Raw genomic sequence first — 72,089 nt, 5'->3', positions numbered from 1 at the left:
TGGCCGAGCACCTATGAGCAAGCCTACTATGGCTGAGTTGTTATATATATACTGAGCCTTATAGGGACAGACAACTATTTTACTTACTATATTAAGAGAGTTGAGTCAGTATCAGTAGGTAAGCATATCTTCAGATTATCTTTCACTTCCAGCAACTTGCAGTTATTATATTATCAGTTTAGTTTCAGCTTTCAATATATTGCCTTACATACTCAGTATATTATTTCGTACTGATGTTCCTTTTCATGGGCGTTGCATTTCATGCGTGCAGGTCAGACAGAAAAAGGGGTAGGCCTCTTCAATAAGTGTTGCCCGTGTTCAGCTCGATCGGTAAGCTCCATGCCTTTCGGAGTTTCTGGGTCTATAGCCTTATGTACATCCTATATATATATGTATATATGTTCTGATTAGGTTGGGGAGTTGTTCCGATCAGAGTATATCCATCAGTAGAAGCGTGTAGACATATCCTGTCATTTAGTGCAACATGTTAGGCTTGTAGGCCTTGTATGTATATTTGGTTGGTTTGTCAGCTGTAATAGTTATGATGGCCTTGTAGGCCCAGTTATATATTCACATTTAGTCAGCATTCGCGGTTATCTTACAATGTGACCCATGGCCAAAGTATGACATTGTATGTTCAGAGTCCCTTAGTTGCAAGTTAGTGCGCAAGGATAGGTGAGGCACTGGGTGCCAGTCTCGTCCCCCAGGTTCGGGGCGTAACAAATGTGGTATCAGAGGAGTTCTGTCCTAGGGAGTCTACAAGTCGTGTCTAGTAGAGTCTTGTTTATGGGTGTGTCATGCACCACACTTATAAGCAGGAGGCTACAGGGCATTTAGGATTGTAACTCTTTCTTCTTACTCTAGATCATGTGGTAGAGCTCACTTATAAGAATTCAAATTTTGAATTTTTTTATTCATAATAAGACGATACCTATATCCGAAAAGAAGGTTGGAAAGAGAGATTGTTGTGGAAAAGCTGAGTCAGAGGAATTGGATTTTGTATGATATATACGATAAGTAAATGAGAGGTCTTTAGCAGATCATGGGTGTACTGAAAGTTGTAAGCTTCCTGATAAGAAGCCTTGAGGCAAGAATGTCTATCAATCTCTATGGTGAAAGACATTGAGAGATTAAGAAGATAAATACAAGTTTCAACAAGCAAAAGAAGCAACATGGAGAAGGGTACGAGGCGATCAGTTAATGAAGGTTAACAACGTTTATAATTGAGGCAGAGGAACATAAGCTTTTTGAGTTATATTCAATAGTAACAGATGTATATACAATTGGTCGCACCCATTCCAGATATGCCCTATCGAGGTTAATAGAAGTAGTATAAGAAGATATGATGCATTGTTTGTGTCAGTTGACATTTCCAAAGGATATTGTAAATGTGCTAATAGATCTCCTTAAGAGACACCCAGATGGTACACTTTAAAATAGTGAAGCTAGATATGAGTACTACAAAGACATGCACTATAAGCCTTGAAGGGATACGTATTACCGTAGTGTGGCTCGCGTCCCTAGTAAAGCGAGAACGTTAAGCAACTTGAAGAGCCACTGGATGGAGCAAAGGGAAGCTAAATGCAAAATAATGTCTTGTTCGTGTTTTCAGAATAAAGTGATTGACAGAAATGTTAGCAAAAAAATAAGAATAGATTTAATGAAGCGTTATGAGTAAGATGTGATACATGGATGACAACGATAGATAAAAAAAATTCCAATATTACAGAGTTTATAGTCAAGTGAAGGGAAATACAAGAGGTGACAAGCCTTGAGACAACAAAAGAGTATAGGCCATAAAGTCATATCGTCACTTTGAGAAATAAGTTCGTGACTCTGACACGACTACCAGAAGGAAACGTTAGACCCTATAATAATAGAAATTAGTGTGGATTGGTGAACAAGATAAACTAAACATGAATTAGGAACTGAGTGATTTGATAATGGTTGGCATCACGAAAATTTCAGATTGCATTCCGGCAATAATAGAATGGACGACAGAAGAATAATCTTTAAAGGTCATTAAGGAAGACGCTTCCCTAAAGCAAGCAATGTGAGCAAAGTTAAGATTAAGCGACTGTATGTGCCAGTTACACTAAATGTCACCATCGGGAGTGAGGAAATTTTGTTATCCTTGGTACGGAAGGACTATCGCAAGGCGAGTAAGGATCATCGATGATGTGAAAGGATGCCAAAGATGAAAAGGTAAAACACCTATAGGCAGGTCGTCGTAGCTCCAACTCTTAGTATACCGTAAAGGGGGGAATATGAAATGGTGTGTTGTTAAGTCAGAATTAAGTGGATCTAGTAACTATGGAATGATAAAAGAAGAATGTGATAAGAATAAGAAAGAAGTGAGATTGCACTTATTCAAATATTACAGATATGCTATGATTCCAGAACATTATATAAGCACGGCACCAAGAAAAGGAAGTAAGAGTTCCTACCCATGATGTTTTTGATAAATAAGGAGCTAGTAAGACAAAGGAAATAACCAAGAAAGATTACGCAGAATATGGATATAAGAAAGGGACAATGAGTAGTTAATAGTTGATTAAGGAAGAGCCCGGTTATGGCTAAATAAGAGGTTACAGACGAGTCAGCAAATCGTGCAAGATAAATAGAGTGAACCCCAACATGGGGAATTCAGCCTCACGTCATGACATTATAATACTTGAGATATATTCATATAGGTAAGTTAAAAAGGTACCGTACGAGTTCACAAAAATAAAAGAGAGTGCCACTGGGAAGACAGTCAAAATATCTGCTCAGAAGCAACCCCAAGCTCCAGGGCATGGAGGTAAGTAACTACGGATAAGTATAAGCAAGGAAGGACATCAGGAGGTCCGTTGAGTATAAGATATATTAAGCCCACGACTTTAGAAGAGTCAGAGGGTCCTCCCTAAGTACTACAATAGAAGACTAGTTGTGGAAATAAGGAAGAAGGCTTCAACCTAAACATAGTAACTCGAAGGAGAAATGGTCTTGTAAAAGCAGTCTCACAACAAAAATTGTATGCCCTCTAAAAGAAAGTGGCACCTACCGTGTCTAATGATCGGGGAGAAAGATCAAAGGTAATATTCGAGACAATATGAGTTGTACAAAAATTCTATCATGTGTGGGAACTAGGATGAGTTAAGTATGCACGCAACAAGGGGCAGAAAGACTAGGAAAAGTGACTACACATGTTTAAAGAAAGCTGAGATGGAATGAAAGGAATTATTCGATAAATAATCTAGTGTTGGTTATGTTATGAATGCACTTAAGGTTTGGAGTTTTATACATGCAGCATATACCGCCGTAAAAGTTTTTGGTATACGTTAAGAGAAAGAATTGAGCACAGGGCATAGACAAAGGATTGAATTATTAGAAGATTGTATCATGGATATCCCATAACGCCCATGAAAGGCTAAGGTAATAACTAATACCATGAGCCACAGATCGGAAGATAGCTCAAGCCTACATAAAGGTTGATCAAAAGGAAGAGAAAACTAAAAGAGTTACATCAAAGAAGTGAATCAGGAAATCCGATTATTGGACCCAGAAGTTATAGGAATCATGATTGAGAACATATAATAATCACTCTTAATATTATAGGTGCAAGAGAGATAGCACAATAACTATATTCTATAACAGCTCTACGATAAAGCTAGTTAGAAGAAGTACCGGACTCTGTTGATACCCAATTTTTCACTATATATTTTAAATATGAAAAATACTTCAAAATAGTATATATATGCATATATAAGCATGTATAAGGTTTTTATTATTTTCCCATAATTGTATTGTTTTAAATTGATTTATTTTCTCCCTTTTTATCCATAAAATCCCCAATAATTATTTCCAAAATTGTTTTTTTGATAATTCATCTATTGGATTTCTATATTTATGCCAAAATATGGCTAAGGTAATTTTTACATATTTTTATAATTACATTTAGTATTGTTAAAGCTGAATTGCATATAATTGGAATATTAGCCCTTTTAAGGTTTAATTAGGTTTTATATGCATAAAATTAGATCCTATATTTTTAAATTGCTAATTATGTATTATAAATAATTTAGCATTTTAAAATTATTTTTAGAAATTATCTACTATTTTCTATAAATTAAATAGAGAAAAACTGGCTATAATACTTATAGCCAAAATTGGCTTTCAATTTTAGCCTAAATCAAACAGACCCCCAACCCAATTAAAAACCCACCGGACCCAAGCCCAAACCCAAGCCATACCCGACCCACCTACCCCATTCAATCTTGACCGTTGATCATTCAGATCAACGGTCCCCATTCCCTTTTCCTAAATTAAACCCAAATGACCCCCCCCAAACCCTCTCATTCTTCTCTCTCTCTCTCTCTCTCTCTCTCTCTCTCTCTCTCTCTCTCTCTATATATATATATATATATATATATATATATATATATATATATATATATATATATATATATATATATATATATATATCTGGTTCGCTCTAGAACCTTCTCCACTCCCCTCCCCTCCTCTCCGATGAACATTATCCACCTTCTCCGGCCATCTCTCTACCTGAATCCATGGTGGTCTCACCACCTACCAGCTTTATGGCTCCCTCTTGAATATGTGTCATCATTTTGAGGCCTTTAAGTGAACCAGAGGTGGTTCACTCACCTCCCATGGTTTCCCATGCCATTTTTCGGCCATCCATGGCCGTTGGAGTAAGATCTGTGACTTTTCCGGCTAAACCGATAACTTTTCAAGGTTTTCTCACCTTCTCTGGGTTCTCCGAAACCCTTACTTTAAAGATTTTCCAATTTTCTTTTAGATCTATCTTAGATCTGTGTATATTATGAACCTTTTGGTGTTTTCCTCAAAGGTTTTTCCGATTTTTTCAAAGTGACTCTCCGTCTCCAAGATTAGGGTTTCTTAACCTCTTTTAAAAGACTTCTCCTCTGATTTTCAGTATTGTCATATGATTTTACTATGTTTAAACGGTTTTATTTACGTTTTCTTCTACCTGATTCATCATGATGAAAACCCTATTTATTTTGGTTCTATCCGGGGTTTTGGAATTGTCCTTGTTTATTTGTTTTGTATGTATACCTATTTCGATTGAGTTCTTTATGGTTAGATCCTTTTTTTGTTTATCTTAACTGATTTTGAGTTCTCACCACTTTTTTAACTCGACTCTATTAAAACCCTAATTTCTTAAAGATTTATTCACTTGCTACGGTGAGTTTTTAAAGACTCTCTTTACTTGTTTCTATGTGTTGGCCTGATCTTCTTTACCTGTTAGGTTTATTTTTCACTCTGGTTCTATGTGTTAGTCATGACTAATTGACTTTGTTGATTGCCATGCTTCGAGTGGGTTCTTTTTACTACTGAGTCCTTAGCTTACTCATGCCACTTCTGTATGTTTGTGTTCATCTAGTTTGCTTCTTTTCTTGATATGGCTAACCTTGCATGTCTGATACGCTTGTTCGTTCTTCTCTATTTATATGTCGAAGTGCAGAATCATGACTCCCTCTTGATTGATCTTTATTTCCTTAAGTTACGGTTTGATTGCAAGGTTTTCTCATAAATACCTAAAATTTTACTCGTTTGTTTAAGTTGATTGATTCCATTCCTTTATTTGTTGTGATGCTTCATTCTTGCTGAATCCTTTTCCCAAATCAGTGTATTCTGTACCTAGACTCAATCATATGCCCTATACTTTTACTACCCCTTATATGGTAAAAACCAATTTTTCTCAAATTGATTTTCTTTACTTAATTATCCCTGTTAGTATCCATTTGAGATGTAATTCCTTGATTAAAGGGAAGTACTTGTATTAATTGGGTTCTAATTGTTATTACTTCCATAATTGTGCTAAACCTTTACTTGTTACCTTATTTTCTACTTATTTTCAAAGCTATAAATACCCTAAGTCTTTCATTAACAAGACACAAACTTGGCTTCCATATCCCCTTTTACCCCATATGTGATTACTGAATTCATTCATTTGTTTTCTTATTAATACAACTTCTTTCAACCCTTTCGGTTACTGATTGCTTTCAAAATGGATCGGTCACTCCAGTTTTTAAAAAAACTTCTTTCAAACATGTGTCATGCACTTTCACTAAACTATTAGGCCACTAGGTTCTGCCTCTTTTGTGTGAGCCTTGCCTTGGGACCCTTGAGGTCCCTCTGAACTCGGAAACATGAAAGCTGGCCCTTCCACACTGCACTTACTCAGTCTTGGCTATGAATTCTATGTGTGAGCACTACCCGAGATCCCTTGAGGTCCTTAGGGAGCTCTGACACACCTAGAATGAGGAAAATCTATGAAACAATCTTCGCACTTGGGGTGATTGATTATATAACTTAGATAGGAAGTCCTAATCAAGCTTCCTATAGTATAACTTCTTATTTTCATTTCTACTCATGTAATTCACATCAATGTTGGTCGGTAATAACTTGTTGTAATTCAGAATTGGGGTTGGCAAGTGAAAATGGATGGGATAAATATGCATGCTAGAGTTGTTAAGTGTAGAAAACATGTTATTAGGTTTATGTTCCTAATTGCGCAACAGAAACCATGCATAGGGTTCATACATGCATTAGAAATCATGCTCTTAGGTCTCATGTTTATTGTTTCAGCATGTGCACCTTTACAAAAATCATGTGTTAAAATCTGCTAATAATTAGCACTTTACTATTATGTTCTACACTACCATGTGCATTTAGAAATCCTGCTCTTAGGAAATTTTGCATCATGAGTTTTATACATGCATCTTAGACACCATATTTTAGGATCTCATTCGTACTTGCATTCACACTTAGTGTAAACTACTGATTATAAAAGAGGTAAAAACAGCTTCACACTTGATTATCCTGTTTAAAATAACTGGTAATAATCTCTGCATTCGTATCAACTAGAACAGTATGCTCTAGGGTAAAATAATTTCCAAACTGTCTTTTAATAACTCAGAATAACTGTTGCACATTACTTTACACCTAGGCAAGCCTTAGGTAACTACTTAAATAAAAATAGAATTGTCCTTGTTTAACTGTCAGTATGTTAAAATTAGTAGGCAAGCCTGATTTGGACTTCTTTTCTGAGTCATGTGATAAATCTAATTCTGTTGTAGTTACTTAGATACCATGCTTTAGAATTCTAAATTCAGACCTTATCTGTGTATGATTCATGCTGTCTAAATGCACTACCTGTGGATGTATACTTGAGCCTTTCGTTTGTCTTTCGTGCTCCCTTTAAATGCAGTCCTATGTGTTCTTGTTTGTCACTTAGCATTTTGCCTTTAAACCTGAGGGTCTTCCTAGAACCTCCCTCATAGGATAGAAGTCCTAAATTCCTCCATGAATGATAGGAAAGGACGGGTAACATCATGCAATAGGGGTCGAGACCAACCTTCTTTTTTAATTACCTTAACGAGGTGGGAAATGATAGATATGGATATGATGACCGGTGTATTAATACCACGTGTAGTCCCTCTTTGAGGAGTTCCATACTGGGTATTGCATTGATGTGATCCATATTACAACCAAACCTAGGATACCCCTTTACATTCATAAGCATGCTTTAGATTGTAATTCTTTTCAAATTTTTTGCCTTTGGCTAATTGTTTTTCAAACACTTGTGTATTTAAACTCAAATCCTTTACTATTTGAGCCATACTTGTTTATTTGCTAATTGCAAAAAATTCACAAAAAACTATCTGGCCGGGAACCACACTAGTGGATCCTAAGGGGTGCCTAACACCTTCCCCTTAGGATAATTTCAAGCGCTTACCCTATCTCTGGTTACCAAACGTAGTTATGAATGAACCCCATAGGTGCCCTAACGCACCTTAAAAATCTATAAGTGGCGACTCTCCAAAATGCAAGCCCCTTTTACCCAAAGAAATGAGTTGTCCCATACCAAAATGTCATGAACCCAATTCCGCGGAAGGAAAAAGGGGGCGCGACAGCATGGCGACTCTACTGGGGACTTTAGGCTTTTACCAATACAGATTGTTTTTGTGAATTTGTACCCTATGTGCAATTACTTGTTTATTTTCTTCAAGCGTTTAATTTCTTCTTCAAAAGCAAAACTGATATATCTTTCTTGTTTCTTTCCTTTATAACTGCTTTAAATTATAAAATTGTTGTATTTATCGCTTTCTTAATGTGCAAATACATGTCAACATATTTTTAATTATTGCATAATCATGCTCAACATCATACTCCACTCGTGCCAAACAAATACTATAGCAACTCATGATGAGTGGTTGCACCCTTCCTATATCATTACCCCCTAAATTCGGAAAGACATATTTGCGGTAAAACTAGTCGATCAGCGGTGTAGTCGATAGTTTCGTGCCTTCTCCCTTGAGTTGTCCACTCAAGGTACCAGTCTAAAACCCTATAGAAACTTTACTCTGTTTGAATTGTGCATGCATTATGGTCAAACCTATTCGGGTCAGTTATGTTGTCCACATAATGATCCTTTAAGATAGCCTTCTCCAAAGTCCACTAGGTTTCTCTAAACCCAAACGGACATCATCACATTCTGTGCATTTATTTGGAGAACTAAATGCTTCATGATAATTGTTGATATTAAATAGTCGAGTCTGGTGGGGGTTAAGGGCCTAACCTTGTTTGTCTTGTAGAAAATGAGGCATGAGGTCCCCAGTTTCGGTATGGTTAGCATGCCCCCACTCTTGCTAGACTAGTGAAAATGTCTTCCTTCAAATGACCAAATCAATGTGGAAAGAGAGGGCCGCCAAAGCTAGCAAAAAGTTGGAATATCTAGAATACAGTCTGCTGGAATTGGAAGGAAAAGTGAGACAGAGAGTCACCGACTGCCAGAACGCTGAGGGAAACGAAGGAGAACACCTGGAAAAGGCACTTTTACTGGTGAACCTACGCGAGCTGGAGGATTTGATCAACGAGAGCACTCAACCTGAGGAAGGTCCTTTTGGGACCAAATAGATAGGAATTTACTTTTCGCTTTATGAATGTAATAAGGCCAATGACTATTAGTGACTTTTATTTCTTGCTTATTTAGTGTCGTTTTGGGATTCGTCTATCTTTACTAATAAAATGAGGCATTTAGCATTCTAAGTTCTCCAAGTCTATTTGTCGCTAGGCCTACCTCGGGCACAAAGAGGTTCCCAAATTAGGACATGCTTTACATTTCCACACTATGTGTTTAATTATTGCAATACTTTTATAATCCTCACTAATTGATTACCTTTTGTTTTATTTGTTTTATCATTCCCTTTCCTAAAGATTAGTTCGTGCACTCTGGAATCATCATCTTATTTCACAAGATCCAAGGGCCCTCCACCCACTCCTTCTCTCAGTCCTATTAAAGGCAAGAACAAAGGTAAACTGGAAGATTTAAACAACATCAGGAAGGAGAACACAGCTGAACGGGTAGAGGCCACTGATGGCCATGGTATTCGGGTTCCTAACGAGAATGTATCACAACTTGAACAGAAACTGCCAAAATTCCAGGAAGAGCTCGATCAGGTTCGGAATCTGGCAAACCTATTATTTTCCCTTAACACCCCAAATACCAACCTCCCCAACACTCAAACCATACGCCTCCTCAAAAACATCCCGAACCAGCAAAATCATCCCGCTCCTCACCATCACATTACTACACCTAAGAACCAATGCAACACCTGCCATACCCTAAATAACACTCCACTACTCATCCTAGAACCTCAGAACTCCATAAACGACCATTTCCACACCCATACACCGGGCACCATAACACTCCTATCTACGTGGAGACCATTCCACACTCCATCCAACCTATGTCCCACACCTGAGTCCGATGAAAAGGATCTGCTTATCAGGAACTTGGCCGATGAACTTAAGTAACTGACCAGCCGGATCTAGGGCATTGAGGGAAGCAAAGGAATTGAGAGGCTGGCATTATTTATAGGTCAGATGAAGAAGAAGCACTTACAGCAGTGAAGAACCTATTTTTAGAGGACAGTGATATGGATTGTTGTGTTATTCTCGAAGAGGAGGGGGAGGAAGGCCTTTCCTACAGCCTGTGAGCAGAGGGGCACATCTCAAGAATGGGAACATCAGGACAACCAAAGTCCGACGAGCCTCGGGGTAGCAAGGCTAAAACAAGCATTATTCACTGTTTTATTTACTAAATGATTTTCGTTTTTTGCATTTTTCCATTCCCGCAATAATATCTTCAGTGTTCAAAACCGTTACTTGATCTGTCAAAAGAATTTTTGATTTCTCTTATGAATTAATATTTATTGCTATCATTTTCTCCTTACTTTTCCAATACAGTATTACTATTACTTATCTTGATGAACCAATGACTGTGACATGCAATAAAATAACGCAACAAATGGACATTGATTTAGAGGAAGATGACATACCTGACAAGATTGTCAATGAAGTTGAGAATTTTAAGAATAGACCTAAGTCCAACCTGGACGAGACCGAAATTGTCAACCTGGGAGATGCAGAAAATGTCAAGAAAACACGAATCAGTATTCACCTATCGCCATCAGAGAAGAAAGAATACACAGAATTTCTGAAAGAGTGTGAGGACGTATTCGCCTGGTCGTTTGATTACATGACTGGTCTAAGTACGTCCATTGTGGCTCACAAGCTACCAACCAATCCAATGTGTCCACCAGTAAAGCAAAAGCTCAGAAACTTCAAGCCTGATATGAGTCTGAAAATCAAGGAGGAAGTCCATAAGCAAATCAAAGCTAAGGTTCTCAGGGTAGTAGAATACCTGACATGGTTAACCAACATTGTGCCAGTACCAAAGAAGGATGGGAAGGTCAAAGTCTGTGTCGACTACCAGGATCTCAATCGGGCCAGTCCGAAAAATGACTTCCCTTTGCCAAATATACACATCCTAATTGACAATTGTGCCAAGCATGAACTACAGTCATTCGTAGATTATTTTGCTGGTTATCATCAAATCTGGATGGATGAGGAAGATACTGAGAAAATGGTTTCATTACACCGTGGGGAGTGTACTATTACAAGATGATGCCATTTGGCCCGATTACCAAATGGGTCGAAGCAGCATCTTACAAAGCAGTGAATAAGAATGTCGTGGAAGAATTTGTCAGCGACCGCATTGTTTGTCGATTCGAAATTCCAGAGTCAATCATTACTGATAATGGCTCCAACCTCAACAAAGACTTGATGAAAGCTACGTGGGAAACTTTCAACATCAAACACAAGAATTCTAAAGCCTACAGGCCTCAGATGAATGGAGCTGTAGAAGCCGCCAATAAAAATATCAAGAAGATGTTGAGGAAAATGATAGAGAAACATAAACAATGGCATGAGAAGTTATCATTTGCTCTTCTGGGGTATCGTACCGCAGTTCGCACATCAACCGGGGGCAACCCCCTATATACTAGTTTACGGTACAAAGGCTGTCATTCCCGTTGGGGTAGAAATTCCTTCCCTAAGGATCATACAAGAAGCTGAGCTTGACGATGCAGAGTGGGTAAGAAGTTGTTATGAGCAGCTAGCCCTTATAGACGGAAAGAGAATGAATGCAGTTTGCCATGGTCAACTCTATCAGAACAGAATGTCCAGAGCCTTCAACAAAAGAGTCAAGCCAAGACAGTTCACACCAGGGCAGCTGGTGTTAAAGAAAATTTTCCCGCATCAAGATGAAGCCAAAGGGAAGTTCTCTCCTAGTTGGCAGGGTCCATACATGGTTCACCGGGTTTTGACAAGAGGAGCCCTCATACTTGCATAAATGGACGGAGAAGTCTAGACAAAGCCGATCAATTCAGATGCAGTCAAGCGTTACTATGTGTAATCTTTATGCTTTCCTTATATGATGTAAATTGAACTACGCCTGACTTGATTCCCGTTTAAGAGGGGATACTTAAGCAGCTCTATGGGTTCAGTCACAATTAAATAAAAATTTCATTTCCCCCGCAATTGAAAACTGGGGTAGAATTTTGAGGAAGACCCTCAAAATTCAGAAGTAATTTCAGCCAATCGCCACACGAGCAGCAATCAGAAACATCAACCATCAAACTGGGGCAAAATTTTTAGGAGGATCCTCAAAATTCCGTAGCGGGAGAGGTTGCAATGTCCCAAACTATGTCACAGTCGTCGGTTCATCTGAAAGCTATTTTTAACTATACATTTATGTCATACTTTTACAAAATCATGCACGATCATTATTGAAACTACTTTGTTTATAAACTCTACCCCAACGATACAGACAGCATCCTCGGATCAAAGCGAACGAGTCAAGCAAAGCCAACGGGGATACGAACTAACCTTCCCCCTTACAAAACTCACGATTTTTCTTTGGATGCAGGCACTAGGATTGCGAAATCATTTAACATATTGTACGCCAATGGGATAAACATTGTTCAAACTACGACTCTTAGAACCGTTGCACTTGCCAACATTTGCTATCAGCACATACCAGTGATGTTCCGTACGTCACAATGCTCCCAGTAATCACAACACCGCAATCTGCTATCAGCTAAGGAAACTCTACTGTAATTTGTTATTTTATTTCTCGCATAAGGCTACCATTCTGCCTTTTGAGACTAAACGATGTCTCCATTTGCATTTTCATTGCATAAGGCTACCATTCTGCCTTCAATCTGCATAAGGCTACCATTTTTCCTTTCGAGACTAAACTTTATCTCAATTTGCATCTGCATTGCATAAGGCTACTATTCTGCCTTCCAATTTGCATAAGGCTACCATTTTGCCTTCTAGCTTGCATAAGGCTACCATTCTGCCTTCCGAGGTTAAGCTCTACCTCCATCTGCATCTGCATTGCATAAGGCTACTATTCTGCCTTCCAATTTGCATAAGGCTACCATTCTACCTTCCGTGACTAAACGCTATCTCCATTTGCATCTGCATTGTATAAGGATACCATTTTGCCTTCCAACTTGCATAAGGCTACCATTCTGCCTTCCGAGGTTAAGCTTTACCTCCATCTGCATATGCATTGCATAAGGCTACCATTCTGCCTTCCAACTTGCATAAGGCTACCATTCTACCTTCCGAGGTTAAGCTCTACCTTCATCTGCATCTGCATTGCATAAAGCTACTATTCTGCCTTCCGATTTACATAAGGCTACCATTCTGCCTTCCGGGGCTAAGCTCTGCCTCCAATTTTCTTCGAAACTAAGTGCTATCCCAAGCACTATTTATCTCGCTTCTTTTACGGGCTAAGCTCTGCCCTACAATTTGCAAGACTAAGCTCTGTCTTGTCCGCATCATACTATTGCATCCTTCATGGGCTCAAACATCGCCAACTCATCCGAAGGCGTCATCGTTCGGGCACCATCTTCATAGCTCGAGAACACCATGTCATGGCCCGAGGATCTCTTTTAATCTTTTTCATATCATTATTCAAAGGCGTCATGGTTCGGAGGCACCATCCTCATAGCCCGAGAACATCATTTCACGACCTGCGAATCCCTTATCATACGCTTCATGGCCCAGGACATCATGGTCTAAGGACATCATCCTCATTGCCTGAAGACAACATTCATGGTCCAATGGGAATTTGCATCATGTTTAAATTTATGCACAGTATACGCTTGTAGTGCATTTATTTGCAGGTAAGCTAGTGAGCAATGGCTATCGCAACAGGAGCGATCCCACTCTAGTTCCCTCAGCCATATCAAACCTAACCATTCCCGTAAACTGTCCAGTCTCCTAGCCCTAGATGTTGCGTCCGTTCTTGAAATTGCTTCATCGGTATACTCCACCATTGGATCCCGAATTACATACGACCCGATTCCTGTAGAACCAGGGTTATGTAGGCAACTCAGAATCCAGGGTGCGGCCTAAAACTTCTCAAACCATTTCACTCGATAAAAATTGGCCATAATTTCTTTACCCGGAAACTCTTTCATTCTTCCCGGGTAAAGAGGGGCAGCTGTTGATACCCAATTTTTTTCTATATATTTTAAAAATGAAAAATACCTTCAAAATAGCATATATATGCATATATATTTTAAAAATTACAAATACCTTCAAAATAGAATATATATGCATATATAAGCATGTCCAACGTTTTTATTATTTTTCCCATAATTTTAAGGTTTTAAATTGATTTATTTTCTCCCTTTTTATCCATAAAATCCCCAATAATTATTTCAAAATTATTGTTTTGATAATTCATCTATTTGGATTTCTATATTTATGCCAAAATATGGCTAATATAATTTTTACATATTTTTATCATTGCATTTAGTATTTCTAAAGCTAAATTGCACATAATTACAATATTAGCCCTTTTAAGATTTAATTATGTTTTATATGCATAAAATTGGGTCCTGTATTTTTAAATTGTTAATTATGTATTATAAATAATTTTAGCATTTTTAAATTATTTTTTAAAAATTATCTACTATTTTCTATAAATTAAATAGGAAAAAACTAGCTATTTAACTTATAGCCAAAATTGGCTTTCAATTTTAGTCTAAATAAAATGGACCCCAACCCAATTAAAAAACTCACCGGACCCAATCCCAAACCCATGCCATACCTTACCCACCTAACCATTCAATCTTGACCGTTGATCATTCAGATCAACGGTCCTCATTCTCTCTTCCTAAATTAAACCCAAACAACCCCCCCCCCAAACCCTCTCATTCTTCATTCACTCAACCGAATCTCATCTCTCTCTCTCTCTCTCTCTCTCTCTCTCTCTCTCTCTCTCTCTCTCTGGTTCTATCTAGAACCTTCTCCCCTCCCCTCCTCTCCGATGAACCTTATCCACCTTCTCCGGCCATCTCCCTGCCTAAATCCATGGTAGTCTCACCACCTACCAGCCTTATGGCTCCCTATTGAACATGTGTCATCACTTTGAAGCCTTCAAGTGAACCAAAGGAGGTTCACTCGCCTCCCATGGTTTCCCATGCCATTTTTCGGCCATCCATGGCCATTCGAGTAAGATCTGTGACTTTTCCGGCTAAACCGGTAACTTTTCAAGGTTTTCTCACCTTTTCTGGGTTCTCCGAAACCCTAACTTTAAAGATTTTCCGATTTTCTTTCAGATCTATCTTAGATCTGTGTATATTATGAACCTTTTGGTGTTTTCCTCAAAGGTTTTTCCGATTTTTTCAAACTGACCCTCCATCTTCAAGATTAAGGTTTCTTAACCTCTTTTAAAAGACTTCTCCTCTGATTTTCAGTATTGTCATACGATTTTACTATGTTTAACGGTTTATTTATGTTTCCTTCTACCTGATTCGTCACGATGAAAACCCTATTTACTTTGGTTCTATCCGTGGTTTTGGAATGTCTTTGTTTATTTGATTTGTACGTATACCTGTTTCGATTGAGTTCTTCACGGTTAGATCCTTTTCTTTGTTTATCTTAACTGATTCTGAGTTCTCACCGCTTTTTTAACTCAACTCTGTTAAAACCCTAATTTCTTAAAGATTTCTTCACTTGTTACTATGAGTTTTTAAAGACTCTCTTTACTTATTTCTGTGTGTTGGCCTGATCTTCTTTACCTGTTAGACTGGTTTTTCATTCTAGTTTATGTGTTAGCCATGACTACTTGACTTTGTTGATTTCCATGCTTCGAGTGGGTTCTTTTTACTACTGAGTCATTAGCCTACTCATGCCACTTTTGTATGTTTGTGTTCATCTAGTTTGCTTCTTTGGTTGATATGGGTGACCTTGCATGTCTGATACGCCCGTTCATTTTTCTCCATTTATATGTCAAAATGCAGAATCATGACTCCCTCTTGATTGATCCTGCTTTCCTTAAGTTATGGTTTGATTGCAAGGTTTTCTCATAAACCCCTAAAATTTTACTCGTTTGTTTAAGTTGATTGATTTCATTCCTTTATTTGCTTTGATGCTTCATTCTTGCTGAATCCTTTCTCCAAATCAGTGTATTCTGTACTTAGACTGAATCATATGCCCTATACTTTTACTACCCCTTATCTGGTAAAAACCAATCTTTCTCAAACTGATTTTCTTTCCTTAATTATCCCTGTTAGTATCCGTTTGAGCTGTAATTCCTTGATTAATTGGAAGTACTTGTATTAATTAGATTCTAATTGTGATTACTTCCATAATTGTTCTAAACCTTTACTTGTTACCTTATTTTCTACTTATTTTCAAAGCTATAAATACCCTAAGTCTTTCATTAACTTGGCTTTCAAAAACCCCTCTCTTACTTAACAATTATGTGCTATTCTACTACCATTGGTCGACTTCAAGCCAAGGCTAATCATCTATAAGCCTTGGTTCTTTCATTTGTTTACCTCTATCTTCACTGGTAAGTCCTAGTTCAATTTAAAGCCTCAACAACAGTATTTTTCTATTCCTGCTTTAGTTTCTTTTACTTCTGGCCTACTTTTACTTGTGGTCTTGTTGTGAAGCATGCTTACACGACTCCCCTCCCTTTAAATTCATGTTATTCAAGTATGCCTGGATGATTGCATTTTCTTACCTACTCTGTACTTACCATCTTGTGAATCCCAAATCCCATATCCCTCCTCTATGTGTTTTATGGCTGGTTTGTGATTATGCTAGTGTCCAACTATCTCTGAGCATGTCCCTACCAGTCCTAATATTCCTGCTACGATCAGGTGTCTGTAGTCAATATATATGTATCCCCAAATCCCCTTTTACCCCATATGTGGTTACTGAATTCATTCATTTGCTGTGTGTGATCTTACCTTAAAGTGTTTGAACTTACTCTTATTAATACAACTTCTTTCAACCCTTTCTGTTACTGATTGCTTTCAAAATGGACCGGTCACTCCAGTTTTTAAACAAACACCTTTCAAACATATGTCATGCACTTTCACTATACTATTAGACCACTAGGTTCTGCCTCTTTTTTGTGAGCCTTGCCTTGAGACCATTGAGGTCCCTCTGATCTAGGAAACATGAAAGCTAGCCCTTCCACACTGCACTTACTCAGTCTTGGCTATGAAATCTATGTGTGAGCACTACCCGGGATCCCTTGAGGTCCTTAGGGAGCTCTGACATACCTAAAATTGAGGAAAATCTATGAAACAATCTTGGCACTTTGGGTGATTGATTATATAACTTAGAGAGGAAGTCCTAATCAGGCTTCCTATAGTATAACTTCTTAATTCATTTCTACTCATGTAATTCACTTCAATGTTGGTCGGTAATAACTTGTTGTAATTCAGTATTGGGGTTGGCTAGTGAAAAAGGATGGGGTAAATATGCATGCTATAGTTGTTAATGGTAGAAAACATGTTGTTAGGTTTATGTTCCTAATTGCACAACAGAAACCATGCATAGGGTTCATACATGCATTAGAAATCATGCTCTTAGGTCTCATGTTTATTGTTTCAGCATGTGCACCTTTACAAAAATCATGTGTTAAAATCTGCTAATAATTAGCACTTTACTATTATGTTCTACGCTACCATGTGTATTTAGAAATCCTGCTCTTAGGAAATTCTGCATCATGAGTTTTATACATGCATCTTAGATACCATAGTTTAGGATCTTATTCGTACTTGCATTCACACTTAGTGTAAACTACTGATTATAAAAGAGGTAAAAACAGCTTCACACTTGATTATCCAGTTTAAAATAACTGGTAATAATCCCTGCATTCGTATCAACTAGAACAGTATGCTCTAGGGTAAAATAATTTCCAAACTGTCTTTTAATAACTCGGAATAACTGTTGTACATTACTTTACACCTAGGCAAGCCTTAGGTAAATGCTTAAATAAAAATAGAATTGTCCTTGTTTAACTGTCAGCATGTTAAACTCAGTTGGCAAGCCTGATTCGTACTTCTTTTCTGAGTCATGTGATAATTCCAATTATGTTGTACTCACTTACATACCATGCTTTAGAATTCTAAATTCAGACCTTATTTGTGTATGATTCATGTTATCTAAATGCACTACCTGTGGAGGTATACTTGAGCCTTTCGTTTGTCTTTCGTGCTCCCTTTAAATGCAGTCATATGTGTTCTTGATTGTCACCTAGAATTTTGCCTTTAAACCTGAGGGTCTTCCTAGAACCTCCCTCATAGGATAGAAGTCCTAAATTCCTCCATGAATGGTAGTAAGGACGGGTAATAGCATGCAATAGGGGTCGAGACGAACCTTCGCTTTAATTACCTTCACGAGGCGGGAAAGGATAGATATGGATATGATGGCCGGTGCATTAATACCACGTGTAGTCCCTCTTTGAGGAGTTCCATACTGGGTATTGCATTGATGTGATCCATATTACAACCAAACCTAGGATACCCCTTTACATTCATAAGCATGCTTTAGATTGTAATTCTTTTCAAAAAAATTGCCTTTGGAAAATTGTTTTTCAAACACTTGTGTATTTAAACTCAAATCCCCTACTATTTGAGCCATACTTGTTTATTTGCTAATTGCAAAAAATTCACAAAAAACTATCTGGCCGATAACTACACTCGTGGATCCTAAGGGGTGCCTAACACCTTCCCCTTAGGATAATTTCAAGCCCTTATCCTATCTCTGGTTATTAAACGTAGTTATGAATGAACACCATAGGTGCCCTAACGCACCTTAAAAATCGTTAGGTGGCGACTCTCCAAAATGCAAACCATTTTCCCAAGAGGAATGAGTTGTCCCATACCAAAATATCATGAACCTGATTTCGCGAAAGGAAAAAGGGGGAGCGACAACCTCATATGAAGTCAGTATGGAGCTCCTACCAAATTATATAGGCATCAGAGGTGCAAGTATTCTAATAGAGCTTCAAATGGTGGATGCGATTTATACCTATGTGTGAGGAAGGTTATGAAGCAAAGATAGAAGAATGTAAGGCGATATTTTAAAGTAAGTAAGGTAAAGGTGAACAACGTATGAAATACTCAAGTATAGAAGGATGAGAGTGGTCCATACTTCAGGTAAAAGACTAGAAGCGCTGGGATTCAGTATCTAGGAATGATAGTAGCGTCATTAGTGGCATGCCTTCCAGCCTATGTTTTCTAAGTACCAAAAGTTTTAATTAGAGAGTAAAAGGAGACTTAGAGATGATGTGATATCTATCTTGATGTTCAAGAAAAGCATAAGGGAATCGATCACAAGCTAAAGTATGATAGAACAACAAGGTTTTAGAAAGATAAGGATAAGGATAAGAAGAAGGCAAGTGAGAAGGTGACGACAATGGATAAGTCCTTGGGATAAAACCCGTGAAAACAAAGGAGATGATGGTCCCTCTAAGTTATAGAAAGCTTAATATAGCCTGAATAAACTCATAGGAGTATAATACTAGTAGCATTTAGAAAAGATGGAACGCTGCCTGAGGATGTAATTGTGCTAGATAATGGACTATGTTTGGGCCTTCGGTTGAGTAATGATTTCATAAAGTTTACAGAATTAAAATACCCACATAAGGTAAACCACATTGGGATGCTATGAAAAACGGCTATGGAGGCATGGTATAGTATCACCCCTAGGTGGATCAATCTAAATATTCTAGATGTACCCGATGAGACGCAAGCCCAAGCGGCGGTGTTACATAAAAGATCAAGTTATCAGTAGTAGATGATGAATCAACATTAAGGTAAATCAACAACAGATGGAAAAAAGATTAACAGTATGAGCTGAAATTAGGCCATCAGTCTTAAGGATAAACAACGAGAGTAACCTGGAGTTGGTTGCGAGGCCTCAATAACGATAAATCAAAGTAGGATTTATGGTATAGTATGACTTACCGAAGTTTATTAAAGTCATATGGATGGATAACCAGGTCTATGAAATAAGATATATCCATATTCACAAGTTCTACAGAGTACCGAGCGAGGAACTTCAGTACACCTATAGATGCCTAAAGAGGCATCCTATTAAGCGTTGTAAATATTTACAAAGTAAGGCCTAGAGATTGGCTAAAAGCTAAAAGGAAAAATAAAAAATGAATCGCATAAAGAGAACTTACAAAGCCGGGGTCATACAGGCTACACGACATGAGGTAACAACAGTTGCAAGATTAGGAATATTTCGACCATAGGTCATGATATGAGCAAAAAGAGTAAAGGGGGGGAATATCCTGGACTTAAGACTAATTCACAGAACAGTCGCCTAGATGGCAAGGAAAGCTCTAAGGTATTAGGAAGATATAAGTTATGAAAATGATAAGTGCAGTAGTCAACATTCGAGGACGAATGTTCTAAAGGGGGAAATAATGTTACGCCCCGCAGTATTACATCGATGTTATACTCTGCAGTATTATATTACGATGATGTTACCCTCTACAGTAATATATTACGATGGTGTTACGTCATGCAGTATTAAGTTATGATAGTGTTAAACCTAGCAGTATTACATTACGGTGATCTTACACTTCGCAGTAATAAGTTACGACAATATTGCACCCTGCAGTATTTTACGTAGAATTTGTCATACGGTAATTGACATCATTCCAAGGAAAAGATTATTTGGGGATTATAAGGATTATGCTATTTCACAAGTGATTACTAAATTCATTAAGGTGAATGAGGGAACAAGTCAAAGAAAATGAATTTTGTCGAAGTTTGGCATTTTGGGATAAAATACGACCCGAGCTAAAATACTCGGTATTTTTGAACTAGTACCATGCAAGGTATCATATGACCATGGTAGTATAAGGTATAAAGTATATTAAAAATAAGTAGAATTTTAAGTAATTTGGGTCAATTTTTTAAATTATATGGGTAATTGGTTAATTATTGGGTAATAAAACATTACCCAGTTAACTAATAAGTGGATAAAGATTAATTATCCCACCCCCAACCCCACGTGGCAGCCTGCCATGATACAAGGAATGACTAAGTCATTCCTTGCTAGGTGTCATGAAGATACCATTTCCAAGACTTGACTAATCAAGTCTTTCACTTAAAGACTAAACAAAACTATACCAATTTCATTTGAAATCTTTCAAGAACGTGGGTTAATGCTCCAAAATCCTTAAGGTCATTTTTTAAGTCTCTCAAAATAGAACTTCTCAAAATCATCTTCAATCTTTCAAAACCAAGAACATGAGTTAATGCTCCAAAATCTTTAAAGTCATTTTTTCAAAGTTTTTCAAAACAGAACATTGCAAAATCATTTCTAATATTTCAAAATTCAAGAACGTGAGCATTCTGAGTTGAAGAAGGCAACGTGATACAACATGGTTCTATAATTCCAACAAATCCATGAGAGTTTTTAGAATTTTAGCAATGGAGGAATTTTACAGTTCTAACAAAGTACGGTGTAACTTTTTCCAAGGATAGCATACGGATTTTCCCGACTCCAAGTATGTTAAGGCTAAGCTCTTCCTTCATTTTAGCAAGATCTTGTCATTACACAAGTTTGATAATGAAGCATAAAGAAAAATTCATATCCCGAAATTTAGGTATATTTTGCTAGTCTCGCACGTTATAATATTCTCCTTATCGGGACTTCATATTCATTTGAGTATTTCATTCTTCAATTCAAGAGAGCAGAGAGAATATATATATACGGTATTAAAGTATTTTCATTACCATCGAGCTATAATCGATGAGTAGGCCCCTATTGGGCAACCTCTGATCAGATGGTAAGTTATATACCGAGCCTACTGTGGCCGAGCGCTTATGAGCGAGCCCAGTTGGTCGAGATACAGAGCCTAGTATGGCCGAGTGCCTATGAGCGAGCCTACTACAGCAGAGCAGTTATATATATACAAAGCCTTGTAGGGCCGAACAACTATTTTACTTACTATATTAAGAGAGTTGAGTCAATATCAGTAGGTAAGCATATCTTCAAATTATCTTTGACATTTAGCTACTTGCAGTGCAGTTTCAGCTTTCAGTATATTGCCTTACATACTCAGTACATTATTTCGTACTGACGTTCCTTTTCTGGATGCGTTGCATTTCATGCATGCAGGTCAGACAGACAAATGGGTAGGCCTCTTCAATAAGTGTTTCCCGAGTTCCGCTTGATCGGTAAGCTCCATGCCTTTCGGAGTTTTCGGGTCTAGAGCCTTATGTACATCTTGTATATATCTGTATATATGTTATGAGTAGGTTGGGTAGCTGTTTTGATCATAGTATATCCATCAGTAGAGGCGTGTAGACATATCCTATCAGTTAGTGCAACATGTTGTGCTTGTAGGCCTTGTATGTATATTTGGTTTGTTTGTCAGCTGTAATAGTTATGATGGCCTTGTCGGCCCAGTTATATATTGACATATAGTCAGCATTCGCAGTTATCTTACAATGTGGCCCATGGCCAAAGTATGACATCATATGTTCAGAGTCCCTTAGTTGCAAGTTAGTATTCAAGGATAGGTGAGGCACTAGGTGTCAGTCTCGTCCCCTAGGTTTGGGGCGTGACAAAAGTGGTATTAGAGCAGTTATGTCATAGGGAGTCTATAAGTCGTGTCTAGTAGAGTCTTGTTTATGGGTGTGTCGTGCACCACACTTATACGCAGGAGGCTATAGGGCATTTAGGATTGTCACTCTTTCTTCTTACTCTAGATCGTGTGGTAGAGCTCACTTATAAGAATTCAAATTTTGAATTTTTTTTATTCGTAATAAGACGATACCTTCATCCAGAATGAAGTTTAGAAAGAGATATAGTTGTGGACGAGCTGATTCAGAGGAATTGGATTTTTGTATAGTGCCTACGATAAGTAAATATGAGGTCTTTTGCAGATTATGGGTGTACTGAAAGGTGTAAGCTTCCTGATAAGAAGCCTTAAGGCAAGAATGTCTATCCATCTTAATGGTGAAAGACAATGAGAGATTAAGAAGATAAATACAAGTTTCAACAAGCAAAAGAAGCAACATGGAGAAGGGTACGAGGCGATCAGTTAATGAAGGTTAACAACGTTTATAATTGAGGCAGAGGAACATAAGATTTTTGAGTTATATTCAATAGTAACAGATGTATATACAATTGGTCGCACCCATTCCAGATATGCCCTATCGGGGTTAATAGAAGTAGTATAAGAAGATATGATGCATGAATTGTTTGTGTCAGTTGACATTTCCGAAGGATATTGTAAATGTGCTAATAGATCTCCTTAAGAGACACCCAGATGGTACACTTTAAAATAGTGCAACTAGATATGAGTACTACAAAGACATGCACTATAAGCCTTGAAGGGATACGTATTACCGTAGTGTGGCTCGCGTCCCTAGTAAAGCGAGAACGTTAAGCAACTTGAAGAGCCACTGGATGGAGCAAAGGGAAGCTAAAGGCAAAAAAATATCTTGTTCGAGTTTTCAGAATAAAGTGATTGACAGAAATGTTAGAAAGAAAATAAGAAAAGAGATAATGAAGCATTATGAGTAAGATATGATATATGGATGACAACGGTAGATAAAAAAATGACAATACTACAGAGTTTATAGTCAAGTGAAGGGAAATACAAGAGGTGACAAGCCTTGAGACAACAAAAGAGCATAGGCCATAAAGTCATATCGTCACTTTGAGAAATAAGTTCGTGACTCTAACACGACTACCAGAAGGAAAAGTTAGACCCCATAATAATAGAAATTAGTGTGGATTGGTGAATAAGATAAACTAAACATGAATTAGGAACTGAGTGATTTGATAATGGTTGGCATCACGAAAATTTCAAATTGCATTTCGGCAATAATAGAATGGACGATAGAAGAATAACTTTTAAAGGTCATTCAGGAAGACGCTTCCCTAAAGCCAGCAATGTGAGCAAAGTTAAGATTAAGCGACTGTATGTTCCAGTTACACTAAATGTCACTGTCGCGAGTGAGGAAATTTTGTTATCCTTGGTACAGAAGGACTATCGCAAGGTGAGTAAGGATCATCGATGATGTGAAAGGATGCCAAAGATGAAAAGGTAAAACATCTATAGACAGGTCGTCCTAGCTCCAACTCTTAGTACACCCCTAAAGGGAGGAATATGGAATGGTGTGGTATTAAGTCAGAATTAAGTGGATCTAGTAACTATGGAATGATAAAGGAAGAATGCGATAAGAATGAGACAGGGATGAGATTGCACTTATTCAAATGTTACAGATATGCTATGATTCCAGAACATTATGTAAGCACGGCACCAAGAAAAGGAAGTAAGGGTTCTTGCCCGGGATGTTTTTGATAAATAAGGAGCTAGTAAGACATAGGAAATAACCCAAGAAAAATTACGCAAAATATGGATATGAGAAAGGGCCAATGAGTAGTTAATAGTTGATTAAGGAAGATCCCAGTTATGGCTAAATACGAGGTTACAGACGAGTCAGCATATTGTGTAAGATAAACAGAGTGAACCCCAACATGGGGAGTTCAGCCTCACAGCATGACATTATAATACTTGAGATATATTCATATGGAGAAGTTAAAAAGTTACCGTACAAGTGCTACAGAAATAAAAGAGTGTCCCACTAGGAAGACAGTCAAAATATCAGCTCAAAAGCAACCTCAAGTTCCAGGGCATGAAGGAAAGTAACTACGGATAAGTATAAGCAAGGAAAGACATCAGGAGGTCCGTCGAGTATATGATATAATAAGCCCACAGCTTTACAAGAGTCAGAGGGTCCTCCCTAAGTACTACAATGGAAGACTAGCTGTGGAAACAAGGAATAAGGCTTCATCCTAAACATAGTAACTCGAAGGAGAAATGGTCTTGTAAAAAAGGTCTCACAACAAAAATTGTATGCCCTTTAAAAGAAAGTGGCACCTACCATGGCTAACGATCGGGGAGAAAGATCGAAGGTAATATTCGAGAGTATATGAGTTGCACAAAAATTCTGGCATGTGTGGGAACTAGGATGAGTTAAGTATGCATGCAACAAGGGGCAGAATGACCGGGAAAAGTAATTACACACGTTCAAAGAAAGCTGAGATGGAATGAAAGGAATTATTCGATCAATAATCCAGAGTTGGTTATGTTATGAATGACCTTAAGGGTTCGATGTTTTATACATGCAGCCTATACAGCTGTAGAAGATTTTTGTATACGTTAAGAGAAAAATTTAGCCTAGGGCATAGACAAAGGATTGAATTATTAGAAGATTGTATCATGGATATTCCATAACGCCCATGAAAGGATAAGGTAATAAGTAATACCATGAGCCACAGATCGGAAGATAGCTCAAGTCTACATAAAAGTTGATCAGAAGGAAGAGGAAACTAAAAGAGTTACATTAACGAAGTGAATCAGAAAATCCTATTGTTGGACCCAGAAGTTATAGGAATCATGATTGAGAACATAACATAATCACTCTTAATATTAGAGGTGCAAGAGAGATAGCACAATAACTATATTCTATAACAGCTCTACAATAAAGCCAGTTAGAAGAAGTACCAGCCTCATAAGAAGTCAGTATGGAGCTCCCACCAGATTATATAGGCACCAGAGGTGCAAGCATTATAATAGAGCTTCAAATGGTAGATGTGATTTATACCTATATGCGAGGAAGGTTATGAAGGAAAGATAGAAGAATGTAAGACGATATTTTAAAGTAAGTAAGGTAAAGGTGAACAGCGTATGAAATACTCAAGTATGGAAGGATGAGAGTGGTCCATACTACAGGTAAAAAACTAGAAGTGTTGGGATTCAGTATCCAGGAATGATAGCAGCATCATTAGTGGCATACCTTCCAGCCTATGGTTTCTAATTACCGAAAGGTTTAATTAGAGAGTAAAAGGAGAGTTAGAGAAGATACGATATCTCGCTTGATGTTCCGCAAAAGAATAAGGGAATCTATCGCAAGATAAAGTATGATAGAAAAACAAGGTTTTAGAAAGACAAGAATAAGGATAAGAAGAAGGCAAGGGAGAAAATGATGACAATGGATAAGTCCTTAGGATAAAACCCATGAAAACAAAAGGAGCTGATGGTCCCTCTACATTATAGAAATCTCAATATATCCTGAATAAACTCAAAGGAGTCTAAGACTAGTAGCATTTAGAAAAGATGGAATGCTGCCTGAGGGTGTAATTGTGATAGATAAAGGACGATGTTTGGGCCTTCGGTTGAGTAATGATTTCATGAAGTGTACGGAATTAAAATACCCACATAAGGTAAACCACATTGGGATACTATGAAAAACGGTTATGGAGGTATGGTATAGTATCACCCCTAGGTGGATCAATCTAAATATTCCATATGTCCCGATGAGACGCGAGCCCTAGCGGCGGTGTTACATAAAAGATCAAGTTATCAGTGGTATATGATGAATCAAAATAAGGTAAATCAACAATAGATGGATAAAAGTTTAACAGTATGATCTAAAATTAGGCCATCAGTCTTAAGGATAAACAACGAGAGTAACCTGCAGTTGGTTGTGGTGCCTCAATAACGATAAATCAAAGTAAGAGTTATGATATAGTATGACTTACCGAAATACAGTAAAGTCATATGGATGGATAACCAGTCTATGAAATAAGATATATCCATATTCGTAGGTTCTACAAAGTATAGAGCGAGGAACTTCAGTACACATATAGATGCCCAGAGAGCCATACTCTTAAGCATTGTAAATATTTACAAAGTAACGCCTTGAGATTGGCTAAAAACTAAAAGGAAAAAGGAAAAATGAATCGCATAAAGAGCACTTACAAAGCCAGGGTCATACAGGCTGCATGATAGGAGGTAACAACAGTTGCAAGATTAGGAAGATTTCGACCACAGGTCATGATATGAGCAAAAAGACTAAAGAGGAGGAATAACCTGGACTTTAGACTTATTCACAAAACAGTCGCCTAGATGGAAAGGGAAGTTCTAAGGTATTCGGAAGATATAAGTTATGAAAATGATATGTGCATCAGTCAACATTCGAGGACGAATGTTCCAAAGGGGAAAATAATGTTACGCCCCGCAGTATTACGTCGATGTTATGCTCTACAGTATTATATTACAATGATGTTACCCTCTGCAGTAATATATTACGATGGTGTTACGTCATGCAGTATTAAGTTATGACAGTGTTGCACCCAGCAGTATTACATTACGGTGATGTTACACTTTGCAGTAATAAGTTATGACAATATTACACCCTGCAGTATTTTACGTTGAATTTGTCGTAAGGTAATTGACATTAGTCCAAGGAAAAGATTATTTGGGGATTATAAGGATAATGCTTTTTCACAAGTGATTCGTAAATTCATGAAGGTGAAAGGGGGAGCAAGTCAAAGAAAATGAATTTTGTCGAAGTTTGGTATTTTGGGATAAAATACGACCCGAGCTAAAATACTCAGTATTTATGGACTAGTACCATGCAAGGTACCATATGATCACAGTAGTATAAGGTAAAAAGTATATTAAAAATAGAATTTTAAGTAATTTGGGGCAATTTTTTAATTATGTAGTTAATTAATTAATTATCCGGTAACAGAACATTATCTAGTTAACCAATAAGTGGATAAAGATTAATTATCCCACCCCCCAACCCCACGTGGCAGCCTGCCACAATACAAGGAATGACTAATTCATTCTTTGCTAGGTGTCATGAACATACCATTTCCAAGACTTGACTAATCTAGTCTTTCACTTAAAGACTAAACAAAACTATACCAATTTCATTTGAAATCTTTCAAGAATGTGGGTTAATGCTCCAAAATCCTTAAGGTCATTTTTTTTAAGTCTTTCAAAACAGAACTTTTCACAATCAACTTCAATCTTTCAAAACCAAGAACATGAGTTAATGCTCCAAAATCTTTAAAGTCATTTTTTCAAAATCTTTCAAAACGGAACTTTGCAAAATCATCTTCAATCATTCAAAATTCAAGAACGTGAGCATTCTGAGTTGAAGAAGGCAACATGATGCAGCATGGTTCTATAATTTCAACAAATCCACGAGAGTTTTTAGAATTTTAGCAATGGAGGAATTTTACGGTTCTAATAAAGTACGGTGTAACTTTTTCCAAGGATATCATACAGATTTTCCCTACTCCAGGTATGTTAAGGCTAAGCACTTCCTTCATTTTGGCATGATCTTATCATTACACAAGTTTGATAATGAAGCATAAAGTAAAATTCATATCCTGAAATTTACGTATAATAGTCTCGCATGTTACAATATTCTCTTCATAGGGACTCCATATTCATTTGAGTATTATATTATTCCAGTCAAGAGAGCAGAGAGTTTATATATATAGTATTAAAGTATTTTAATTACCATCGAGCTATAATCGATGGGCAGGTCCTTATTGGGCAACCTCTGAACATATGGTAAGTTATATACCGAGCCTATTGTGGTTGAGAGCCTATGAGCGAGCCCAGTTGGCCGAGATACAGAACCTAGTATGGCCTAGCTCCTATGAGAGAGCCGACTACGGCAGAGCAATTATATATATATCGAGCCTTATAGGGCCGAACATCTATTTTCCTTACTATATTAAGAGAGTTGAGTCAGTATTAGCAGGTAAGCATATCTTTAGATTATCTTTGACTCCCAGCTACTTGCAGTTATTATATTATCAGTTCAGTTTCAGCTTTCAGTATATTGCCTTACATACTCAGTACATTATTTCAAACTGACCTTCCTTTTTTAGGGGCGCTGCATTTCATGCGTGAAAGTAAGACAGACAGATAGGTAGGCCTATTCAATAAGTGTTTCCTGAGTTCAGCTTGATCGGTAAACTCCACGCCTTTTGATGTTTCCGGGTCTAGAGCCTTATGTACATCTTGTATATATATATGTTATGAGTAGGTCAAGGAGCTGTTCCGTTCACAGTATATCCATCAGTAGAGGCGTGTGTGAGCACGTGATTTTTGCCTTATATGAAATACTCCTACAAATTAAAGAAATAAAGTTTTCCCAATTATTTACAATTTTATCGGATTTTTGTATCATTTTTCGTTAATTATTTGCATTTTTTGTGCATGTTTGCTTTTATTAAAATGATAAAAAATACTAAAAATACTATGCATTGCATTTAGACTTTGTGTTTACATTTTAGTATTAGCTAGGTAATTAGTTGCTTTATTAAAAATGAAAATCACAAAAATTGGTTCACTTATACATTTTTTGATTTCTAATTTTAGATTAGTAATTTTCTCTTTTAATCTAGGAGCAACTAATTTTATAAATATTATAGTTGGACAATTAGTTTAATTTTACAACTTAGATTAATATAGGAGTTAATTTTAGGTATTTATTAATTAAATAAAAGAAAAAGAAAAAAAAGAAAAGAAAAATGAATTTTGGGGAGGATTATTTCAATTGGGCTAGGAATTGCCAGCCCAAATCCCACATCTGCCTCGCCCTCTCCCCACCCCAAACCCGCCTCTAACCCGCCCCGTTTCCCCCTTAATATATAAACCCCTTATAAAATTTTCCCAAAAACCAAACCCTAAATCCAAAAAAACTCAGAAGTGGTGCCCTCACTGTTCATCTTCTCCCTCGCCCAAACCCAGCTCTAACTCGCCTGAAACTCAGTCGATTTCACTCACACATAGTCCTCATCTCTCCACGTCACTCTAATTCTAATGGATTTCTGACAAAACAAGAATATTCCCTCCGAATTTGCATGTTTTTGTACCCTTGAGCGATTTGCTGGATGTATGGGAGCCGTGGATTGATGGAAATTAATCCATGCCTTTCGATTATCCCTGAAATTGTTCACAAAGATTGGATTTTCTTTCGGATTCTTGGCAGAAGCTTCGAGATTTTGAGGTTTATATATAAGGTAAGTTTTTATTGTTTAAACGGCAGAGAAAAATTAGAAGATTTTTGGGAAATTAGTAGAGTGAAAATTTCTAGGGTTCTTGAGTTCCTTTTGTGAGATTCTTCAATTTTTTGTTTGCCTCTTTCAGAAAACAAGAAAAAAATAGTTTGAGTTTGATTTTGTTCGAGTTTTACTTCATTTCAAAAGAAACCAAAAATTACCAAAATTTCAGCATTGTTTCTGATTTCTGGTTCTCAAGAATGGAGTTGGATTGAAGTTTAAGTTGGAGTTTGTGTTTGGGTTCAGAATTCCGGTGTCGTTTTCAGTTCCGTTCGACTTTATTTCTGATTTTATTCGGCTTATTCTAACTTTTCTCTGTTCAATCGGTTTTCTTCTTAATCTTGACTTGGTTAATACTAGATCACCTATAAGAAAATAGGTACACTCCTTGTTTCTGTATTAATTCTCTGATTTACAATGAAATATGGTCCTTTTCAGAGTCAGTTGTTGCGACATAAATAAGTTCACTACCTATTTTGCTTTACATATTAGTTGAATGGTTGCTTGATAATTTTAAGCTCGGTTGCATTTTTATGTTTGGGAATTGGGTACTGTAAATGAAAGTCCCATCGGAAGCCTTTGTGTTTGTATGAATCTCACTCGCAATTATGGACTAGTCAAAGACTAGAATCAATTATTAAGTAAATATTTTCCTAGAAAATAGCTTAATGTTTTTGTAGTCATTTGATGAGCTTACTTCTTTCTTTTCATGGTATTTGCCACTTTGAATTTATTCTAATTCCTAATGATTAGACTTTATGCAAAAACACCAAGCTGGGCAGAGAGTTTACTATTTGGTTTATTTCTATCTTGGCTCAGATTTCATTTCGTCAATTCACCCATTTCCTTAGTTGCAATGAGCTGTATTCGAATAGACATAAAATCGAAAGTGGTCATAAGAATTGATAACCTCCTACAATAATAAGTGTAGATTCGTGTGTTTGGATGCGTTAAAATATGATTGTTGTTTCTTTACTTGAAAAAGAATCCGAAATAAGGAAACTCTGATTCTAATTTGGGTTGGGTTAAATTAACGAGTTATTGTTCTAACATTTAATCATTGAGAATGACCTTTAATATATATGTATAGTTATGACTTCTGAAGGGTTGAATTAACATTGTATGTTGAACTTTTGGTAATTACATGCTCCTATGTGGAAGTTTGTGCTATTTGTTTCATTGGCATGATTTTGGTGCATTATCTTTGGGTTGCTGTAATTCTCACAGTTGTGAACTCCTTTTGAACCCACTAACTGATGGAGAACATTAGACCAAGTTCTCCAAATCATCACTGCTAGTCCAATATAATTTTGCCTCAATAATCTCAAAGTAGTCTTAGATTAGTTTTCAATATGAATATCCTAGTTCATTTTGAGGTTCTTTTTTCTCTTATTAAAATTGAGGTGTGTCATACAATCACTTAGTCTATGGACCTCACATCGATATTTTAATTAGTGTAGAAAACGTCTTAAATTCTCGTAGTTTTCTTTAGGCACATTTAATTAAATAAATTGTCATAGCTACGGGTACGGTTCCCGTGACGTAGTTGTAATGCTTAATTTTTAAAATCCGGAGATACATTTATGTGATCCGGACACAATTTAATCTTTTTGAGTAAACAAACACGTTGTGGATCATGGGTACGGTTCCCGTGACATGATTCGCAATGTGTAATAAAATAATTAGTTGTATAACAATTGGATTATTAAAAGCGGTTTAAAAGGAATAAAAATTCACATAGGTTTCAAAGATGTTTTAAAATCAAATAAATAGACCAATAATAACAATTGAGCGACTGTGCTAAAACCACGGAATCTAGAAATGCCTAACACCTTCTCTTGGGTTAACAGAATTCCTTACCCAGATTTCTGTGTTCGCGGATTGTAAAACAGAGTCAATCTTTCCTCGGTTCGGGATTTGAACTGGTAACTTGGGACATTATAAATTATCCCAAGTGGAAACTCTAATTTTTATTTAAATAATCCTGTTTCGACTGTCACTTAAATTGGAAAAAAACTCCCTTATACCCTTTTCAGGTAAGGAAAATGAGGTGTGACAGCTCTGGCGACTCTGTTGGGAAAAAGAACCCAGAATCTCTGGTTCAGGGTTCAAGAATTCGAGCTTAGAATAATTGTTACATTTGGATTTATTTATTATCTGATTTTATTTACATGTTTGGGCTTAATGTGCTAAATGTTGCTTTTTACCGCGTTGATATTATCTGAACTGTATATAAACTGCTACGAAACCTTCTCTTCTATCTTCTGAGGAGTGCATGCTAGCGTGACTTCTTTCTGTTAGTGTCATATCCCAATTTTGAACGAGGTTCGAACAAGTTGCAAAGCCGATGATCTTTTGGTTACCGGTACGCTGCCTCCCCCCCTGCACAACTCGAGTTGTTCGCTCGGGTAAGCCAGATCTAGAATAATACACCCAGATTTTAAACCTAGAATAACTCAGCCTCATGCCGGATATCTAGTAGGAACACTTGTTTGCATCATGTGCATTTGACTTTGGGGATTAAACATAGGGGTTGGGTCCGTCTATAACAGGCGTATCCGAAAATAAAAGACCAACCTCATGCATTTTATGTGCTACCTGTGCATTTAATTTGCTTCGGATTGCATGTTGACCGGCTTCTAGATTAAGTGAGGAAAACCAAAAGAAAAACCAAGTTTGAGGTATGAGAGAAGATTTCACCCGTTTCCCAAAAATGGTTCCCAAAATATCCCGAAACTCTGCCAAATTTTTGAAAAAAAAAAGAAAAGAAAAAGATTTCTTGAAAAAGGAAAAAAAAGGAAAAAAAGGAAAAAAGAAAAAGGGGTTTCTTGAGAAAGAAAAGAGTTAGACCAAAATGGTTTATGTTTTTTTTTTCTTTTTCATGTCAAAATTGGCCAAACTATGCGGGTTTGATTCTCACCAGACATGGGATACGTAGGCAATCTTCATCGGGTTCAACCCCGCCTTTTGAAAAATTTTGGAAAAAATATACGAAGTGTCGTCATTCTTGTCATAAATAAGTGCGTGATGTCGTTTTGTCTAAATAGCAGAATGTCCCAGCGGGACACCGGAAGGATACTCTACAAAAATAGCCACCGACAATTACTTTGTTAATTTTGGCCATTAGAGAACACATCCCTAAGAACTTCCATTCCGAAGTAATGAAAGGCCGTATTCGCAAAAGTAACCCTGATTTATTTTATTTTTGCAAAAATAAGTCTTTTGTCAGTTTTCAAATAAGATTCACTTTGTCTTTAAACCAATCGCCTTAATCTAAATATGCAGAATGAGCACGAGTCAAAATTTACCAATGAAGGTCATGTCCAATATTCTGTTGGATCTACTCATGTGGTGGGAAGATTTGGGTAAAGAAGGACGAGAAGTGGTCAACCTTTATTTGGGAGGGCTCACCGGATTGATTAAGATCAGGCCTAGAGGAAACATAATAAGGGCACTTGTAACAGTTTGGGACCCATCTCACAACGTCCTACATTTCTCAAATTTTGAACTCACACCCACTTTGGAAGAGAGAGCGGGTTATGTGGGAAGTACTGAACGTCTAAGGCATAAGTACCTGGTCTCTTCAAGGTCCGTTACCCCTCACAAGTTCCTGGATTTGCTAAAAATAAACAAGGGGGTCCAGTACGCCGATTTGGCGGTTGGTTTTCCCACTCTACGCTTACCAAAGGTATGGGCAGGATTTGACAATCCGGAAAGTGGGATTTGTAGCAAAGGGAACCGAGCGAAATGGGATGAGCATAGGTGCTTCGCTTTCATGGTAACTTTCTTAGGTCTCGTGGTGTTTCCCCGGAAGGATGGGAATATTGATTTGCGAGTAGCTGGAGTCGTCAATGTTTTGATTACCAATGCCAAGAGCACCCTCTCCCATATGATAGTGTTTGAGATATACCGAGCTCTCACAGCTTGTAAAGTTGGGATAGACTTTTTCGAGGGGTGCAATTTGCTATTACAAATGTGGATGATTGAGCATCTGTGTCACCGCCCTCAATATATGAATTATGGATCCATGGAGAAAAGCTGCATTGAAGAGTTTGACACAAGGATCTCAGCGTCAAATTTCCAGAAGGGTTTGGAGATTGGGTATCCCACCTTCGCTCCATCACTGCGGGGAAAATAGAGTGGACACTAGGTTGGCTTCCTGTTGAAGAAATTGCGTATATGTCTACCACCGGTCCTTACCTCCTCTTAATGGGTCTTCGAGGCATTCAGCCTTACACTCCATACCGGGTGACGAGACAGTAGTGAAGATGTCAGTGACGCACCCAGATGAAGATCTTAGTGTTTATGCGGTCAAAGTCAGCTCCGATGACCAATTTCATGAAGAAACAGTTCGTCATATTTGGAACGAGTGTCGATATTTGACAGCGAACACTGGAGTGCGTGACCTATCTAGAGGCGAGGTCTCACCCGCCTATCTTTCCTGGTATAGAGAGAAGAACGCTGCAAGGGCCAAACCTAAAAGACCAACCAAAAGGCCTCACATCCAGGAATATTGTTGAAGCGTCGCAGGAACAGTGGGCTTGGTTGGCCAAGGAGAATAAGTACAGGGCCACAATAGGCAAATTAGAAAAACAAGTCAGGGATCTTCAGTTTGAGAATAGTTTGCAAGCCGCCGCGGATGAGGGTTAAAAGAAAAGGTTAGCCAAAGAAAATGATGCCCTCCGAGTCCAAATTCGGGAAATGAAAATAGCAGTCGAGAACACCGCCACATGTGCAAAAGATGAAAAGCATATAGGTAACCTTAGGTAGAAAGTGGGTGAATATGGTTTTGATCTGAAAAAGGCCGAGGGCAAACTGGCAAAGGCTCAAACAAAATTGTCTAAGAATGCAGAGGAACGAGCACGCTTTGTTCAACAGTTAAAAGGAAAATATGACAATGGAATCATGGGGTTGAAGAAAAAGATCACCGTCCTTGAGAAGGAAATGACCAAGCAGGCAAGAGATTTCAAAGCAGAAAGAGAACACTGCTATGTATTGATGTCGCAACTAGAAAGAGACCTGCAGTAGCTTCAAGAGCAAAATCATACAGTCGAACAAGTTTTGGGGGCTAGATCTCAGCAGATCGAACGGTTGCTACAGGAGAAGGGTTTTATCAGGGAAAAGGTTAGGAGAATTGCGGACTACATTGTGATGAAGTGCAACGAATGTGAAGACATGACCAGGTCCATGTTCTTCACCTCAATTATGATTTTTGTCCGACAGATCATGGAGGACTTGTTTCGCCTCCGAGAAAATATGGCGCAAAGGCCCGCAGCAAGGCCAACTGGAGCAGTGGTTGAGGCACTTATGTATTCTTGTTTTGTGTTTTCAAGTCAGAATTGTCAGTTCCTTTTGGAGTTTGTTGGTCCATTTTCGACTGTATTTTAATTTTTCTTTTGGAGTTTGTTAGTCCATTTTCGAGTTTGTATTTTCATTTTCTTTTAGAGTTTGTTAGTCTACCTGTCGAGTCTGTTAATTTTTATGTTTAAATCTGTAGAGGGGTCGTTGTAATCAGAATGTTTTAGTTTATTTTATGAAAATTTGAAAAAAAAATGCATTTCTCCTTTATTTCGCATTTATTCTCTGAACTACGTAATGATCTAATTCATGCGGCGTCATGATACGTAGACAATTCCCATAGGATTCGATCATAACCCTAAAATACAATAAAAATGATGAAAAAAGGGAAGAGAAAAAAAGAGAGAAAAAGGGAACGGGAGTAAAAGAAAAGAAAATTGAGTGGGAAAAAAGAATGGCAAAACAAGAGAGAAAACGAGTGCAAAATTAAAGGGAGGCAAAAAACAAGTGGAAAAGGGCAATAGTGATTAAAGAGGGTGGGGAGTTGAAAAAGAAAAGAAAGAGAAGAGAAAGCGCAAAATGCGAAGAGTTAGTTAAAAGCTGGGATGAAGCATGCAGACGTTCAAATGCATGATAGAAGCTTTAACTGTCTAGGTGCATTGCATCCCAAATGTGCGGTTGCCTATCTATTAATTCTTTAACACTGACAAGTTCGCTGTTGTTATGGAGAATAAGAAGGTGGTTAGTTTGTGTACCATTCTGGCAGCTCACCTATACAACACCAGGTCCAAAGACAAGCTAATCATGACTGGCCAAGAATTGGATGCAAGCATTATTGATCCACCGAGGGAGGTAGAGGAAACTGAATCCGATCTGAAAGAGGAGTTGCATAAACTGAAACACCAAATGGCAGAAATGGCAGAGATGTATGGATGAAAGGGCATCCCCCACCATCATACCCTGCCAACCCTGTCTTCATCCCACCACTAGCTCAGTCCCAAGAACCTCCCGCCACAGATTCATCCCCACAACATGCACCGGGCTTCACCTCTTACCACCATTATCATGGCCCCACTTCCCAAACCATACATGCTCCACCAACCAAAACAACCCCATACCCTCCTCCACCAACTACCCCTATTTTCGTAGCACCTCCACCAGCTACACTCTATCGATCTTCTAGTGAGCCATTATTCCAGACCCAGTTAATTAGTACTATCCCCCATAGACTACATTCAAGGCCCTAGATCATTACTCCTACACCCCTCGTTTCGACCTCCCTGTTGAGACTGAGAAACCACCTAAAATCCAGAATAGGAGGAGATGTTTAGGAAGGTGAGAAGCTTGGAAAAATCACTCAGAAACATGCAAGGGTTGGAAGGTCAAATAAGTGTAGCCTATAAAGATCTGTATTTGTTCCCTGATGTACAGCTACCTGTTGGGTTCAAAATGCCCAAATTTGATTTGTATGACAGGCATGGAGACCCAGTGGCCCACTTAAGGGGATTCTACAATAAAATGAGAGGATCCGGTGGGAAAGATGAGTTGTTAATGGCATACTTTAGCCAGAGTTTGAGTGGCGCGGCATTGGAGTGGTGCACTCGTCAGGATCACAGGAGATGGTATACCTGGGATGATTTGGCCCAAGCATTTGCTCGTCATTTCCAATACAACATCGAGATTGTTCTAGATTGTTTTTCTTTGATTAAGATTGAGAAGAAGCCTAGTGAAAGTTTCAGCGAATACAGTTTCCGCTGGAGAGAACAGGCAGCAAGGATTAACCCTCCAATGGAGGAGAACGAAATGATAGAATACTTTCTTCAGGCCTTGGAGTCTACTTACTTAGGTCATCTGATCTCGGCCATAGGTAAGTCTTTCAACGAAGTAGTAAAATGGGAGAAATGGTAGAGGAAGGGCTCAAATCAAGTAAGATCATGAGCTACTCCGCCATCAAAGCAACTACGCAGGCAATCTAGAATGGCACCGGAGGCGTGCTTGGGAAAAAGAATAAAGAAGATGTCGCTATGGTCGTTTCAGGATCATAACACGGACCAGGGGATTCTCCTACCCACTACACCCAACCTCGACCCCAGTTTCAGGCCTATACCTCAACTCCATATAGTCCACCCAAGCACTACTTCTCACCACCAGAGCCTCAATACTTAGTCAGGCCACACCAATATCATATCCATTATGTTCAACACCCTCCTCACCCGCAATGGCATGCACCAGCCCCACGAAACCCTTACCCACCAACACAAACATACTGAAACCCCACTGGTCCAAATTTTTGAGCCAAGCCAGAATTCAGGAATGAAAGGTTGCAGCGGAAGAAAACCTTCACCCTGCTTGGGGAATCTTATACCAGATTATTTCAAAGATTGAGGAAGTTGGATGTCCTAAGGCCAATTGAGTCAACCTAGACTATTCTCTCAGATATGCGTATTGCTCTAATACTCCGGGACACAACACAGAAAAGTGTTGGAACTTGAAGAACGACATCCAAGAGCTCATTGATACGAACCAGATTGTGATCCAGAGCCCCGAAACATCCAACATCAATCAGAACCCATTGTCGGCCCATGCTGAAACGCACATGATTGAGATAGTGCACAAAGATAGGAAGCCCAAGAAGCCTTCACAATCTGTCATGATGATCCGGTCTAGTGAAAGTAAGTCGGTCACGGACCTGGTTGTCACAAAAGCAACCTCTTTGATAGCTAAAGGATCGGTGGACAAATAGAGCATGCCAAATGATAAGTCAGTTGTGGTAGTTGAAAAGAAGTCCCCAGGTGATGTTGTAGCAAAGCAAGAGAAGCCAAAGGTGATCGTGTCGGGGGTCGAAAGTAAACCAGTCATAATTGTGGAGGGTGCTCGCACAGACCCTATCATTATCAAACCTGTGACCCAGCTGCTGGTGGCTGACACCTGTGAGCACCTAATTTTTGCCCTACATGAAAATAACTCCTAAAAATATACAAAAAATAATTTTGAAGGGATTTTAGAAGTTTTTCTTTATTTAATTGTATTTCATGCATTTTTAATATTTTAAAAATCATAAGAAAAATCATAAACAATTGTCACGTTTTAATTTCATGCCATATTAGGTTCAATTTGCATGTAGGAATTTATTAAGCAAAAAATCACAAAAATAATTATTTTTACATATTTAGATTTTAGTCTTTAAAATTAGCATTTTTCTTTAGTTTTAAGTTAATTAGTCATTTTAATATTAAAAATAAATAAAAAATTTTAATTTCTACAAAATAGATTAATTTAGGAATTAATTAATTTAATTCGGATTTTTAAAATTAAAGAAAAGAAAAAAGAAAACAAAGAAAGAAAAAGGGGATTAAGTTTGTTTGGGTCTAATTTCGGATATGGGCCAATTTTTATGGCCCAATTTCCTCAAAAAATGTTCAGCCCACCTCTCTAACCTACCCAAACCGCTTAACCTTTAATAAAAACCTAGACCTAAGACAAATGAGATCAGATTTTAGAGAAAAGAAAAAATCGGACCCTCTCTCATACAAAACACGAAAACGGCGCATCTGAGTTCCGGTTCTTCTCCATTTTTTCCTTCTTATTCTCCATTCTCACTTTGGCTCTCATACACACTGCTCCTTAACACACACACACACTGAAGCCTCTAGCAACAAGTGAAAATTATAAAGTTTAGAGCTAAAATTCAAAGATTGCAAAGCTGATTTTCAGTTTCAAATCCTTGTCTTCTCTCACATTTTTTGGGGATTTCAGAGCTTGGTGGAGCTTTATAACTTGTTTCGAAGCTAAGAGGTTGATTTAAATTTCAGTCATTGTTCGATTCCTCTGATTTTTAGTGTTTCTGGAATTGCTTAGCTCCAATTGGGTTGGTTTTCTAACTTTAGTCGATTTATTCAAGTTTTCTTTGTTTACCCAGGTTAGTTTGAAACTTCTCTGTATTATTCTTTTAGTAAGTGATTAAACAGTTGATTTCCTGCTTAGATTTGAAGATCTTGTGTTATTTTCATGAAATATGATGCCTATTGGAATTAATTTGGTCACCTGCTACATTGTTTTCATTAATACAAGCTTTAATCCTTATTTTTGTGCAAATAGTGTAATAATTTCATTAATCGACCATAAGGATTGACTTTATTAGCTACTCTGCATACATCGCTTACAGGATGGTATCTCTTTCCCTTGTGCCCCTTAGAAAAGCAAGAACTACTGCTAAATCAGAAGGAGTATATAGGACTAGAGTCTGGTCTTTTAGCATTTAACCCTTTTATGTAAAGGATTTTGATGTTCAAAAAGCAATTACGCGAAGGAGGTTTTCTTGAACAGATTTTTGAGTGGAATATGTAGTGAGGTATGTACAGAAAGAAAATTTGTGTATCTTAAACATGTTAGAAAAATATTTGTAATATCTGCTCTTTATATCTTCTACTGCTTATTATTGTTTTAAGAGGGTAAATAAAAATATTCTTGTTGGTATATTAGGGTAATTTGATATTAGTTGCTAAGACACTACGGCTTGCATTCAGAGATTTCAAATTACGCTCCAAGCATGCTTGTTAACAGAGAAAGAGAAAAATATAATTAATAAGATATTGGATGGTAAATCTCTAATTTTTGAAATTGCAGTATGTATCGAGGAAACTCTATTTCCTTCTTGAAATTGTAGCAGTTCAAAAGTCAATAATGCAATTGCAGCATTTAAGCATTCCATTCTTTTAGCTGTCATGACCAAGTCTTGGAAATCTTTGCCTTTGTGATAAGATTTGTACTTCTGAATGTTCCTAACTGACAGAACAATTTAAACATCCATTCAATCACCTATTTTTAATGCATAAGGAAGGTGAGTTTTACCTACAAGCTGTATGGAGCATTCTTGAACTAGTTAGGTGTAATTTCATTTGCTTGCCTATGTGAAGTTTTATGAGACTTCTAATTTGTTGCAGATTTTTCACCCAGTGGAACCAAATAATGAAACTTCTTATTAGTTTACTAGCTTATTTCTTTGAGGTTTAAGGCAGAACTTATTGTAATTCAACTTCTTTGTAGATATTAATTAATGAACATCGTAGCTTGCTTTAGGTGCGATTAAATAAATTATCATAACTACGGATATTGTTCCCATGGCGTAGTTGTGATGTCTAATTTCAAATTAGATTTAAATATGAGCATCCTTAGTTTGCTTTAGTGAAATACAAATCTTTTAAAGATAAATCGAGGTGTGTCATTCACAATTGAATCACCTAATATATGGCCCTCATATTAATATTATAACTTAGTGTAAAAAACATTTTGAATATTCGTAGTTTGCTTTAGGAGCGTTTATAACAAAATCCCCATAGCTACGGGTATGGTTCCCGTGACGTAGTTGTGATACCTAATTTTCAAATTCGGGTTACATTTATGTGACCCGACCACAACTTTTAATAACTTTAATAAATTAAACATGTTGTAGATCGTGGGTATGGTTCCCGTGTCATGATCCGCAATGTGTATCAAACAAACAAATGTACGACAATCGTAACTTGTTCCAGAATAATCCCATAAAATAATTAAAAGTGGTTATAGAGTTTAAAATACGCACTAGGTTTAAAACGTGTAATAAATCAGATAATAGGCCAATTATTAATAGTTTAAGCGATCGTGTTATAACCACGGAGCCCGAGAATGCCTAACACCTTCTCCCAGGTTAACAGAATTCCTTACTTAGAATTTCTGGTTTGCAAACTTTTAAAATAAAGTCAAAATTTTCTCGATTTGGGATTTAAAATAAATCGGTGACTTGGGACACCAAATAAATTATTCCAAGTGGCGACTCTTAAAATAAAATAATCTCATTTCGAATAATGTCACTTAAATTGGAAAAACTCCCTTATATACACCCTTTAGGTGCTAAAAACGAGGTGTGACAGCTCTAGCGACTCTGCTGGGGATCATAACCCAGAACTTTTGGTTCAGGGTTCAAGAATTCGAGTTTAGAATAACTGTTATACTTGGCTTTTATTTATTATCTAATTTTTATTGCATGTTTGGGCCTAATGTGCTAAATATCGCTTTTTACCGCTTTGATATTATTTGAACTGTATATAAACTATTACGAAACCCTTCTCTTCTCATCTTCGGGGATGTGCACGCTGGCGTAACTCCTCTTCTGTTAGTGTCATACCTTAAATTAGAAAGAGGCTCGGATAAGTTATAAAGCCGGATGGCCTTTTGGTTCCCGGTACGTAGCCCCCCTCGGATCGAGTTATCCGCTCGGGTACACCAAGTCTAGAATAATATACCAAGGGTTTAAACCTAGAATAACTCAGCCCATGCCAGATCCTTAGTAGGAACGTTTGTTTGCATCATGTGCATTTGATTTTGGGGACTCAACACAGGGGTTGGGTCTGTCTAGGACAGGTGTACCCAAAAATCAAAAGACCATCCTGATGCATTTTATGTGCTACTTGCGCACCTATGTGTTTTAACTTGCATGTTGACCGGCTTCTAGAATAGGGAAAGAAAATCAAAAAAATCAAAAAAAAAACAAGAGTGAGGTAGTATTTGAAAAATCCTGAAACTCTGTCGAAACTCTGAAAAAGAAAAGTCATTTCAAAATGAGCCAAAATTTTCAAGTGTCATGTTTCCCTATTCCGTCAAAACTGACTGAACTACGTAGGTCTGATTCTCACCGAATGTGAGATACGTAGGCAAACCTCATCGGTTCCGACCTCAATTTTCAAAAATCCAAAAATATTTTCCATTAGTTCTTTATTTAGAAATCATTTCTTAGAAAATTTAAAAAAAAAAAAGAAGTTTTTAACCTCAAAAAAAGTAGTTTCTTTCTTTCCAAAGTCTTTCATATGTAAAAAAAAAAATCAATAAAAAAAAATTCAAAATCCAAAATACGGGTTTCCTTCATTTTGAAGTATTTTTCCCAAAAAATCCAAAAACAAATCAGAAACAAAAATCCAAAAATAGTCTTTTCTTCTTTAGAAGTCTTTCATTTGTAAATGTCCGTAAAAATTGAGAAATAAAAGTCCAAAAATATTTTCGCTTTTCTTTAAAAGTACTTTCGTAAATTTAAAAAGAGAGAAAACAAAAAGAAGAGAAACTCAGAAATCCGAAATGTTTTCTTAAAAGTCCTTCTTTCGAAAATCCACAAGTCAAATCAAAATTAAAAAAAAAATTCTAACTTTTTCAGAAGTCTTTTCTAAAAAATTTAAAAAAAACATAAAAAGGGAATAAAAAAAATTTCTTTTCCTTGTTTAAAAGTATTTCTTTCAAATATTTTTTAAAAATTGTAGTCTAAAAATATTTTCATCTTTTCTTTAGAAGTACTTTTGTAAATAAATTTTAAAAATAACTCAGAAATCCGAAATATTTTTTTAAAAGTCCCTCTTTCGAAAATTAAGAGGCAAAATCCAAAATTCAAAAATATCTTCTTTCTTTTAGAAGTCTTTCATTCGAGAAAAAAAAAACAAATCAAAATCCAAAAAAGGAATTCTTCTTTAGAAGCCTTTTTTTATAAAATTTCAAAAAAAAATCAAATCAAAAAATCCAAAAAATTTTACTTTCCTCTTTAATAGCCTTTCTCTCGAATATTCAATAAAAAAATTAAAATTCTTAAAAAAATAGAAAAAGGAGAGTTACTTTATTTACTGCATTCCCAATCTTCCTGAACTACGCAAGATCTGATTCATGTGGCGTCATGATACGTAGGCAATTCCCATCGGATTCGATCATAGCTATAAAATAAAACTGAGTGAAAAATATTTTTAAAAAAAAAGATAGAAAGAGAAAAAAAATTGATTTAGTGAAAAAGAAAGAAAAGAGCGGAAAAAAAAGGAGCGATAAGAAATAATAAGTGACAAACAAAAAGAGAAAAAGAGAGTGTCAAAAATAAAAAAGTGGCAAAAATGAAAAAAAAATCAAGAGTGATTAAACAGAGGCAGAAATGAAGAAAAGAGGTACAGAGTGAAAAGGGTTAGTTAAGATCGGGATGAAACATGCAACTGTTCAAGCACATGGTAGAAACGTTTAACTATTTAGGCGCATTGCATCCAAACATGTGATTTCCTATCTGTTAAGTGTCTCGAAACTAATAAGGTTGTTGGGTGTGCAAACTAGCTAGGTTTTGGTGGTTGGTTTTGTTGGTAGTCTAGCCTCCCCACTTCACAAGACCCAAAGGCACAAATGGGCTCCGCAAGAGATCTACCAATCATCGGTCATGAGGATAGCCTGGCATCGGCTATTCTGCAGCTAGAATCAGCAGCTGCTGAAGAGAATAGGATGTTGCGTCTCCGCATATTGGAAATATGGGACACCTGGTCTAATGGTAGGGAACCGCCAAGTGCAATTCCTGAGTTCCCTAAGTTGATCCCCAGGTCAGTCAAGGTTACCAATGCCACTGTGCCCAACCAGCTTATCACATGCGGACACCCTCCAATGCTGTCCAATGTTCCTGGCATGCCTTCTTTGGTTCGCTCCCAGGCACCGGTTTCAAGGGCACCACCTCCAATTTTCATCTTTCAGGGTTCACAACTTCAACCAGAACTAACATATGTGACCCCATACTCTTTCACTCAACTTACGCAATATGACCTCTCGGTGGAGCAAGAAAAGGTTGTTAAAAATCCTGAGCAAGAGGAAATGGTTCGGAAGATGAAGAGCCTGGAACAAATCCTGAAAAACATGCAAGGTCTAAGTGGCCAAAAGAGTATCTCATACTCTGACCTCTGTATGTTTCCCCATGTCCACTTGCCAGCTGGCTTCAAGATGCCAAAATTTGAAAAGTACAATGGGCACGGAGACCCGGTCGGTCACTTGAAACGATATTGTAACCACCTGAGGGGTGCTGGTGGAAGAGAGGAGCTGCTAATGGCCTATTTTAGGGAAAGCCTCTCCGGAATTGCTTCTGAGTTGTATACGGATAAAAAAAATTACCCAATGGAATGTGTGGGATGATATGGCCCCAGATTTTATCCGCCAGTTCCAGTATAATGTGGACATCGCTCCCGACGGAAACACTTTGTCCAATTTGAAAAAAAAATCGTGGAAAGCTTCAGCGAATATGCTGTAAAATGGCGTGATCAAGCTGCCAGGGTAAAGCCTCCAATGGACGAAATTGAAATGGTCATGGTCTTTCTACAGGCCCAAGAGGTGGACTACTTCCAGAATATGATGTTTGCTACGGGAAAGTCATTTGCTAAGGCTGTCAAAATAGGATAAATGGTTTAAAACGGTTTAAAAACAGGTTGAATCTTGAGTCATGCTGCTTTTAAGGCCACATCACAGTCTGCTCAGAATGGTTCGGAGGCTTTGATGAATAAAAATGGGAGTGAAGAGGGAGCCATGATGGTTCAAGCTCGAGGGGGGCCCGCAGGTCATTCAACCAATCATATGTGCCTCCTATCGTCCCACCACACTATTATCCCCTTCAAGATGCTGCTTATGCCATGGTACTGCCTCCTTATGCGGTGATGACCATGCAACCTTACCCGCGGCCACAACATTATCCACAAAATCGAGCTCGACCTCCCGAAATGCTCATCCTTACCAAGCTCCATATAATCCTGAACCAAATGATCCTCAATACAATCCTCGGCCAATAGAGCCTTTCAGAAAGAATCAGTTCACCCCTATTGGTGAATGCTTGTTCCAAAAGCTAATCAAGCTAGATCTATTGCAGCCAGTGGCCCCGAATCGGCCGAACCCTGATTTCCCCTCGCACCGAGCTGATGCTAGATGTGAATACCACTCTGGGGCAGTAGGACACAGTACAAAGGACTGTTGGACCCTCAAAATGGCAGTTGAAGATTTGATTGAAGCTAAAAGAATTGTTTTACAGGATGAAAAAGCTCCTGATGTGATGAACAATTTGTTGCCTGCCCACAACAGCGAGCCAAAAGTTGGAATGATTTTTGAAGATGAGGAATTTGATCAAGCATTGAAGGCCATTGCAGCCATTGCCGAGATAGAAGAAAAGCCAAAAAATGTTCGTCAAGCCTAAAAGTTCCCCATCAGACGGGAGTCTCGGTATCCATTCTTCCTATCCTTTCTGCCTCCGAATTATCCCAAGGTGTGATCCGGATGTTTTACATTATTGTCTTACTTTCTGATGGAAACCCTTTTATCTCAAAAATTGAAAAAAAATCAAAAAATCAAAAAAAAAAATCAAAAAAAATCAAATAAATTAATATTTCATTGTCCAGGAATGTCTCTTTTCTTAATCTTGTCATTTTTCTTGCTATCTTTTTAGTTCTGTTAAATGCAGATTTCAATAACATGACATGCTTGCAGACTTCATGCCCAGATCCTAAAATGTTGTCAGACCTCGAATTAATGAATCAATAATTAGATTGCAAAGAAGATAAGTTTTAGGAAATAAAACAAAGAGTTGGAACAGCTAAAGGAAAATTGGCTCCAGATTGGAAAGATCCATACATGGTAACAAAGGTACTGCCAAAGAGAGCGTCGTACCTGGGAAATGTCGAAGGAAATGATCCTGAAACAACTCTCAACATAGGTACAGTCAAAAGGTACTATGTTGGATCTTCTATATAACAATAATGTTCTCCGGTTGAGATGAAGATGGCTTTTATTCTCGCTACCCAACACTATCAATCCTTTGCAAACTCTTTGAGCCGGTTACTTTTCTTTGATTACCGTCTTTGGAACTTGAAAGTGTTATTGAAAAAAAATAAAAAAAAATGAAAAGAGAAGAAAAAGAAAAATACAAAAAAGGAGGAAAAGGGCAAAAAGAAAAATAAATAGGAAAAGAGAAGAAAAGAAAGATACAAAAAAGAGGGGGAGAAAAAGACAATGAAATGAAAAAATAAAGGAAAAAGAAAGGGAAAACAAAACAAAACAGAAAAACAAAAACAAAAGTTTCCCTGAACTACGTTTGACTTGATTCCGAAAGGATACGTAGGCAGCCTCTCCCTGGGGTTCAGTCACACCAAAATAAAAATCCAAAATCCCCAAAAGTTGAAACTGGGGAAGAAGTTACAATGGTTCGGCGATGGTTTAGCCTAAAAGTTTCCAAAGTTGTAATTCAATCCAAATTCTTTTTACCCCAAATCATGTTCAAGGCCTTCGATCAATCGGTGAGAATGTTCAAGGATCAGAGAATGCATCTACTTGGATCTGATGCAATCAAAATGAGAGAAATAAAAAATGATAGAGTCTTATTAGTTAAAACCCACACGGGCACCGTAAGGCGATGGTAAGCAGAGAAATTGAAAATGAGAGAGTCTTTTTAGTGAAAACTCGCAAAGAGCACTATAAGGCGATGGAAAGAAGAGAAATAAGAGAGGTTAGCTCATGAAAACCCGCAAAGGGTGCCCCTGAACGAAAAGAGGATTCTCATAGCCATTGACATCGACAGAGTCCTGGCAATGTTTCTCAATTTTGAGGCAAAAGTTGTGATGGGTTTCTGAGAGTCGGACGGTTTACACAGATCAGGCATCCAGTCCAAAAGGCATGTCATATTCAATGAAGTCCTCATGTACTCCAGATAAGTCCTTTTTTTCCTTTCTCCGAAAGGGACACTTCTTGTTTTAAACTCATTCTCCATTCTATTGTTTGTTTTCTTTGAATCCCTTTCACTCTAACTTTGTTCCGAAGCTAAGACAAAGAAAGAATGGTTATACTGATTTACAGGGTTCTCATTTGATACAAGCTAATATGCAAAAAGTCACCCAGCCTCGTCGGGGGCATCAAGTCAACCTCGACTGGCCATGGCGGCTGATGTTTTGAAATTGAAAAACTCCTGGAAAAAAATGAAATCAAAGTCAAATGCCCACAAAGGCAAAATGAAGTTAAAAAGGTTGAGTCCCACGTGGCTAACTGTCTTGGCAAAGGTTTGAAAAGCCAAGGTACCCCAAATGCTCTGAAATTGAAGTTGGAAGAAAGAAGCCAGAAATGAAAGGCCTATGAAGGTGAAATAAAGTTGAAAAAGGTTAAGTCCCCTGTGACTAGCTGTTGCGATTAAGTTTGAGGAGCCAAAAGTTCCCCAATGCTCCGAAGTTAAAAAAAAGGAAAAGAAAGAAAAAAAGAAAAGGAAGTCAAAAAGGAAAGGCCTACGAAGGCAAAATAAAGCCGAAAAGGTTGAGTTCCATCGACCAACCGTCATGGCAAAAAGTCTGGAAAAAAACCAGAGGTTCTCCAGGGCCTGAAATGAAATTGGCCTCAGGGAACAAGCAGTTGTAGTTGAGATCTTCATCTAAGAAGCTGGGTCGAGACCGAGTGATTGAAACATTCAAGGCCACAAAACCAACTACCATTTCAAACTAACAATTGTTCTTTGTTTAAAAATATGAAACATGTGCAATCCAAAGCAACCTTGCAAGAAGCAGGTGCAACCAAACAGAAACTGCCCAAGGGCTAGAAATAGCTTCGGGGCAAAAATCAATCCAAAAGGGAAGTCTCCTCTAAATTTTTTCCCACATTTTTACTCATTTTCTTAAATAAAACAAAAAAATGAAATGAAAAGAAGAAGAAGAAGAAGAAGAAAAATTCAAAACTATGGTAGCATAGGATCTCCAATCTCTAGCTACGTCTTGCCCAACATAGGGTCTCATTCCCTAGTCGATGCCAGCATAACCTGGTAGTCTTCTCCAGTATAGGATCCCACTCCCTAATCTTTCCCGGCATAACACGTGGACCTCCCCGGCATAATCCGAGGACCTTTTTATTTTTTGGCATAACCCGATGACTTTCCCGACATAACCCCTGGACCTCCCCAACATAACCCGGGGATCTTTTTATTTTCTGGCATAACTCGATGACTTTCCCGGCTTAACCCGTTGACCTCCACGGCATAACCTGAGGACATTTTCTTTTCTGGCATAACCCGATGACTTTTTCTTTTCCGGCATAACCCGATGACTCTCCCGGCATAACTCGTAGACTTCTCCAGCATAACCCGCGGACCTCGCCTGCATAACCCGAGGACATTTTTCTTTTCCGACACAACCCGATGACATTCCCAGCATAACCCGAGGACCTTTTTCTTTCCCATCATAACTAGGGGACCTCCCTGGGATAACCCTAGGACCTTTTTCTTTTTCGGCATAACGCGATGACTTTCACGGCATAACCCGTGGACTTCCCCAGCATAACCCGATGTCCTTTTTCTTTCCCGGCATAACCCGATGACTTTTCCGGCGTAATTCGTGGGCCTCCCCGACATAACCTGGAGACATTTTTCTTTTCCAGCATAACTCGATGACTTTTCCGGCATAACCCGTTGACCTCCCCGGCATAACCCGAGGACCTTTTTCTTTTCCGGCATAACCCGTGGACTTCCTCGACATAATCCGAGGACCTTTTTCTTTTCCGGCATAACCTGTGTGCCTCCCTAGCATACCCCGAGGACCTTTTTCTTTTCTGGCATAACCCGATGACCTTTCCCGGCATAATCCGAGGACCCTTTTTCTTTTTCGTCATAACCCAATGACCTTTCCCGGCATAACCCGAGGGCATTTTTCTTCTCCGGCATAACCCGGTCATTTCTTCAGCATAACCTGGTAATCTTCCCAACTTGGGGCCTCCGATCCCTATTTGATTGCATTCTAGATATAGGGTCTCCACTCCCTGATTGTTTTTTCTCAGGGATACACAATCCCGATTTTAATTGCTTTCAATAAATAAACAGTTTAGATTTTTGTTGCAATAACTCACGAAATTTTCCTAGTGAAAACTGGGGCAAAACTTTGGTGCCTGAATAGGTTATCACCGTGAGGCACAAGGTTTGGGATGACCAAAAGAAGAAGTCTCAACCCAAATAAAGGAAAAGAAGTTGAACTCTAAGTATAGAAGTGGAGAAAAGATGCGGACTGCCCAAGATATGATTGAAGTCACAAGTTTTGCATGTCCATCCTTGATTCGAAAAGCTAAAGAAGAATGAACCAGTGGTTGCAACTAATAAGTATCAAGATTCAGATCAGAGTCTGCGAAAAAACCATCCAAGACTCAAGATCAAGCTTTAGAAGGTTTATAGATAGGAATCTTGTAACTCGTTGTTGATAGGCGTAGCTATTTTAGCTTTTCATCTTTTATTTCGATGTAATAAGGAGCTCAGCAAGCAGAAATAGCAGCAACAGCAGTGAAATCACTGTTTCTTGGTAGTCCCAGCTACCAAAACTTCCAGAACTACACTGACCTGATTCCTTTATAGCCAAGGATATGTAGGCAACCTCCGAAGCAAGGTTCGGTCAGACTTTTTCAAAAAATGCTTCCTATGGAGTTTCAAACGGGCAAAAATTGCTCGTATTTGCTCACTTTATCTTTGCCCAAAAACTCTTGATGTTTCTGAGCAAAGAGAGGCAGTTGTGAACACCTAATTTTTGCACTGCATGTAAATAACTCCTAAAAATATATCAAAAATAATTTTTAAGGGATTTTAGAAGTTTTTCTTTATTTAATTGCATTTCATGCATTTTTAATATTTTAAAAATCATAAAAAAAATCATAAAAAATTATCACGTTTTAATTTCATTCCATCTTAGGTTTAATTTTCATGTAAAAATTAATTTTATTAAGCAAAGAATCACAAAAATTGTCATTTTTACATATTTAGATTTTAGTCTTTAAAATTAGCATTTTTCTTTAATTTTAAGTTAATTAGTCATTTTAATGTTAAAAATAAATAAAAAAAATTTAATTTCTACAAAATATATTAATTTAGGACTTAATTAATTTAATTAGGATTTTTAAAATCAAAGAAAAGAAAAGAAAAAGAAAACAAAGAAAGAAAAGGGGGATGAAGCTATTTTGGGTCTAATTTCGGATATGGGCCAATTTGTATGGCCCAATTCCCTCAAAGAATGTCCAGCCCACCTCTCTAACCTACCCAAACCCCTTAACCTTTAATAAAAACATAGACCTAAGACAAATGAGATCAGATTTTAGAGAAAAGAAAAAATCGGACCCTCTCTCATACAAAACACGAAAACGGCGCATCTGAGTTCCGGTTCTTCTCCATTTTTTCCTTCTTATTCTCCATTCTCACTTTGGCTCTCATACACACTGCTTCTTAACACACACACACACTGAAGCCTCTAGCAACAAGTGAAAATTATAAAGTTTAGAGCTAAAATTCAAAGATTGCAAAGCTGATTTTCAGTTTCAAATCCTTGTCTTCTCTCACATTTTTTGGGGATTTCAGAGCTTGGTGGAGCTTTATAACTTGTTTCGAAGCTAAGAGGTTGATTTAAATTTCAGTCATTGTTCGATTCCTCTGATTTTTAGTGTTTCTGGAATTGCTTAGCTCCAATTGGGTTGGTTTTCTAACTTTAGTCGATTTATTCAAGTTTTCTTTGTTTACCCAGGTTAGTTTGAAACTTCTCTGTATTATTCTTTTAGTAAGTGATTAAACAGTTGATTTCCTGCTTAGATTTGAAGATCTTGTGTTATTCTCATGAAATATGATGCCTATTGGAATTAATTTGGTCACCTGCTACATTTTTTTCATTAATACAAGCTTTAATCCTTATTTTTGTGCAAATAGTGTAATAATTTCATTAATCGACCATAAGGATTGACTTTATTAGCTACTCTGCATACATCGCTTACAGGATGGTATCTCTTTCCCTTGTGCCCCTCAGAAAAGCAAGAACTACTGCTAAATCAGAAGGAGTATATAGGACTAGAGTCTGGTCTTTTAGCATTTAACCCTTTTATGTAAAGGATTTTGATGTTCAAAAAGCAATTACGCGAAGGAGGTTTTCTTGAACAGATTTTTGAGTGGAATATGTAGTGAGGTATGTACAGAAAGAAAATTTGTGTATCTTAAACATGTTAAAAAAATATTTGTAATATCTGCACTTTATATCTTCTACTGCTTATTATTGTTCTAAGAGGGTAAATAAAAATATTCTTGTTGGTATATTAGGGTAATTTGATATTAGTTGCTAAGACACTACGGCTTGCATTCAGAGATTTCAAATTACGCTCCAAGCATGCTTGTTAACAGAGAAAGAGAAAAATATAATTAATAAGATATTGGATGGTAAATCTCTAATTTTTGAAATTGCAGTATGTATCGAGGAAACTCTATTTCCTTCTTGAAATTGTAGCAGTTCAAATGTCAATAATGCAATTGCAGCATTTAAGCATTCCATTCTTTTAGCTGTCATGACCAAGTCTTGGCAATCTTTGCCTTTGTGATAAGATTTGTACTTCTGAATGTTCCTAACTGATAGAACAATTTAAACATCCATTCAATCACTTATTTTTAATGCATAAGGAAGGTGAGTTTTACCTACAAGCTGTATGGAGCATTCTTGAACTAGTTAGGTGTAATTTCATTTGCTTGCCTATGTGAAGTTTCATGAGACTTCTTATTTGTTGCAGATTTTTCACCCAGTGGAACCAAATAATGAATCTTCTTATTAGTTTACTAGCTTATTTCTTTGAGGTTTAAGGCAGAGCTTATTGTAATTCAACTTCTTTGTAGATATTAATTAATGAACATCGTAGCTTGCTTTAGGTGCGATTAAATAAATTATCATAACTACGGATATTGTTCCCATGGTGTAGTTGTGATGCCTAATTTCAAATTAGATTTAAATATGAGCATCCTTAGTTTGCTTTAGTGAAATACAAATCTTTTAAAGATAAATCGAGGTGTGCCATTCACAATTGAATCACCTAATATATGGCCCTCATATTAATATTATAACTTAGTGTAAAAAATATTTTGAATATTCGTAGTTTGCTTTAGGAGCGTTTATAACAAAATCCTCATAGCTATGGGTACGGTTCCCGTGAAGTAGTTGTGATACCTAATTTCCAAGTTCGAGGTACATTTATGTGACCCGACCACAACTTCTAATAACTTTGATAAATTAAACATGTTGTAGATCATGGGTACAATTCCCGTGTGTATCTTAAACACGTTAGAAAAATATTTGTAATATCCGCTCTTCATATCTTCTACTGCTTATTGCTGTTCTAAGAGGGTAAATAAAAATATTCTTATTGGTATATTAGGGTATTTTGATATTAGTTGCTAATACACTACGGCTTGCATTTAGAAATTTCAAATTACGCTCCAAGCATGCTTGTTAACAGAGAAAGAGCAAAATATAATAAATAAGATATTGGATGGTAAATCTCTAATTTTTGAAATTGCAGTATGTATCGAGGAAACTCTATTTCCTGCTTGAAAATTGTTGCAGTTCAAATGTCAATAATGCAATTGCAGCATTTAAGCATTCCATTCTTTTAGCTGTCATGACCAAGTCTTAGCAATCTTTTCCTTTGTGATAAGATTTGTACTTCTGAAAGTTCCTAACTGACAGAACAATTTAAACATCCATTCAAGCACCTATTTTTAATGCATAAGGAAGGTGAGTTTTACCTACAAGCTATATGGAGCATTCTTGAACTAGTTAGGCATAATTTTCACTTGCTTGCTTATGTGAAGTTTCAGGAGACTTCTTATTTGTTGCAGATTTTTCACCCAGTGGAACCAAATAATAAAACTTCCTATTAGTTTACTAGCTTATTTCTTTGAGGTTTAAGGCAGAGCTTATTGTAATTCAACTTCTTTGTGGATATTAATTAATGAACATCGTAGCGCTCTTTAGGCGCGATTAAATAAATCATCACAACTACGGGTACGATTCCCGTGGTGTAGTTGTGATACCTAATTTCAAATTAGATTTAAAAAGGAGCATCCTTAGTTTGCTTTAGTGAAATACAAATCTTTTAAAGATAAATCGAGACGTGTCATTCACAATTGAATCACCGAATCTATGGCCCTCACATTAATATTATAACTTAGTGTAGAAAACATTTTGAACATTCATAGTTTGCTTTAGGCGCGTTTATAACAAAATCCTCATAGCTACGGGTACGGTTCCCGTGAAGTAGTTGTGATACCTAATTTCCAAGTTCGAGGTACATTTATGTGACCCGACCACAACTTCTAATAACTTTGATAAATTAAACATGTAGTAGATCATGGGTACGATTCCCGTGACATGATCCGCAATGTATATCAAACAAACAAGTGTATGACAATCGTAACTTGTTCCAGAATAATCCCATAAAATAATTAAAAACGGTTATAGAGTTTAAAAATACACACTAGGTTTAAAACGTGTAATAAATAAGATAATAGGCCAATTATTAATAGTTTAAGCGACCGTGCTAGAACCATGGAGCTCGAGAATACCTAACACCTTCTCCCGGGTTAACAGAATTCCTTACTTAGAATTTCTGGTTCGCAGACTTTTAAAATAAAGTCAAAATTTCCTCGATTTGGGATTTAAAATAAACCAGTCACTTGGGAAAACAAATAAACTATTTCAATTGGCGACTCTGAAAAATTAAATAAAATAATCTCATTTCGAATAATGTCACTTAAATTGGAAAAACTCCCTTATATACACCCTTCGGGTGGTAAAAATGAGGTGTGACAACACCAAGACTGTCCCATGGAACTATGAGCGAGTGATAGTGACCTATAAGGGGAAGGAAGTTAACGAGGCCTAGGGATTAACTCGTTCGGGGAGATGTTTTGCCCCGGAAGAGTTAAGGAAAGATAAAACACTTAGAGACAATCTAGTTCTAGTGAAGAAACCGGTCACTGAAGAAGAAGCGGAGGAGTTTTTGAGAAAAATGAAGGTACAAGATTACTCTATCATAGAACAGTTGAGAAAGACTCCTGCTCAGATTTCCCTGTTATCATTGATGATCCATTCATATGAGCACCGACGGGCTCTGATGAAGATTCTGAACGAAGCTCACGTCCCCAACAAAATCACTGTGAACCATCTGGAGAAGATTTCCAATAAGATATTTGAGTCTAACTGGATCACATTCTCTGATGATGATTTGCCTCTAGAGGGTACGGAGCACAATCGAGCCCTCTATCTCACAGTGAAATGTGAAGAGTCCGTGGTCACCAGGGTATTAGTCGACAATGGTTCTAGTGCAAATATCTGTCTTCTCTCTACTCTAAACAAGTTAAAAGTTGATGATTAGAGGATTCACAAGAACCATATGCATCTGAGGTTTTGACGGAGGAGGAAAAGACTTTGTTGGCAACATCATGCTCGAGTTGACAATAGGACCAGTCGAATTCACCATGGAGTTTCAGGTACTGGATGTGGCTGTTTATTACAATTTGTTGTTGGGTAAGCCTTGGATACATGTGGCCAAGGTGGTTCTGTCTTCTTTACATCAGATGGTGAAGTTTGAATGGGATAGACAAGAAATCGTCGTGCATGGCAATGAGAATTTATGTGCTTTCAATGATACCTCCATCTCGTTTATTGAGGCTGAAGAGGATAAGGGTCCGTGGGTCTATCAAGTGTCTGAGACGGTGAAAATTGAAAAGGTTCCGGAAGGGGAATACATCCTGTGTCCAAAGTTAGCATCTATAATCGTCATGGTAGCGACCGAGATGTTAAAAAATGGTTTTATGCCGAGCAAGGGTCTGGGTGCATCTCTGCAAGGCATCGTGTAGCCAGTGTCCTTGCGTGAAAATCTGGGCACATTTGGTCTGGGGTTCAAGCCTACTGGGGATGATGTAAAGAAGGCTCGAAAGCTGAGAAACAAGGCATGGTTGCTCCCTAAGCCAGTCCACGTCTCTCCAGGTCTTTCATCAAGGCAGGGGTGGTGAAGCGTCGAGTGACAACAATTCCAAGACCAATGGTTGATTTTGATGAGGAATTGGTTAAAAGGTTCCGGAGTCTGTTTGATGAAGTGAACATTGTAAAAATCGGGGAAGGTTCCAACAAGGCGGGTGTGCAGTTTGTTAGGCCAAAAGTGAATATTAACAATTGCGATGCCACTCTTCTCCCTACCCGGAAGGAGTTTTGGTAGTTTGCTTTGTTTTTCTTTCAGTTTATCTGGATTATTCTAGGGTTGTAATTCAAATTCTATTTTCCATCTATTTTGATGTACAAACACTTCTATCCTTTATTTTAATGAAATGTAATTTTCCTTTTCCGTTACTCCAGATAGTGTCATTTTCTTTTCTTTCCTTGTACAGTTCTTTTTATGCTGGTTTCAATGACATGACATGCATGAGGAATCTTCAGCAGAATCTTAAAAGCCAATCTAATTCTGAAATAATAATCCAAGAAATAGAGTGTGCTGATGAAATAAAATATGATGAAGAGGAAGCATTTGAGGAAATTAGTAAAGAGCTAAGTCACTTTGAAGAAAAACTCAAGCCTAATTTGAATGAAACTGAAGCAATTAATTTAGGGGATCTAGACAGCATTTGGGAAACCAAGATAAGTGTACACTTGGAACCGCAAATCAAGGAGGAAATAATCAAAGCATTGTTTGAATATAAAGATATTTTTGCATGATCATACGATGACATGCCGAGTCTATGCATCGACTTGGTGGTTCAAAAATTGCCCACTGACCCAGCATTCCCTCCCGTCAAGCAGAAGTTGAGAAAGTTCAAAACTGACATGAGTGTGAAGATCGAGGAGGAAATCACAAAGTAGTTTAACACAAAGGTCATTCGAGTCATGCGATACCCCACTTGGTTAGCTAATGTTGTGCCAGTGTCAAAGAAGGACGGCAAGACCAGAGTGTGTGTTTATTACCGTAATCTCAATAAAGCAAGTCCAAAGGATAATTTTCCATTTCCAAATATTCACATTCTGATTGACAACTGTGCCAAGCATGAGATTGGTTTTTTGTGGATTGTTATGCGGGATACCACCAGATCTTGATGGATGAGGAGGATGTAGAAAAGACGGCATTCATCACACCATGGGGGACTTATTGCTACCGGGTAATACCATTTGGTTTGAAAAACGCTAGGGAAAATTACATGAGAGCAGTGACTACTGTGTTCCATGACATGATACATAAGGAGATTGAGGTTTATGTGGATGATGTGATCTTAAAGTCAAAGCAACAGGACGACCATGTCGGCGATTTGAGGAAGTTTTTCCAGAGGCTCCGCATGTACAATCTTAAGCTTAACCCTGCCAAGTGTGCATTTGGTGTTCCATCTGGAAAACTTTTGGGATTCATAGTTAGTTGTCGAGGCATTGAGCTGGACCCGTCAAAGATCAAGGCTATCCAATAATTTTCACCTCCAAGGAACAAGACTGAGGTGATGAGTCTGCTGGGGCATTTAAACTATATCAGCAAGTTTATTAATCAACTGACGACAACTTGTGAGCCCATCTTTAAGTTGCTGAAGAAGGATGCTGCTGTCAAATGGACTGATGAGTGCTAGGAGGCATTTGATAAGATCAAAGGGTACTTGTCAAACCCACCTGTGTTGGTCCCGCCGGAACCCGAGAGGCCTTTAATTCTTTATCTAACGATATTGGATAATTCGTTTGGCTGTGTGTTGGGTCAACATGACATCATTAGCAGGAAGGAGAAATCCATGTATTATCTCAGCAAGAAGTTCACATCCTATGAGGTTAAGTACACTCCCCTTGAAAGGACATGTTGCGCCCTGACTTGGGTGGCACAAAAGTTGAAGCATTATCTGTCATCTTACACTACGTACCTCATTTCTTGCCTGGATCCTCTAAAGTATATTTATTAGAAGCTTATGCCCACAGGAAGACTTGCGAAGTGGCAGATTTTGCTCATAGAGTTTGACATTATCTATGTGACTCGGACCGTGATGAAAGCTCAAGAATTGGACGATCATTTGGCCGAGAACCCGATCGAGGAAGAGTATGAACCATTGAGGACTTATTTTCCCGATGAAGAGGTGATGCATATTGATGAGGTAAAGCAGGTTGAAAGACCAGGTTGGAAACTTTTCTTTGATGGAGTTGCTAACATGAAAGGTGTCAGGATAGGGGTCGTGCTTATTTATGAGACAGGGCATCACTACCCTATTACAGCTCAGCTTCGTTTCTATTGTAGCAATAATATGGCTGAGTACGAGGCATGCATTTTGGGATTGAGTTTAGTTGTAGACATAGGAGTCCAGGAGGTCTTGGTCTTGGGAGACTCGGACCTTCTGCTGCACCAGATTCAAAGAGAATGGGAGACACGGGATTTAAATCTCATACGGTATCGACAATGTTTGCATGATATCTGTCAGTGGTTTTGATCAATAGAATTCAGGCATATTCCAAGGATCTATAATGATGTTGCCGATGCTTTGACTACCTTGGCGTCAATGCTGCACCATCTGGACAAAGCTTATGTTGACCCTCTGCATATTCAAGTTCATGATCAGCATGCCTACTATAATGTGGTCGAGGAAGAACTTGATGGTGAGACATGGTTCCATGATATTAGGGAGAACATCAGGATGGGGGTATATCCAATACAAGCCACAGGTGATCAAAAGAGAACAATTCGACGTTTGGCTAGTGGATTTTTCTTAAATGGGGGAATTTTGTACAAAAGAACTCCAGATCTTGGGCTGTTGAGGTATATCAATGCTAAGCAGGCCATGACTATCATAACCGAGGTAAATTCTGGAGTTTGCGGGCTGAATATGAGCAGGTATGTTCTAGAAAAGAAGATTCTTCGAGCTGGGTATTATTGGCTCGCGATTGAACAAGACTGCATCAGCTTTGTGCACAAGTGTCATCAATGCTAGGTACACAGAGATATAATTCATTCTCCGCCATCCGATTTGCATACAATGTCCGCACCTTGGCCCTTTGTCTCTTGCGGCATGGATGTCATCAGACCAATTGAGCCCGCAACATCAAACGGGCACAGGTTCATTTTGGTGGTCATCGATTATTTCACTAAGTGGGTTGAAGCTAAGACATTCAAATATGTGACCAAGAAGGCAGTGGTCGATTTTGTTCATTCAAATATCATTTGTCGGTTCAGAATCCCAAAGGTGATCATCACAGATAATGGTGCTAATCTTAATAGTCATCTGATGAAAGAAGTATGTCAACTATTTAGGATTACGTATCGAAATTCCACCCCATATTGCCTCAAGGCGAATGGAGCAGTCGAGGTACCCAACAAGAACATAAAGAAGATACTTCGGAAAATGGTGCAAGGTTCCAGGCAATGGCATGAGAAGTATCCTTTTGCTTTGTTAGGCTATTGCACTATTGTTCGTACTTCAGTAGGTACAACTCCTTATTTGTTAGTAAATGGTACTGATGTAGTGATACCCACAACAGTTAAAATCCTATCTCTTCGGATTGTTGCTGAAGCCGAAATTGAGGATGATGAGTGGACCAAAACCTGTTTGGAGCAATTAAGTCTTATTAACGAAAAAAGACTGACAGCAGTGTGTCATGGACAGTTGTATCAAAAGAGAATGGTAAGAGCATACAACAAGAAGGTTCATCCCTAGAAATTTGAAGTGGGTCAGCAAGTATTGAAACGCATGCTTCCACATCAGGCTGAAGCAAAGGCAAATTCGCCCCAAATTGGCAGGGGCGTTCATCGCAACGAGAGTATTGTCCAATGGTGCTTTGTATTTAAAAGATATAGAAAGCAAATGTGTACATATGGCTATCAATTTTGATGCAGTCAAAAGATATTATGTATGATTTCTTTGGTTTAAATTATGTTGTTGTACTTAGCATGTTTTGAAGGTTGGAATGACGAAGGCATTTTATTCTACTATCTAAACACTTTATCCTTTGTTACCCTCTTGAGCTTTATTTATTTTCTTTCATACCCCTCCTTTGGAATCAGAAGCAAAGTTAGTAATACGGATACATAAAATATAAAAAGAGAAGAGAAAAGAAAAAGAAAAGAATGGAAAAAGAGTAAAGAAAAAATAAAAAAAAGAAAAGAAAAAAAAGAGGGAAAGAAAGAGAAAAGAGAAAAGTAACAACAACAAAGCAATTCCTATGACATGAACTACGTTCGACCTGATTCCTTTAAAGGATACGTAGGCAGCCTCACGGTTTGGTCCCATCAAAATAAAATTCAAAAGTCCCCAGGCAAAGAAACTGGGGCATAAGTTGCAATTTCGTAGGAGATCTGATTCCAAAAGTTGCAATCTTGAACCCATTTCAGTTGTTTTTGAGCCTTTACAATATCTTTTTCCTCCCTATCCAAAAGCCCACATTATGGTCCAAAGAAAGACCTTCCGATCAATCTTTGAGGAATGCCAAGTCAGGCGAGATAGAGGTATTAGTCATTTGGGGCAACACTCAGTTCTATACAAGGAAAATGAATAAATGAGAGAGGCCTATTGGTGAAAATCCTCGCAGGCACCGTAGGTCGATGGAAAGATAAGAGAAATTAAAATGAGAGAGTCTTATTGATGAAAACCCTCACGGGCACCAAAAGGCGATAGTAAGTTGAGAGTTTAACAAATGAGAGAGGTTTGTTGGTGAAAACCCTTCGGGGCACCGCAAGCCGAACAAGGTAAGTGACTTGGCGAAGAGATTGGGTTATGGAAACCCCGGGCATAAAGTATAACAACTGAAAGGTGATTGACTGAACGGGCTGGGCTAATTAATCTGAAATGCATGTCATGATCATTGGTGCCAGTTGCCTCACTCAGATAAGTCTCCTTCTTTTTCTCCCTCAAATAGTCATCCAGTTTTGGATTTTCTTCTTTATTCCTAACTCTTGAAGTCATTGTATTTCATTTCTTTTGGTTTTATTTCTCTAAGGTTTTTCCAATGTCAGCCTTGTTTAAGCAAGTGAGAAAGGATTTCAAAGCTTACTACCAACTTCAAAATTGCACAAAGCAAAGTGTGGCCAAAACATACTAAAGATGGCATGATGCAAAGTGGAAAATAAGGTGTCAGTGAAAGCTCCATTGGTCGAGTGGTTTGGGAATTTTGTGGAAGATACAGAGGTTCAGGTATAAGGACAGAAATAGTGGGTTGGGTGTAGAGTACTCGGGTCATTCAAGGTCCTATGGTTGAAATTCAGTTAGAAAGGCAAACAATTCTTGGCTAGTTCAAGGCAGCCATTTAAAGCAAAGCACGACAGTGAAAGGGCCACCTTCAGTAAGAATACCGCAAACCAACCACCACATTTTTAAACTGATAAAATTTTCTTTGACTAAAACAGGGGAAGGAAATTTTGTTTATTCCGAGGAATCCTTCGTGGGAAAAGCATGCACCAGACAGGTTCAACCGTAAATCTTCAGGACCCTCCTGAATAATGGGATTTAGTTTAAAGTTTTCAGGGCCCTCCTGGATAATTGGATTCAATTTTTTGGGGTTCCCAGGACCCCCATGGATAATGGGACTTAGTTGAATTCCAAGACCTTCATGGATAACAAGACTTAGTGTGATCTCTTCCTTTAGGAAATATAAGTTAGCTTTGAATTTTTCACTCTTACGATGGGATTTAAGTTCAATTGTCAGGGCCCTCCTGGATAATGGAATTTAGCTTTTGAGTTCTTATAGCTCTTTTGATAAAAATATTCGATTAACACTCACAGATGCGCCCAGATACCAAACTGGCAGAAAAGTTTCTTTGTTTGTTTGTCTGTTTTGTTGTAATCAGGTGCCCACCTGGAAAATAAGGGAATACAGTTCAAGTTTTGGCAATCTGGCCCCCACCTGGAGAACAAGGGAATATAGTTCAAGTTTTAGTAGTCAGACGCCCACCTGGAGAACAAGGGAATACAGTTCATGTTTTGGTAATCAGGTGCCCACCTAGAAAACAAGGGAATACAATTCAAGTTTTGGCAATCAAGCGCCCACCTAGATAATAAAGGAATATAGTTCAAGTTTCAGCAGTCAGGCGCCCACCTGGAGAACAAGGGAATACCGTTCGAGTTAGAAGGGAATACAATTCAAGTTTTGGTAATCATGCGCCCACATGGAAAATAAGGGAATACAGTTCATGTTTTGGCAATCAGGCGCTCACCTGGAGAATAAGGGAATACAGTTCAAGTTTTGGCAATCAGGTGTCCACTTGGAGAACAAGGGAATACAGTTTCAAGTTTTGGCAATTAGGCGTCCACCTGGTGAACAAGGGAATATAGTTCAAGTTTTGGCAATCAGGCGCCCACCTAGAGAACAAGGGAATATAGTTCAAGTTTCAGTAGTTAGGCGCCCACCTGGAGAACAAAGGAATACAGTTGAAATTTTGGTAATCAGACGCCCACCCGGAAAACAGGGGAATACATTTCAAGTTTTAGCAATCAGGCGCCCACCTAGAGAACAAGGGAATAGAGTTCAAATTTTAGCAGTCAGGCGCCCACCTGGAGAACAAGGGAATACTATACGAGTTTTGGTAATCAGGCGTCCACCTGGAAAACAAGGGAATACAGTTCAAGTTTTGGCAATCAGGCGCCACCTGGAGAACGAGGGAATACAGTTCAAGTTTTGGTAATCAGGCGCCCACCTGGAGAACAAGGGAATACAGTTCAAGTTTCATTAGTCAGGCGCCCACCTGGAGAACAAGGGAATACAGTTCAAGTTTTGGTAATCAGGCGCCCACCTAGAAAATAAAGGAATACAGTTCAAGTTTTAGCGATCAGACGCCCACCTGGAGAACAAGGGAATACAGTTCAGGTTTCGGCAATTAGGCACCCACCTGGAAAACAAGGGAACTCATTTTAGAATCCAATTCAAGTTAGCAACAACAGAAGCTCGCCTTGAGAGTGCGAGTCAACAGTTCAAGATGTACCGTAGAGCTATAAAGGATTCAAGATTAATTTTTGAAGACATACAAATAGAAACTTTGTAACTCATAGCTGATAGGCTTAGTTAGTTATTTTAGATGTTGATATAATAACTGGACCGCGGACCAGAACCTCGACAGAACAGCACCTTACTCGACTCTCCAACTCATCCTTCCATCATTTTCCTAAACTACACTGACCTGATTCTTTTATAGCCAAGGATATGTAGGCAACCTCAGAAGCAAGGTTCGGTCAGATCTTTCAAAAATGCTTCCCACGGAGTATTCAAATGGGCAAAAATCGCTCGTATCCACTCACTTTATCTTTGCCCGAAAACTCTTCGTGTTTTCGAGCAAAGAGGGGCAGCTGTGAGCACGTAATTTTTGCCCTATACAAAATACTCCTACAAAGTAAAGAAATAAAGTTTTCTCAATTATTTGCAATTTTATAGGATTTTTGTAGGATTTTTCGTTAATTATTTGCATTTTTTGTGTAAGTTTGCTTTTATTAAAATCACAAAAAAAAATACCAAAAATACGATGCGTTGCATTTAGACTTTGTGTTCACATTTTAGGATTAGCTAAGTAATTAGTTGCTTCATTAAAAATGAAAATCACAAAAATTGGTTTACTTATACATTTTTTTCTTTCTAATTTTAGATTAGTAATTTTCTCTTTTAATCTAGGAGCAACTAATTTTATAAGTATTATAGTTGGACAATTAGTTTAATTTTACAACTTAAATTAATTTAGGAGTTAATTTTAGGATTTTATTAATTATAGAAAAGGAAAAAAAGAGAAAAGAAAAACGAATTTGGGGAGGGATATTCTAATCTTGACGAATTTCTGACAAAATGAGAATATTCCCTCCGAATTTGCACAATTTTGTACGCTTGAGCGTTTTGCTAGATGAATGGGAGCCGTGGATCGATGGAAATTAATTCATGCCTTCCATTTGTCCCTATTGGATTTTTTTTCGGATTCTTGGCAGAAGCTTCGAGATTTTGAGGTTTATATATAAGGTAAGTTTTTATTGTTTAAAGGGCAGAGAAAAATTAGAAGATTTTGGAAAAATTAGTAGAGCGAAAATTTCTAGGGTTATTGAGTTCCTTTTGTGAGATTTTTCAAATTTAGTTTGCCTCTTTCAGAAAACAAAAAAAAATAGTCTGAGTTTGATTTTGTTTGAGTTTTACTTCATTTCAAAAGAAATCGAAAATTACCAAAATTTCAGCATTGTTTCTGATTTCTGGTTCTCAAGAATGGAGTTGGATTGAAGTTTAAGTTGGAGTTTGTGTTTGGGTTCGGAATTCCGGTGCCGTTTTCAGTTCCGTTCGAGTTTGTTTCTGATTTCATTCGACTTATTCTAGCTTTTCTCTGTTCAATTAGTTGGTTGATTCCAGTTCCCCTATAAGCAAATAGGTACCCTCCTTGTTTGTACTTAATAATTTACAATAAAATATGGGCCTTTTCAGAGTCATTTGTTGCGTCATGAATAAGTTCACTGCCTATTTTGATTTACATATGAGTTGAATGGTTTCTTGATGATTCAAAGCTCTGTTGTATTTTTATGTTTGGGAATTGGGTACTGTAAATGAAAGTCCCATCGGAAGCCTTTGTGTTTGTATGAATCTCACTCGCAATTATGGACTAGTCAAAGACTAGAAACAATTATTAAGTAAAGATTTTCCTAGCAAATAGCTTAAAGTTTGTATAGTCATTGATGAGCTTACTTCTTTCTTTTCCTGGTATTTGCCACTTTGAATTTATTCTAATGCCTAATGATTAGACTTTATGCAAAAACACCAAGCTGGGCAGAGAGTTTACTATTTGGTTTATTTCTATCTTGGCTCAGATTTCATTTCATTAATTCACCCATTTCCTTAGTTGCAATGAGTTGTATTCGAATGGACATAAAATCGAAAGTGGTCATATGAATTGATAACCTCCTACAATAATGAGTGTAGATTCGTGTGTTTGGATGCGTTAAAATATGAGTGCTATTTCTTTACTTGAAAAAGGATCCGAAATAAGGAAATTCTAATTCTATAATTTGGGTTGGTTTAAATTAACGAGTTACTGTTCTAACATTTAGTCATTGAGAATGACCTTTAATGGACATGTATAATTATGACTTTTGAAGGGTTGAATTAACATTGTATGTTGAACTTTTGGTAATTACATGCTCCTATGTGGAAGTTTGTGCTATTCTTTTCATTGGCATGATTTTGGTGCATTATCTTTGGGTTGATGTAATTCTCACAATTGTGAAATCCTTTTGAACCCACTAACTGATGGAGAACATTAGACCAAGTTCGTCAAATCATCACTGCCAGTCCAACATAATTTTTCCTCAATAATCTCAAAGTAGTCTTAGATTAGTTTTAAATATGAATATCCTAGTTCATTTAGTTGGATGCCTTTTCCCTTAATAAAATTGAGGTGTTCCGTACAATCACCTAGTCTATGGCCCTCATATCGATATCTTAATTAGTGTAGAAAATACCTTAAATTCTCGTAGTTTGCTTTAGATGCGTTTAATTACATAATTGTCATAGCTACGGGTACGGTTCCCGTGACGTAGTTGTGATACTTAATTTCTAAAATTCGGGGGTATATTTATGTGACCCGGCCACAATTTAATCTTGTTGAATAAACAAACACGTTGTGGGTCGTGGGTACGGTTCCCGTGATATGATTAGCAATTTGTAATCAAATAATTAGTTATATAACAATTGGATTATTAAAAGCGATTTACAAGGAATAAAAATGCACATGGGTTTCAAAGATATTTTAAAATCAAATAAATAGGCCAATAATAACAGTTGAGAGACCGTGCTAAAACCACGGAACCTGGGAATGCCTAACACCTTCTCTCGGGTTAACAGAATTCCTTACCCGGATTTCTGTGTTCGCGGACTGTAAAACAGAGACAATCTTTCCTCGATTTGAGATTTGAACCGATGACTTGGGACACCATAAATTATCTCAAGTGGCAACTCTAATTTTTAATTAAATAATCTCGTTTCGATTGTCACTTAAATTAGAAAAAACTCCTCTATACCCCTTTCGAGTAAGGAAAAGGAGGTGTGACAGCGGGTAGACATATCATGTTAGTTAGTGCAATATGTTGGGCTTGCAGGCCTTGTATGTATATTTGGTTGGTTTGTTAGCTGTAATAGTTATGATGGCCTTGTCGGCCCAGTTATATATTGACATTTAGTCAGCATTCGCAGTTATCTTACAATGTGGCCCATGGCCAAAGTATGACATCATATGTTTAGAGTCCCTTAGTTGCAAGTTAGTACACAAGGAAAGGTGAGGCACTGGGTGCCAGTCTCGTCCCCCGGGTTCGGGGCGTGACAAAAGTGGTATCAGAGCAGTTCTGTCCTAGAGATTCTACAAGTTGTGTCTAGTAGAGTCTTGTTTATGGGTGTGTCGTACACCACACTTATAAGCAGGAGGCTACAGGGAATTTAGGATTGTCACTCTTTATTCTTACTCTAGATCGTGTGGTAGAAGGTTGGAAAGAGAGATAGTTGTGGACGAGCTGAGTTAGAGGAATTACACTTTTGTATGATGCCTACGATAAGTAAATGTGAGATCTTTAGCAGATCATGGGTGTACTGACAAGTGTAAGCTTCCTAATAAGAAGTCTTAAGGCAAGAATGTCTATCTATATTTATGGTGAAAGACAATAAGAGATTAAGAAAATAAATACAAGTTTCAACAAGCAAAAGAAGCAAGATGAAGAAGGGTACGAGGCACCCAGTTAATGAAGGTTAACAGCGTTTATAATTGAGGCAGAGGAACATTTTTGAGTTATATTCAATAGTAACAGAGGTACATACAATTGGTCGCACCCGTTCCAAATATGCCATATGGGGGTTAATAAAAGTAGTATAAGAAGATATGATGGATGAATTGTTTGTGTCTGTTGACATTTCCGAAGGATATTGCAAATGTGCTAATAGATCTCCTTGTGAGACACCCAGATGGTACACTTTAAAATAGTGCAGCCAGATATGAGTACTACAAAGACATGTACTATAAGCCTTGAAGGGATACATATTACCTTAGTGTGGCTCGCGTCCCTAGTAAAGCAAGAACGTTAACCAACTTGAAGAGCCATTGGATGGAGCAAAGGGAAGCTAAAGGCAAAAGAATGTCTTGTTCGAGTTTTCAGAATAAAGTGATTGATAGAAATGTTAGCAAGAAAATAAGAAGAGAGTTAATGAAGCATTATGAGTAAGATGTGATACATGGATGACAACGGTAGATAAAAAATGACAATATTTCAGAGTTTATAGTCAAGTGAAGGGAAATACAAGAGGTGACAAGCCTTGAGACAACAAAAGAGTATATGCCATAAAGTTATATCGTCACTTTGAGAAATAAGTTCGTGACTCTAACACGACTACCAGAAGGAAAAGTTAGACCCCATAATAATAGAAATTTATGTGTATTGGTGAACAAGATAAACTAAACACGAATTAGAAACTGAGTGATTTGATAATGGTTGGCATCACGAAAATTTCAGATTGCATTCCAGCAATAATAGAATGGACGACAGAAGAATAACATTTAAAGGTCATTCAGGAAGACGCTTCCCTAAAGCAAGCAATGTGAGCAAAGTTAAGATTAAGCGACTATATGTGACAGTTACACTAAATGTCACCATCGCAAGTGAGGAAATTTTGTTATCCTTGGTATGGAAGGACTATCGTAAGGCGAGTAAGGATCATCGATGATATGAAAGGATGCCAAAGATGAAAAGGTAAAACATCTATAGGCAGGTCGTCGTAGCTCCAACTCTTAGTACACCCCTAAAGGGGGAATATGGAATGGTGTGGTATTAAGTCAGAATTAAGTGGATCTAGTAACTATGGAATGATAAAGGAAGAATGTGATAAGAATGAGAAAGGGATGAGATTGTACTTATTCAAATGTTATAGATATGCTATGATTCCAGAACATTATATAAGCACGGCACCAAGAAAAGGAAGTAAGGGTTTCTGCCTGGGATATTTTTGATAAATATGGAGCTAGTAAGACAAAGGAAATAACCTAAGAAAGATTACGTGGAATATGGATATGAGAAAGAGCCAATGAGTAGTTAATAGTTGATTAAGGAAGAGCCTGGTTATGGCTAAATAGGAGGTTACAGATGAGTCAGCAGATCGTGCAAGATAAATAGAGTGAACCCCAACATGGAGAATTCATCCTCACAGCATGACATTATAATACTTGAGATATATTCATATGGGGAAGTTAAAAAGGTACCGTACGAGTGCTACAGAAATAAAAGAGGGTACCTGTAACGGCCCAACCGGTCGTTTTGAGCTTTTGCACTTCGTTCACCAGTTCTTGGGCATGACTTGCCCCGTGTGGTTTATTATGACTTATGTAAATCGTTGGTGTTGGGTTCAAGGTTAAATAGAATGAATTTGGAAGAACAGTCTCCGTTGAAAGCTTAAAATTTGAAAGGTTTGACCAAGATTTGACTTGTATGTATTTGATCTCAGATTGGAATTTTTATGGTTTGGTTAGCTCCGTTAGGTGATTTGGGACTTAGGAGCATGATCGGAATGCATTTTGGAAGTCTGTGGAAGGTTTAGGCTTGAATTGACAAAATTGAGATTTCCGCGTTTTTCGGTTGATAGGCGAGATTTTGATATAGGGGTCGGAATGGAATTCTGAGAGTTGTAGTAGCTTCGTGGTGTCATTTGGGATGTGTGTAAAATTTCAGGTCATTCGCACGAGATTTGATAGGCTTTTTGATCGAAAGCATAATTTAAGAGTTCTTGGAGTTCTTAGGCTTGAATCCTATGTTAAATTGGTGATTTGATGTTGTTGTGAGCATTTTGAAGTTTTGAACAAGTTTGAACAGTGTCATGGGATGTGTTGGTACAATTGGTTTGAAGCTCCTGGAGTTCCGGGTAGGTTCCGGGATTTTTTAGGCCGAAAATCATAGTTGTATTAGGTCCAGAAGGGTTGCAGGCCTTGGAACCCACTCGCGCGGTCCGCATAAAAAGAAGTGCGGCCGCGGTATGTGCTGTGCAAACCACACAAAATGAAGTACGGTCGCGGTAGGTGCTGTGCGGACCGCAAAAAATGCAGTGCGGCCGCGGTGGGGAATATTTCACTGGTCCTATTTCGGAAGCTCATATCTTCTGATCTACAAGGTATTTGGAGATGATTCAAAAACCACAGTTGTAGCCCTTCGTGTCTAGTTTCCAGAAAGGTAAATACATTACAATTTGGACATCTGTAGCGAAAGTTTGGAAAAAATACTAAAGCCTATCACTGCAAAGGAAAGCGTGTGCGGCCGCGGTCGTTTTTGTGCGGACCACACTGGTTTTGTGCGGACCCCGGTCGATTTTGAGCGGTCCGCGGAGGTGGAAATCTGTGGGGTATTCTATAAATACGAAGTTTTGGGTTTTATTTGATATTTTGACCTAGAGAGCTCGGATTTAGGCGATTTATCGAAGGTTTTTCAAGAAATTCATCGGGGTAAGTTATTCTAACTCATATTTGGCTAGAGTACATGAATCTATCATTGATTCATCATTTAATTCGTGATTTGGGATGGAATTTGGAAAGAAATTGTAAAATCTTTCAAAAATATAAAATGATGATTTGAAGGACCAGATGGTATCGGAATTGGATAATTTTGGTATGGTTAGACTCGTGAGGGTATGAGGATTCTGAAAATGTAAATTTTACCCGATTCCAAGACATGGGCTCGGGGCTCTAGTTTTGGTAATTTTGGGAATCGCGCCTTTTGTTGATTGTTCTCGCTTGGGCTTTGTTCCCTTGGCATATTATGACGTATTCGTTCTGATTTTGGATAGATTTGACGCGCCTGGAGGCCAATTTGAGGGGCAAAGGCGTCGCGAGGTAGAGAATTAGCCGGTTCGAGGTGAGTAATGATTATAAATGATTCTCTGAGGGTTTGAAACCCCGGATTGCACATCGTAGTGCTATCTTGAGGTGAGGCACATGCTTGACGACTAGCATGGGGTCGTGTACTAATGGGGATTGTAACTTGGTCCGTCCCGATTGATGATTTTACTGTGTATTTGAATGAAAACTAATTGTTATCATCATTATTTGGGCTGAATGCCATATTTCAGCCTAGTGCCAGCTATTTGAATCTTTCGGGGATTGTTGTTGATATTTCCTCACTGTTTTGATTTTATAGTTGAGCTTAGTCATGTTATTTTCCACTGTTTTCAAAACTCAGCCAAGTTTATTTTGCTTTAACACTTGAAATGATATTTCAAACAACATTTTTGGGCTAAGCATCATGTTCCACAGTGAGTTTTAATTGCCTGTCATTACCTGTTGATTGTGTATTTGTGCCCGAGGGGCGGATTTCTATGCTTATCTGTACTAATTATTTGCATTCGTTTGCGTAACTGTTAAAAAAGTCATTTCTAAAGAAGTTTAAATTGAGCTAAGATATTTTAAGAGATTTTTACAGCTTCACTGCTTTCATTACTGGTTTTGGACTGCTTCTATACAGCATCTTGATATGTTTTACGTGATTTCTTGCCTTCAGTCTTTATTTATTATTATTACTCACTAAGTCGGAGTACTCACATTACTCCCTGCACCTTGTGTGCAGATTCATGTATGTTTTGGCTGATCGGAGGCAGAGTCATCAGAGTTTAGCAAGGTAGCTGCCGGCGTTCGCAACACTGCTTTTCTCTCTCTTCTTTTCATTAGAATGTATTTGTACACTCCAGGATTTCAGTTGTATTTATACCCTAGTAGATGCTCGTGACTTGTGACGCTCCGGTTACGGCTGTGTTGGGTTGTACTTTCGCATCTTATTGACATTATCCGCTACTTAGTATTGCTATATCATGTTTTAGACTGTTTAAAAAGTGAATTGGGTATAATTGGCTGGCCTTGTCTTCATGACATGTGCCATCACGACCGGGTTCGGGTTTAGGGTCATGACAAGTTGGTATCACAGCCTAGGTTACATAGGTCTTACGAGTCATGAGCAGGTTTAGTAGAGTCTCGCGGATCGGTACGGAGACCTCTGTATTTATCCTCGAGAGGCTGCAGAACTTTAGGAAGAACTTCACATTCTTGAATTCTTATCGTGCGTCCTTGATTCATGTTGAAAAGTAACTTTTGAAATTCCTTCCACGCGTTCGTATGCGCGCATAAGCACTCAGTATTAGATGTGCCTTGATGGCTTGTGATTCCCTGATCGAGGGGAGAGATACGATCTCTGTGTGTTGATGTTGGGCCAGTCTGGAGGACTTGAGGCCGGATTTTTTCCTATAGCTTGAGCACCAAGGTGCTGATTGTGTGAGCAAGTGCTTTTGAATTTATATGTTCGGCATTTTTCCTTATTAGTGGAAGTGATGGCTGGATGGCTATGTAATGAGAATGTTAGTGCTGCGAGATGTATTTGTATGATTTGGAAGTGACGAGAAAGGTATGCTGGAGGATAGAAGAACTATTAGGTGCTTGATTTCCGTCTTGATTCGAATTATAGCCCGAGTTATGGGCGTGTGAAGAATCTTTTCATGTGTCCTAGTTGGGAGTGAAGTAAATTTCATGTTGCAGTATGAGTTCAGACTCAGGAAGGCTAAGTCACTGCGTAATGTTTCTGACGGTGGAAGGTATACAGAAATGTTAGTTGAAGACAAGGTAGGTGCCTGCGAAGTGTTCCGAGGTTGTGTGATCCTTATGTGTCTTTTAGAAGGTCTCATTTACAAGTGAAATATAAGTGTTGAAATTTGAATTTTGAGTTGCTTAAGGGAGTAGGCTTGACTGTTGCAAGGATGAATGCAAGATTTGTTGAAGATTTAAAGTACTAGATGGGTGTGTTGTATAAGCTTATGAAAGGATTTAGTTGAATCCTCCCTATGGTATTATGGTAGTAATAGAGTATATGCATTATGAGTTATGGTGTGTTTTGATCTATGGCTTTGAGACAAGTGGGGGGTCTGCTATTGATCAAGCGATTGCATGGTATGTGCTATGTTGGCTCCGGTTTGTGACATTTGGGTGAACCAGTTATGGCCTACGGAGGTTGAGACCGAGGATGGCTCGAGTAAAGGAAAATTTTGACGAAGATTATATTATGCTTCATAGGTGTGTGAGAATCACGGAATGTCTTGAGTTTTTGTTGATAAAGGATGCTCGGTGCATAGAGCATGATGTTGCTTGGTTGTAATGGAATGATGTCATATTTTGCGGTGTTAGAGTTCCAATGAGGCACGGGTTGTTTGATTCGCTCGATCAGGCTAATTGCAGTTTGAATAGGGTGAATGACTCTCGATAATGGTTCCAATGTGTTCAAGATTCTACATGTAACAATGGGGTATTTTAAAGTCGTATATGTGGTTAGGAACTGAGTTTTCATTTGGGAGATATCAAGACTTGTGGTATTGTCTACATTAACTATAGGATTCTATATATCAGTATTAGGAAGGTAATGGTTCCAGATTCATAGGAAGTCCCTTCGGGGTAGGTATTTTGAACGTGGTGCTTTTGGAAACATTTAAGAGAGTACCTAATGGCTTATGAGCCTTAGACGGTGTGGTTTTATTCTTGGGTCTCGTGTGGTAAGTCTGGGTTGAGAAATTGTGGTGCTACAGCTAGAGGGGATATCAAGTTAAAGGTAAATCAGAAGGAAACTCTAATAGATAGGATAGCTGGGTAGTAGGCCGGATCGGTATGGTAAGGATATGATTAGTTCCTTAGGTGTGTACGGGGTAATGAGTAACTACAGGTATTTCGCGGCAATGCTCTTAGGTTTTGATGGCTTGCGTAGCTTGCCGAGTTAGAAGGATTCGGTCCTGGCAGGTCTGGTTTGTGCAAGGATTCGCGGCAATGCTCTTAGGCAGTACAGGCAGTTTTAGATGATTAGAGAAATGAGCTTCAGATGATTAGGGGGATGATCACCAGATGATTAAGGAAATGGTATTGCTAAATAGGAGTGATTTGACGAGGGTATATGTTTCAGAAAAGGCAATGTGATTAAGTTGATGGTACTTCGGTAGAATTGCGGCGCTTTCTTGTTAGATCGACTGATGATATTCGGGTTTGCTTGGTGACACAGGGGAATTTTACAGTATCTTTCATGGAATGATTGGGTATTCGAGGTGCGGTATGCATTTGGACGACGAAATTGGGATCAGGTGTGTTGAGTCATGTACCATATGGACTCAGAGTCAGGGAAGTTCTCATATTTAGGCTATATTGTAATTGTGAGTCGTGTGTATCGACACTGTTTAGTGATTTTTGGGGGTTTGGTGACCCGAGCAGATCTTTCGTTGCTTGGTATATTAGCTTTTGGATGTGATATTGGGTTTAGACTGGTTGTCTCTGTATTGTGTCATTTTGGACTATTGCACTAAGGCGTCGCTATTGGCTATGCCGAAAATGCCACGGATTAAGTGGAGAGGTTCGACGGATTATGTCCTATTGAAGTGGTTTTATATTTTGAAGACCTAGTGGACGGCTGGGAAGAATTGTTTTTCTTATGTGGGCTTTCGTGATAAATGTTAGTGCAGAGGCTCCTACCATTGATTCGGTTCCGGTGGTGATGGACTTTTTGGATGTGTTTCTTGTGGTCGGGCATGTCGCCGGGCAGGGTGGTTGATTTCGGTATTGATTTGATGTCGGGCACCGTATCG

General features: G+C 38.0%; 2 long non-coding RNA genes across 2 annotated transcripts; both read left to right on the top strand.

Moving 5' to 3' along the window:
* The first annotated feature begins 38,403 nt into the window (after positions 1-38,403).
* LOC107824033 (uncharacterized) lies at positions 38,404-39,383 on the top strand. The gene is made up of 2 exons (XR_001656778.2): positions 38,404-38,827; positions 39,074-39,383. It is a non-coding gene; the product is annotated as an uncharacterized LOC107824033 (long non-coding RNA).
* Positions 39,384-49,548: 10,165 nt separating this feature from the next.
* On the top strand, positions 49,549-50,779 carry LOC107824032 (uncharacterized). Its single transcript, XR_001656777.2, has 2 exons — positions 49,549-50,222; positions 50,469-50,779. It is a non-coding gene; the product is annotated as an uncharacterized LOC107824032 (long non-coding RNA).
* Positions 50,780-72,089: the final 21,310 nt, after the last annotated feature.

This window comes from Nicotiana tabacum, chromosome 6 (assembly GCF_000715075.1).
Source record: "Nicotiana tabacum cultivar K326 chromosome 6, ASM71507v2, whole genome shotgun sequence".
Classification (NCBI taxonomy): domain Eukaryota; kingdom Viridiplantae; phylum Streptophyta; class Magnoliopsida; order Solanales; family Solanaceae; genus Nicotiana; species Nicotiana tabacum.
Note: the sequence above shows the minus strand (reverse complement) of the source record. Positions and strands in the feature narration are given on the sequence as shown.